Raw genomic sequence first — 62,281 nt, 5'->3', positions numbered from 1 at the left:
GGGGGGAATACATTTCCAATGAACAAACTGACAGTGATCAGAGGAATTCAGAAAGGTGATCAAAGAAATGTAATCAGTCATTGTGTGGTAAGGGTGGCTTATGGCTACTGGGCTTATAGACCCAGTGGTAGATAAAGACCACCGTGAGCCATTTAAAGGGATCCTATCAATAAAAGTCAATTTTTTTGTCCCTGACACGTAGGAATAGCCATAAGAAAGGCTATTCTTCTTCTATCTTTTGATGTCTTCTCTGTGCCACTGTTCAATAGAAATCACAGTTTTCGCCGGTATGCAAATGAGTTCTCTCGCAGCACTGGGAGCGGGCTCCAGAGCTCAAACAGCATTGGGGGCGTCCTCAATGCTGCGAGAGAACTCTCGGCCTCCATCGTCTTCAGGAATGGCCTCTTCACATGTCTTCATCCGGGGGTTGGCTTCAAACTTCTAGGCCTCGGGCAAAGCCGACTGCGCATGCCCGCCGGACACAAGAAAATGGCTGCTTACAATACTGTGTAAGCAACCATTTTCTTGTGGCCGGGGGGCATGCGCAGTTGGCTCTGCCTGAGGCCTAGAAGTTTGACCACCTGCGCTGGAAGAAGACGCGTGAAGAGGACGTTCCTGAAGATGGAGGCATTACTGGAGAGTTCTCTCGCAGCATTGGGGACGCCCCCAGTGCTGCAAGAGAACTCATTTGCATACCGATGAAAACCGGATTATATACCGAACGGCGGCGCAGAGAAGACATCTAAAGGTAGGAGAAGAATAGCCTTTCTTAAGGCTATTCCTATGTGTTAGGGACAAAAAATAGACTTTTAATGATAGGATCCCTTTAAGTTATGCCAGTTATGGGCCCCCTAAGACTCCTGGGCCTGAGTGCGACTGCACTCTTTGCACCCCCACGTTACGCCTCTACTTGGCACTCCGAAGTCCGCCACCACACGTGACCGCCAAGACCAAGTTTCGGTTGCAGGACAGGACCGTGAGTGATGTTACCAGGTCCTTTCCGACCACTGATGTCACTGATCGGCCTCAGTAGTCACATGCGGTTCAAGATTTTAGGTGCTGAAGGCTCAGCCAGCACCGCAGCTTTGGGGACAGGTGAGTATGGTTTTTTTTTGTATGTTCCTCCGCCCCTGGTCCAATTCCTGGACAACCCCTTTAAGCACTGCCACGCCTACAATCAGCTGATCAATGAAACCAGATGTTTGGACCCCACTAATCTGATATTAATAACCGATCCTAAGGACAAGCCGACAAATAATCTAGCAGCATCGGACACGCAGACATTTTAGTGCATATTCACACAGAGCGGATTTATTCCAAAAATATTTTCTAATTAGAATCAAATGTATTGACTTCAATGGGAAGTGGAATTCTGACGCAGGACAGTCGCATAATTTCCGTGCCCCGTCCGGTCCGTGTGAATATAGCTATGATTAAGAGACCTGGATGTGAGTCTCGAAACGCGTAGGCTGTTGTTTTATTCTGGATCCATGCTCTAAGGAGCTTTTTCTGTTTTTAACCACTATGAAGTAAAGGTTATATTTTATTTTTCAACTATTGGGCGTGCTGGATTTTTTATCATCGTTTCTTCAATTGGATTACATTCTAACGGTCGGATGTTCCGTGCACCCCGCGCCATATGATACCATCTGAACAACGTTCAAGGTAGAGCGATTTCCGTATTTTTGAACATGAATATAGCCCTGCTGAGTGTCTGGACGCTGTTTACAACCGCTCCGTATCCGCCTATGACTATGGCGTATAATCCCGCGTCACTTGTTGCTAGGAGAACAGTTTCAATTGGGAGGAGATCCCAGCCGCGGCGAGGCTCCGCCCCCTCAGCGCCGCCGGACTTCCCCGTGACGTCAGCGGCGGTTCCCTGCGTCAGGCGCAGTGCGCTCCGGGCCGTGGCGTTCTTCCCAGCCCTCTTCACGACGTCCAATAGGTGGAGACAACGGAGGCGGGACTTCCGGCGGGCGCAGGAAGTTACACTGTGTCGGTTTTTTTTTCGTCCTCCTCCTTTTTACGGGATAGAAAAATTGTCGTGATAACTGCGGGCGTCCCGCCGCCGCCACAGCCAGCCCTCACCGTCTCGTCTCCCGCCCCGCTGCTCCTGGACGTCCGAGCTGTCCCTCACTGTGTACTCGGCTGTTCCCCTGCGGGCAGAGCACGGCGTGTGTCTGGTTTCTATTCCCGTCGTCACGGAGCGGACTCTTCGTTCTTCCTCCTCTCCCGCCCTCCCCGCCTGACAGCCGCCCGCCCACCCGAGCAGCCGAGGGGAAGAGTCCGAGAGAGGAGGGGGCCGAGGACTGCGAGGCGAGCAGGCCGAGACCTGACAGCAAGCAGCAGCAGGTGAGAGCGGCCCTCCTAACCCGCCCTGCCTCCTCCGGCCCAGACCTCCCCGCAGGGCTCCGCACTGGCCGGGGCCTCCCTGCCCTTCCCCCATTATCATCCACCCAGCCCCAGATCCCTGCTCGTGCCTCTCATTACAGACCCCTGGAGTCAACCCCTCATCCCTGGGGTGGCTGATAACAGCGGACAATACCAGTCATTTACATCCACTTATGTTGACATACTGCATTAGGTTTACTGCTGGATTTACCGTATGTGGAGGATTGTGCTCTACAGCCCAAGGAGGATTGGCCATCTTGGTCTCATAAACATAGACTTGAAGTACATGTAATATATATCGGATATATCAATAGGTAATTCATTTAGAAGATGATTGTAGGCCATGGGCATCAGAGACTGTATGTAATCCTGCAGCAAATACTCAGGGTGATCCACTATCATGCTCATCCTTCACTGGTGATCCACTGTAATCTGTATCATCTGAGTAATCCACCTCCTCCAATCAGGGTGATCCACTGTAATGTTCATCCTTCACTGGGGTGATCCACTGTAATCTGTATCATCTGAGTAATCCACCTCCTCCAATCAGGGTGATCCACTGTAATGTTCATCCTTCACTGGTGATCCACTGTAATCTATATCATCTAGGTAGTCCACATCCTCCAATCAGGGTGATCCACTGTAATCCACATTCTCCACCACATCGTCAGGGTGATCCACTATAACGTTCATCCTTCTCTACATCACCAGGGTGATCTACTATAATGCTCATGGTCACACACATCATCAGGGTGATCCACTATAATGCTCATCCTCCACTGGTGATCCACTGTAATCTATATCTTCTGGGTAATCCACATCCTCCAATCAGGGTGACCCATTGTAATCCACCTTCTCCACCACATCACCAGGTTGATCCACTATAGTGCTCATGGTCCACCACATCATCAGGGTGATCCACTGTAATCCACATTCTCCTCTACATAGGGGTGATCCACGATAACTCTCATCCTCCACCAAATTCCTGTGAATTGAGGGTAGATTTGTTACAATGGGATAATCACAGCCTCTAATGTTGCTAATAAGTGTCAGCGAGAGGCGGGTTTGTTACAATGTTATTGGTTTTCTCTGTCTAATTTTTTTTTTTTTTTGTTACATGTTATTTGTAAAACAAATACTGAGATTCTCAACAAGGCGAGATATCCTAAGAATATTTCCAGACAGGACAGAAATGTTGAATATTTTCAGTCACTGGATTTGCATGTGGCTGTTTTGCAGTGTTTTATAGTTATTAAAACATTTCATTTAATCTACCCAGCAAAAAATTTCCGTAGCCGAATCTGCACGTGACTTGACCTACGGCACAAATTTACAATCTATAGCGCGTCATTTGTACGCGTTTCCGGCTTGCACAGCAGATTTGTATTTGCAATTGACAGGGGGATATGTGTGGCCAAATAGCAAGCACTTGGTATGAGGGGTTTTACTGTGTGATGATATAGAAACGATGCAGGTTTTTCTTTTGCAGTATGTGTGAACATGTCCTAGCAGTAGTTGCTCCATGTGTTAGAAGTGCAGCACTTTGGCAGGTGATGAGTAATAGTAGTGAGGTTTCTTGGGTTGTATGTTAGACTTTTTTTTTTCCTATTATAGCTCTTGTAGTAGTTTTGCCACATCCGTCACCTGCAGCAGCAGCTACTACTGGGTAGTGTAGTGTAAGTTGCCATTCCACTGAGGCTATGACTATGTGTTATATATATGTGAATGTGCAGAGTAGGGGCTGGTCTTTTTAGTGAGTGAACCCCTCCTTATTCACAACTACTTGTCCTAATGGGCTGAAGGCCACAGATTATGGAAAGTTTTTGGTTGTTTTGTTGCAGATTTTTTTTTTTTTTTTTTTTTGAGGCAAAGCCCATAGGGGATGATGGAGGAGGAAGTTTAAGTGCTCTATTCAGGTTAACAATGTTATTGACTGTCACATGGCTGCACTTGAATTTAGCCATTCACATGACTTTTTTTTTTTTTGACAGTCCTAATGGACCATCAAAAGAAACAGGATGCCTTATTTTTATCCTTTTTCACAGATCCCTCAATAGACTGAAGTGTATGAGGGATCCTGATCCACGGATGCAGTACATGGCCACTGCTATTGGGCCCCCCCCCTCCCCTCCCTCCCTTCCCCTCCCTCCCCTCCCTCCCTTCCCCTCCCTCCCCTCCCTCCCTATCAGTATGTCTTTGTAGAATGGGAGGAAATCCACACAAACACGGAGAGAACATACAAACTCCTAGCAGGTGTTTCTCCTGGTCGGATTCGAACCCAGGACTCCAGCGCTGCAAGGCTACAGTGCTAACCACTGAGCCACTGTGTTGCCCCAGGAGTTGGTAATTTGGCCTACCAACTCCACAGCCCTGTTCCACTATTCTCCTGGTGCTCCCATTCCACCATGTACCAAGTCTCTTCTCTGTACATTCTGGTTCTGTCTCGACACACAGGAAATTTCCACTTAGCTAAGGTCTGGTCACATTGGTGACTTACAGTATGTCAGTCAGTAATTGACTAACCAGGCATTTCCAGTGTGTCGAAACAGCTGGCACCTGGCAAGCATCACATTGGCAATAGTGGGTGATTAGTGATGCCAGTACTACGTCTCTCATTATAACCTTTCTTGCCCAGGTTCTGAAACATTTCATCCCACAGGACAGACTTCTTAAAGAGGACCTTTCACCATCTCCACCAATTCTTAGAAGCTGTTAACTGATTCCAGCACAGTTGGAATTTTCTCTCTAGCCTCCACCCTTTCTGAGCAACAAGTGCAGTGAGTGTTGGTGCCTGATGTGCTATTTAGAAGTTATCTGGTTTCTATGATTGACCTCTCCTTATGGTATCACGGTGGTCGGACCCTTTCAGATCACTGATGCTGAGGTAGTGTAGGAGAGCTGCGCCGCTCACTGGCTATACAAATTGTAGCGGTGAGTGTAGGCAGCTCTGCCCCATAGACTTGGGGAGCAGCAATCATAGAAACCGGATAACCCCTTTAAGTCTGTAATATCAAAGGGCAGTGTCAGGCAAGGGGTCGTGATATGCCGGACTGAGCTCAGACACGACTATTAAATGATGAAAGATGATAGATTACAATGGGGAGGGGCATTACTAGAATCTCCCTAATATGACAGCTACGGTATAACAAAGCTACATTAGCAGAATACAGACACATTGGATGCAGCTTGAATTCTGCCCTGTACTGCTGCATAGCCTGACCACCTGTGTCGTCATGTAGGGTTGTATTACTGCTGTGGCACATAGTTACATAGTAGGTGAGACACAGATTCATAAAGTCCGAACTATAACCCTACAGTGTTGACACAGAGGACCCATGACATGTATATTGCCTTTCTTGCTCTTTGACGAGTAGAGAACATTTCTTGATACCGGCCCCTGGATAGGAACTGGGGCAGACTTAGCATATGAGCTGTTTCTGGCACTGTGTAAAAACTCATTAGCTTGATTGATGTGTGAAGAATATTTCCTTAAAATTTCACTGCCCATGATAAACACTTCAGACTAATACTCCAGACTGGCCCCGCGCCAGGTCCAACATGTTCTACGTGTGTTCATCTTGTGAGTAGGTTCACACATGGTGAGCGCGGGTTGTGTGGCTGAGAGTTGTAGAATGTAAAGAGAAATTCTGCAAAAATTGTTTGACTTGTGGTTTTTGAATCATTTAGCAAGCGTTTATTTTATTTTCACCCTGTAGCCTTAATGTGGGAACAGCAACGTGCTGCAAAATGTCCGCCCATCCCTGCGCTGCACAGCGAGCAAGATGTAACGTTTGGTCTCTCCGGATGTAGACGCCTCAAAGAAAGGCCAATTAAATACATCTGTATGGTATATATACATGGAAAATAGATCAATGGCCAAATTATTTGACACAAGCCCCACACCCTTATCTTATAGAAATGAGTATTAAGTTCTTAGGGTCCATTCACACGGAGTAAAGCGGCGCTGATTCTGGCATGATACCTCGCGGCAGAATCAGCTCTGATAAAGACTCCTATTGACTTCAATGGGTTCAGTCTTCCGCACAGAACACACTGAAGTCAATGGGAGGCTTTTTAACCCATTGATTTCAATGTGTTTCGCGCGGAAGATGAAACCCAATGAAGTCAATGGGAAGCTTAATATCGGCGCTGATTCTGCCGCGAGTTATCGTGCCAGAATCAGCACCACTTTACTCCGTGTGATTGGACCCTTAAAAAGAAGTCTGTCACCAGTGTGAAGCTTATTAATCCAGCACTATAGATGGGTTAGGCTCGCCTGAATGTTACATCCTTTTTCCCCATAAAATTTGTGCCTTCGTTACCAAGACATATTTTTTATTTTTTTATTATTATTTTATTTTTTACAATTTGCAAATGAGCTTTCCGGAGCCCCCAGGGTGGATCTGTGGCTGCAAACGTGAGTGCTCATTTGCATATTGTGAGATTTATTCATAGTGCGCTACAGATGCATACATTTCTTGGTGGGGGGAGGCCTTTACAATTCAGGTGAGTCTGATCTATCTGTAGTGCTAGTTTAATATGATTCCACTGCTGACAGACTCCCTCTAAAACACTGATTTCCACACGGTATATTGTGTGTCTTACATCGCAATATTACTGTACTGTTGGAGGAAAACATGTTGGAATTTATTATTTATTTTAAATACCGATCACTTATTTGTTTGGCCAATACTAAGTTAGACATTTGTTGTGTTGCTCGAGGCAGAATTCTGGCGTAAGTTGCTTCCTTGTATAGGAAATCAATTTAAACTAATTTTTGATTAATTTGTGCCAGATTGAAGCGATGCTTGTGCCTTGATGAATATTTATCAAAAGGGGGGTGGTGTTTTTGTTTCCATTCATTAAAGAATTTGCTGTTCTGAAGGACATAACTAGGAAAGGGAAGATGTTTAAGAAGAACAAAAACCCAAACACTTGTCCTATGCCCCACTGTCCGATCCATAGCTTGCCATTAGAGATGAGCGAGTAGTATTCGATCGAATACCTCCCCTGCATATTGGTGTGCCAGGGAAAGGTGGGAGGGGCATACCGCGTGGTATTCGACCAATTACACCAACTGTGCAGGGGAGGTATTCAATTGAATACCACTGGCTCATCTCTACGTGCCATGTGTTGTCTTCAGTGTCTTGCTCCCTATGTAGTTGCTGCAGTCACTCACTGGCCAATGGTCGTATGCAGGTGGTTGGTTATGGTCATCGCCGCACAGGTCCTGCCTGGAGACCAACTACCTGCACGACAGCCGAAATAAATGCAGAAAAACTTGCCAAGGTGTCTCCATTCACCACGACATGCAAAAAGTGCCCTGCTATTCAATAAACCCCCTGTAAGTGCCTGAGGAAGGTGTCATGTCTCCTTGAAATGTGACATGACAGCGGGTTTGTGAGTTGTCGTCCTCTGCGTTCTCCATATTCTATGTAGGTAAGAGATGTGTGGGTATCTAAACTTGCAGCATGGAGAAGGATCAGGCATGTTGGATTTGAACATGCTCAGTTCCTTTTGGAGATGAGGAACCATCAGACGCTTGGCAGCAGGTTCTTCTCCTCTGCTCACTGACCGTACGCTTGGCCGAGTGTGCATATGTATTTGGGGTTTGGGTGGGGAATAGCTGCTTGTATGACTTGTGTGACTCATTGTGGGTTCTGTTATAAACTAAAATAGTGACGCAAATGTGGACGGGGCCTAATGTGACTTCCGTCTGCTATCATCAATTACTGTAATGAAACAAAGTATTAATAATAGGCAGCCTATTCCCGAGGGGTGGATGGTGTAAGCCCCAGTGTTACATTGATGGAAACAAGAATCTGACAGCACTATTGTGTGTATAGAAGTCTCTGACACGGCATGTGCGGTTTATGTTATTTTTTATTACGTTTAATTTCTGTATTCGATATTGTAAAGCTATGGAGATGGTGGGAATGAGCAGACTGACCCACCCTCATGGCTGTAACAGGGTTAGGTGTCCATTCGTGTGGATTATGTGGCCCAACTTCATTTCTATTTTTGGATGTTATGTCACTCTGTTTGTCACACAGGTTATACATATTTATGTGGAGCTCGGCTGGTTATCCCAACCTGTCATTATTTACTTTTCAGTATCTCCGTATTCCATTATCTGCATAGCACCGCTATGATGTCACCAGCCATGTGCCGGCCTGCGCAAACACCCAGTGATAATACAGCGTCTGCATAGAAAGATCTCAGCCAGGCCAGCAGGATTCTCAGCAAAGGGGTCTGGAGGTCACTTTTCTATAATGACTTATTATATACCATGGATGTCCGTCATGTACCAAAAATGTGCTGTATAGGATTAGGAAAACTTGTCTGCTTTCTTCCAAAAACGGTGCGACACTTGCCACGCTTGTTTTATGCTTATCAAACTCAGTTGCAATACTGAAGGTAGTCCCTAGACAGGTGCAGCCCTGTTTCTAATTCAGTAAAGCTCCTTTTCGGGTGAAGTTAAAACTTCGTGGTATTTTTATGCATTTTTTGGGGGGTTCTCAATTTTGCAAGTGAAAAACAATTGTGTGAAGAGTTACCTGGTTTGTAGAATTGAGGGATACTCTTCAGGATAGATTATCCATATTTGATTTGGGGAGCTTTTGTATACGGGACCCCTGCAGATCAGCTGTGCAGAGACGGCGCAGCTCTTGATTATGGTTACATATTGTGAGCCAGTACCTACACGCAACCAAATGCTGAGTATAAGTACTGCAACGCGGTCCCATTGACGTCCATGCACTGCCTACACTCACCACTTCAGCTTGGTATGTAAGCTTTACTGAGAGCCTTGGCTGCTTAACACCATGCTTGTGTTTTAGTGGTCCCAAAGAACCAGACAAGTTCCTCTTTAATGGGGTCGTCCGGCCCCCATACCAAACAGCTGTACAGAGCCAATTCCGTTACCCGTCCGATACACAATACATGGCTGGAAGCAGAAATCTCTGTCCATTGTATATATAGTATACAGACTGTGCCCTGTATCATGTACATCACGGTCGCTGAAAGTGTCTCTGTCCGTACAGGTGGGCTATCCATATTCCATCTGCTGGGGTCTGATACATAGGACAGGCCCTATAAAATTAAGCCTGTGCAAACCCCTCTAATATACAGAATACGCTCTATCAATACAACGTCAGTGCTAGTCGTTGGAGCGCTCCTTTAAATTTTGTTCAGCCATTTCTGGGAGTACCGAGAGACCATCCATACGGACGTCATTCCAAATCCCATATTGTTTGTTGCCCCGGTTTCTTTACCCATTCAGCGGTGCATAACTAAAGTGGTGGTTGGTATACTCCTAGGTAGATTAGTCTTTTCAGGATGGTCCTATTCCAAAAGATGACACTTTCCGAATGTATCGGCCCTCTGGTATTTGTGGAGTTGTCGAATATTGAAATATATTGTGAAATATCTGTGTTTAGTCCATAAGAAGTAATCTAATGCTCCGTGAGAGCTGTATACCTCCTGACCACTCACCACGTGGTGTCCTGTTCTCCCTAATACGGATCTCTACAATGCACGTGTCTCCGGAGCTGCCGATGTGAAGAAAATACTATTACTCTAATACAACAGTACATGGGCGAGAATATACTCCCATCTCCATATTGTGTAGAAATCCTCAAAAAGTAGCATTTAGCCCCTGACCTCTTGCCTTTCCTTTGCCGTCAGATGGATTGTGAGCTGTGTCAGCTCCTGCAGAACCTGCACTGCGTCTGCTGCATCCTCCGCCGACCGCTGCCAGCAAATAACTTCTTGTTTGCCCTGTAAAATATGTGCCAGCTTAATTCTGTCTGTTACATGTTATGGGGGGTAACAGGATATTTTGTGACACTTCACGGGAGGGTTGTAACGGTCCCGTACCTCTCAGTCTTTATAACCAGACACTTTGTGCAATGTGATGTGTTCATTACTAGTTACATTTGTAACCTCTACATCAATGATTCTGACACATGCACCCTGTCCTGCTGTGCACACATAGTATTGGCCAGGGGCTAATGTTACAGGAGTCTTTCTGCAGTCGCTTTTTCATTTTTTTTTCTTTCTGGGCATGAAAGGAGCATTTATGAATTGCCGTCTTCTGTGGGAATTATTAAACCAGAAACTATGCACCCTTGTTTGAACCGTGCCCAAAGGCTTGATATCAGTTTACCGCTGATAAGAAAAGAGCAGGAATTGTTTGCAGGTGTTAGCAACCCTATGTGGGGCACTCGTACACCTGCAGGCTTTGCAGGAGGAAAACCTGCACTGAATTCTGCATGGAAATCTGCAGCTACTGACCCAGATTTTGGTGCAGCTTTTTATCCAGGTGCATGCAACTTTTTTAGAAATTCACACCTTTATTTCATTTATTTTTTTGACATGCTGTGGAGACTCCTTGTGGGGGTTATGTTTTTAAATGTCGCCCCTTTTCGGCAAAATTTTGCACACTTGTGCCTTTTGTGCGTCCTTTCAATTTCTGGTGTGATTTAGTCATTGGGCACAAGCTGTTGATAAATTCCATGCACATGTCTGATGTCTGTGCCGGGTGTGTTGCACCTTCTTTTACAGATGTTTGCAATGCGCCGAATATATGAAAAAGGCGCAACTATCGGTGCATAACAAATATGGCACAGGCACAGAACAGAATGGTATTTAAAGGGATCCTATCAGTAAGACTCAATTTTTTTAGGCGGTGTGCAATAAATATCATGTTTTTTGGCCAGTGAGTGAGCTATGCAGCAAAAATATTGGAAAAAAAGGGGGGGGGGGTGTTTCCAAACAATAATATTTATTTAAATCCCTTCAATTAAATTATCTTTAAAAAATGCTGGCCTGTCATTAGTGGGAATCTGTCATCAGTCTTTCCCAAAAGTTGGTCCATCAATTTTAGGATTATCTTAAAGGGGTTATCCGGTATAAGATTGATGGTCAATCCTTAGATCTTCAGGAGTCTGACACTGAGAGGACTGCTCTGCCCACTTGCTGTACAGTGAGGGTAGCTACTATATCATTCCCCCCTGACATAAAAGGTTATGCCATCAGTCTTTGAAACTGGTAAACTCCTTTAAAGGGAGTCTAACAGAAGAACCAAGTAAACACGGCCTCCCACTTTGGTCTACCTTTAAGATAGTCAGACCCTTGCTGATCTAAGAATGATGGGCATTTAGATCCCCTGCAGATCAGCTGTTTCCTGAGCTCCCACCTCCCAGCATTGTTTACATGCCCCATACTCCTCTGCTCACAAGTTGTACTGTGAGTAGTGGCAGGAAAGGGTATTGCAGCGGTGTCCAGGTTTGTGGACCGCCATTACTAAAAGCCTGGCATGTTGGTAATGCCAAAAACCAGTGCTCCAGTATGCAACTGATCTGGGGTGGGCACAACCTTTGGACCCATGTATCTAAAATTCATGAACTTTCTTAAAAGGACTTTCCAAGCAAAAAATAATATATATATATTTTTTTTAAAGCTTAGTGCTATTAATGGGTTAATACATGCACCCATATACCTTGAGCATATTTTGAGTGATTTGGCGTTTCTGGGAGCTCCTGGTATCTTCTGCATTTGTTTATGGGTTTCATCTTCCTTCTATGTATCTTCCTCACTAACCACTCTCTTCTGACTTCCCGTCCCCCTCCCTGTCTCTTTAGCTATCCCGCACACTACTAGCTCTTCCCAACTAACTCAAATCCCCCCAAATCATCATACAGTAGTGATGTTCTGTTTTCACTGGATAACCATAAATTGTCCCTGTGGTCATGTGACAGCCCCAGGGGTATGGGTAAATATACATTTTTGATAAATTATTTAGAAAGTAGGTGGCAGGGCAGGGCAATTAGGTTACTGTAGAGATTTAGTTTTATCCAGGACAACCCCTTTAGAGATAGAATATCAAACGACAGCCCCTTTAAAGGGGTGTTCAGTTATATTTAGTCTCCCTCTATCCATTAGGGTGTAACTTGGTGATTGGTCAGTTTCCCAGCAGGTAAATCCATTCGCCTATAGATCAGGGTGATGTAAAGGTACAGTCCTTCAATAAGAATCATATTCCTCTTTGATATGACTAGGTCTGCACTGTAGCTTATCTAGTGATACAGACGCCCCTGCTATTTGTACTGTGTAAGCTCAGGGCCCTGTGACTGCCGTTCAGTCAGCCAGAAAGATGGGGAATGTATGAAATGCCAAGAGCATGAGGTCACATATTGGGAACAGGCGACAAGGGTTTTCCAGCTTTGGATTAGTGCCTTTCACTCATCCCATTAGCCATAATGCCTGTATCTAAAGTGACCAAGTGATCCTAAATGTGTGTTGTGGTTGCAGCTCTTGATCTTCACTTGTAAGGTTTGGGAAGTCTTGGGAATATCCTATAATTTGGATAAACCTCGTTCACACCCAACATAAAATGTCTGAACATCTGAGGACTTGCTGTCGTTTTTTAGCAATTTGCAAACCTGTAGACTTGCAGATTTGTCTTGCTGGATAGTGAGAGGTGATATTCAGAGTATCTCTACCAATGTATATTCATACTTTTGGATTTGCTACTTTTTATGTTGCAGAACAGCGGCAAATTTTTGTCTTGTTTGGCATCACGCAGCAACAATAAATGCAATTTTATTGCAATATGTGGCTTTGGAAGAAAGACAGCCGTGAAAATTTGACTCCCTCCCCCCACACCTCAGTTGTCTGAATATAGCCTAAGGGGCACCTGTTTACACGGATCCCCCATACATTTCAGTGTACGGAGGGGTCAGTGAAAATGGACCAAAATAGGCCAAGGACATGTGAGAACAGACGGTCGCGTGAATAGCCCCATTCACTGACATTCAATTTAATGTTGTCATATGACGTTCACAAAGAAAATAATGAAGCGGCCATTTATCATGTTGTGTGAATGTAGCCTTAGACTGGATTCACACTTTGCAGCATGTTGGCTTAGTTGTCTATTACTACTGATTACTTTTGCAATTGGCTGCACAACCACATGACCATCGTGTCATCTTGCTTGTAGCCATTGTCACCTCTTTGCATTTCGACGTGATCTTAGCCATAACGTAGTGGAAACATGTGAACCCGGCCTTAGAGGTGCATTATAGACAGAAGGTCCTTGTACGTGAGCAGATATGATTCGTTGCTGGTCATCCATGTAGAAAATCAATCAGCTCTCATTGTATTACGTTCACACGCTGCGTTCATTGTCATTGTGCGGTTTTGTTTAGTGCGGTTTTCATTCTCTTCAGCGTTAGTGTGAGTTCACACTACGTAAACGGCAGCTTATTCTGAACATAAAACACGTTCAGAATAAGCGGCGTATAAAGCAGTTCCATTCATTTCTATGGGAGCCGGCATACGAGCGCTCCCCATAGAAATGAATGGGCTGCTTCTTTCACTACGAGCACTCCCATTGAAGTGAATGGAAAGTCCCCGCGTGTACGGCTAGTTCTGCTCATGCCGAGTCGTATACGCCGGCACTTCCCATTCACTTCAATGGGAGCGCTCATAGTGAAAAAAGCAGCCCATTCATTTCTATGGGGAGCACTCGTATGCCGGCTCCCATAGAAATGAATGGAACTGCTATATACGCCGCTTATTCTGAACGTGTTTTACGTTCAGAATAAGCTGCCGTTTACGTAGTGTGAATGCCCCCTTACTATGTTTTTTTTTTTTTTTTTATATGGAACATGTCCAAGGGTGGTTTTAGGTTTGCATAAGAGTCTGTGGTAAAGCAGTTTATCTATGATCGATCACTCGCTGTCTGTAATCTGGTCACATCATCTCGTATGCATGGGTGAGCCTCTGATATGTGTGCAGGATGGGCGCAGGATTTAACAAGTCTGGTATTTCTTACACTGGTCTTGAAATTGGGACTAATTTTGTAAGAAGTGTTTGCCTCTTAATATATTTGGTCTTCTCCAGTTTCTAGCTGGAGGGCAGGAGATGTGCCTAAGGCATCATTTCTACTAGTTTGTCGTCAATTATGGTGAATATGATGGTCTACAGAAGGTCAGAAGGGGTAATGTCTCATTATGGACCTACTAGACAAGTGATGGCAAACCTTTTAGAGACCAAGTGCCCAAACTGCAACCCAAAACCCACTAATTTATCACAAAGTGCCAACACACCAGTTTAACCTTAATAATGTTCAGATCCACAATTACAGACCTGCAAAATACGGTCATGTGAATGGGGCTTTATAAAACTTTCTGCTCCACTGTGACCCCACACAGTATAATCGGCTGCACAGTAGTCCCCACACAGTACAATATGCTCCACACAGTACAATCGGCTGCACAGTAGTCCCCGCACAGCATAATCTGTTCCACAAATGGGTGTCCAAAGAGAGGGCTTTGAGTGCCACCTCTTGCACCCGTGCCATAGGTTTGCCATCACGGTACTAGACTATTCACTCCCTGCTTAAAATTCTTGGTAAGCAATATGCAAATAAGACCTCATTGGTGGAGGAGAGGAATGAGCTCCTGGTGCCATCTCTTGTAAAGTCGCTTCCCTATAGATTAATACCTGGTTTTCAAAGGAATCCTAATGAATAATCTGGTAATAATAGCCAAGCCTGAATAATTCCTCCATTTCCCAGAAGCTGTTTCAAGGTTATTGCCTCTCATCAGTGGAGAGTAGGGTACTTGCGGTGTGAAGGAACAGGGCTCAGAGAGGGCAGTGTGTGTCACTAGTGGGGTTTATAAGACCATGCATGCTCTGCTAAGAATTCTGAGTAAGGAATATGCACATATGATCATAGTAATCCACAGTAGGGTAAGCCCCATCACATAAGCCACCTCCTTATCCCTAAACTGACTTTTTGTGTGTATTCTGTCTATTATGGCATGTCCTTTGGGTGGATAGAGTATATGAGCACGCTCGACTTGTTACACAGTTATGTGGTCTTCCATGACTTGTTGTGGGTTTTATGAAATATTACATTTCCCCAACAGGGCAGCTGTCTGGCTACCTATAAGTTCTTCTGGGGTTATCGGTGATTTAGGCCCGGGTTCACGCCCGTGTGCGCTTTAAGCAATCCTTGTCCAGTTTCTCGGGGCAGAAGATGGAAACCCAACAGGATTGCATAAAGCGCGCAGGTATGAACCCGCCCTTACCTGGATTTTCAGAATTCTGATCCATTAAAATGAAGTAAACAAAATAAATTCTGCTTTCGATGCCTCGTCCCTGTGCAGGGTCAAGGCCTCATTGAGATAGATCTATTTAGGCCATGTTGGGGCTGCCATCCATATAATATAAGATTGCTCCACCAGCCAGGCGGCCGCAGCTCCTTGGTGGGGATTTGCTTTGCTGTGGATACTGCGTTCCTGCTGTGAGATCAGTTCAGTGAACTTTTGTTTTTGGAGCTGAACAAAGACGAGGCCTCCAGCGAGCTTAACTAGGCCACCAGTTGTTACTCTTCTCTCGTGATGAAAAGTTGGTGTGAGACTGGTTATTTTCCTACAGGTTCTTCTTACTTTCTTTGTCATTTTGTGATACTTTTAGATGTGATTTTAGGGAAAGAAACAACTTGATAGATCTGATTATGCCCAAACTTTATTCCCCCAGGAGATGCCAATCCGTACTCCTGTATATGGGACTTTTGGAGGGAATAAAAGTCCAATCACACGACCAAGTGTGTGTCCATGTTTGGGGCCGAGTTGATCACATAATACAGGTGGATGACACTCGGAGTGCTCTCTGTGAAGCGTTCATGTCTGAGGCTTCTGGATCCATTTTGTTCCTATAACATAGAGCAGAATCGGGCCTGCTCTATAATTCACCATGTTATTGGGACGACATGGATCCAGATGCCCCTTAGACGTGAACGCGTCGCAGAATACACTCTGATATTATCAGACTGCGTTCCGTGACAAATCTTGTCCCTCACCTCGGGTGCCCACTTTGTCATGTGCATGGACCCTGACAACTGTAGGCCAAACAGATGTCCAGGTGTGTTTGCACCTTGAAAGGCGTTGTCGGAGATAAAACTATTGATGATCTCTACTAATGATAGATCATTAATCTCTGATTACTTTGGGTCTGACACCCAGGAGCCCTCTTTATCAACTGACAAGGAATGGGGCAGGATTCAGACAACTCTGTTCTATCTAGTGGACACTTCAGGTACTGCAGTTTAGCTCCCATTTAGCTGCAGTGACTGTACAGAGACCAGCGCTATCTGCTTCCTGCTCCCTTCTCTGTGTATCAGCTGCTAAAATGGCTAACTGATGAGATATCAGAGCCCCACAGATCTGATATTAGTCACTTCTCTTTAGTCATCAATGACCAATATAGCACATAAAGCAGGGGACACTTCTGGGGTCCTAAAAATATTGAACCCTGATGTTTGGGACAGACTTGCAGGAGGGCAGAGTGAAGGCATTTACTTGTTTGCTGACTTATGGTACACTTTTATAATGATCCTGAGATAAAATAAGTAAAAAGTAAATTTTACAGCTATTAACCCCTTATGTAGACTAATCACACGTTCTCCTTGTCTCGCAGGTTGCTTGATTGCCGAATGTCTGACGTGTGACGCACGCGCGTTTCTGGACTTTATATCAGCTTCGTGCATCAATTGTAACATTTACAGCAGCTGTAAATCCATATACAGCTGAAGAGCAAGGTATGTACATTACTGATGGACTAATGATGAATGAATATGGGCCGTTCTATGTATCCTACAGCACATCCAAAAGAATTCATAGATTTAGTAATGTTTAGCCATTGTATGGTTGAAGTGGGTAAACCATTCTTGGGCTGTGGCCCCGCACAGCGCAACCACAGCATTTTACACTACCTGTATAGTGGATGGGATTCTGGTTAGAAAAGTATCTGCAGCGGGCACGCTGTAATTTCAGTACCCATCACGTTTTTGTAAGTCACAGCATGTCAATTATAACTATAGGAAAACGCCAGCGTAGTACTTTTTGGATGCAGTTTGCCATGTGGGGCCTTAGCCTTGAGCTAAAGCGTTGCGGGAACAACTAAGGCGTGAACGCATTCCGGTTCTTCCCGCAGCGCTTTGAACAGAAAGTTCACGGATTCTTTCTCCGCGGACTTTCTGTTACCATTATATCTACAGGGAAGCTGCCGGTGTTTCCGTAGATATAATTGACATGCTGTGATTTTGAAAACCACAACGGCTTTGGAAATCACAGTGTGTCCGTGCTGCAATTTTTTTATTTTTATTTTTTTTTTCTGCAGAATGGGGATGGGATTTGCATGAATCCCATCCACTTTGCAAGTGCTGTAAAACGCCGCGATTAAGTCCATTGCACTAATAAATCCAGCCCCCCAGGTGAACATTGCCTATGTATAGTGCTATACATAACCATAGGGGCGAGGTTACAATATAACCCACTCTTCAGAAGGCCAGGGCGGAGCGTACGCACCCACCCCCTGACAGGTTCTATTTCAGGGACCTCCATACTTTCTCATTTAAGTTATCCTAAGTTCATATGCCTGGTATTGCAGCTCACCTACATTCACTTGAATTGGACTGCCGTGCAGTGCTATGTACCAGTATATATGATGTCATTGCCTCTTCAGGCCGCTGGTTTAGGCCCCTCACAGTAAGATATTGAAGTATTGGTCATCAGTATGAAAGCTCCTTTAATATCTAAAGGCTATGGGCAATTGAAGTTTTCCTATTCATTTGCTTCCTGGATGCCAAATTGAGCCACTCTCTCTCTCTCTCTCTCTATATATATATATATATATATATATATATATATATATATATATATATATATATATATAGTCTTTATTAAAAATGTCCTTTTTTCCTTAAATTTTGGCTGAGCTGCTGCTTCTGGCACGGATCCATGTGTTGGCTTTCTCTGCTTCATCCATTCCTTCTCAACTAGTTGGAGGGAGGGCAGATCACACAAGCTATAGCTGGTTCGGGAAAACACAAGGCAGCCTGAAGTGGTGTGTATACGTAGAGAGAAAGTAGGGCCGACTGCAGGGGCAGGTGAATCGCTCACTCCTCAACATCAGTGTCTGTCAGCACAAAAGAGAAAAGACTTCTCATGTTCTGCTAAAGAAGTCAATGCTGTGCATACATCAGAGCTAGTGGAGACAGCGGCATCCTTAACATACCTGACATCCCATGTGTACTACTGGGAGGGCCAGCCCTACATTACAGTCCTCTGAAACTAGGAGCAGATTGGGTCTGCAAGTGAGGGAAGACATTGATTTCGTAGCCTGAAATTTACTGCAACTTTTAGTCTCAAGGTAACCTTGTGTCACAAATGTGTCCAATACATGACTTATTTTTTAAAAAATTGTTTTGATTCAGTTTTCCATGTGCAAAAACATAATTATCCCCCTCCCCACCAATATGCGAGGATACAATATAACCCACCCTTCAGAAGGCCAGGGCGGAGCGTACGCACCCACCCCCTGACAGGTTCTATTTCAGGGACCTCCATACTTTCTCATTTAAGTTATCCTAAGTTCATTGTTTTCACATCGCTTCAGTAACTGTTTTTGGCCCTGACAATCCCAAATACAGATTTAGTGAGCAGTGTGGCTCACAGTGTTTAAATGATACAGAGAGCCACACTGTTGGGGTACCAGGTGTCGGACCCCACAGATCTGTTATTGGTGGCCTATCCTAAGTCTAGATCACCAATGTTAGAAATCAGGAATCTTTTAACTTCGTCTCCATAAATGGTTAACCTACTAGAAAATAAACTGATTGTTTATTTATTCACACCTGCGCCCGCTCTCCGCTTTCAGGTTTCCGTCTTCTTCCCGAGAAACTGGACAGGAGATGGAAACCAGCAGTCACTTTTCAAACCCATTCATTCGAAAGGGTTTGCAAAGTGTCCGCACATGAGCGTTTTGAGGTCTCCACGGCAAAACTTTTTTGTTTTTTTTTGTTTATTTTTAACTGGACACATTCGGACATTCAGGACTTTGTGTCTGGTTATAAAAAAACAAAACAAAAACTGTTTCACCACACTGTTTCGACACTGTCTGCCGGCTCTCCGTCTCCTGTCGGCAGAAGACATAAACCTGAAAACGGAGACCGAGGCGCAGATGTGAACCTGCCCTAAGCCGCATGAGATGCCTGATTCATTTGGTCCCACCTTTGGGAACCCCACCCATCTCCAAAATAGGGGTGTCCTACAACCCCCACCCCGTTTCTGCCCTTGTTGTGTCTTTGTGAGTGGATACATGGCTGCATATTTGCAGCTCTTTTGAGAGTTCCAAATACTGCTTAGTGTCAATGGGTGGGTGGGGGGTTACTGCTAAACAGATCAATCACACAGGAGACTCTGGGACCTCCATTTTGTTGAAGAGGTACTGGCTCCAAATACAGCTCCATCAGGGGCAACACGGTGGCTCAGTGGTTAGCAATGCAGCTGTGTAGCGCTGAAGTCCTGGGTTTGAATCCTGCCAGGAACAAAATCTGAAGAGAGTTTGTATGTTCTCCCTGTTTGCGTGGTTTCCCTCCCATTCTATCTATCGATCTATCTATCGATCTATCTATCTATATGGGAAAAGTACATTGTGATCCCTATATGGGGCTCACAATGTACATTTAAAAAAATAAATAAAATTCACAAATACAGCTCCACCAGTCCCATAGAAGTGACATATTGGGTTGGCAATCTGTTTCCATGGGTTTACTAGAATTCTATTACATGCTGCCATATGCAGTCAGTGAAGGATGTAAATGTGTTTTACAATATACTGCAATACATTTCTATTACACCTAGTGATCATACTGCTTGGGGTTCAAGTGAAATAAAATATTTAAATCCTTTAAAAACCTATGGGGAAAAAAACAACTTACCTTCCATACACTACAAAAAGCGCACATAGATACATTTTTCGTTTCCCAAGTATAAACCTATATAAAGTTTTCCAAACCGTAAATCTGTAGCACACAAAAAAAAAGCTGATTCCAAAAATTGAGTAAAAAGCGATCAAACGGTATTAATAGAAAGTACAAGCAGCTCCGCAATAAAAGGCACCTTTCACTTGTTCTGTACATGGAAATATAAGTGTTGTGCGTGTCAGACTATGGCGCAGTTTTTGTAAAAGTATTGAAACATACGCAAAAGCCTGTGATGGGTGTTCAGTTTTCCTTTGCGTGGACCACCCACCTAAAACGCCATCTTATCATGCAGTTTTGGTTTGTCATCTCAGAGAAGGGTTACTGTATTACATCTGAATGTGCTTTTATGGTGTCCACCTGTTCCCAAGCCGCTGCGCAGCGTTCATGCGTCTTATGGCTGCTGTTTGTCTGTTCGGTGACATCATGGTCCGCCCAGAGTTGATGGCAGTGCAAGCGCATTTCTCCGGCTGAAACGAACCTCTCCCTGCCAGCACAGATCAGTAAAGTTGACATAAATGTATTTAGAAGCCAAGCCATGTGTCATAAGTTTATTTTATCCTGTGTGACCTGTTCTGCATTATCCCGACAGAGAGTATATAACAGGCCGAGCCTGAACTGAGCTGTTACAGGGACGGTATCATCAGATGCTATCTCACTGTAATAAAACTTTAGGAGCCCTAATGTATAAAGCTGTAAAGGGAGTCTGTCAGGTGCTTTATGGCTATTAAACAAATACTGCAGGGCTGGTACTAAAATATTCATGGCCTAACCTAAGGATCAGTCATTAACATCAGATCGTGAGGGATAATGGCGGTGACTTGTTCATCAGTCGCGTGGGGCAGCAGCTTCTCAGTCCTATTCAAGTGGGTGAGGCCGAGCTGCAGTACCAGGCACAGGACCCTCGGGATTCAAGGTGGTCTTTTCAAAAATTGATCTGTGGTGAGGGACAACACGGTGGCTCAGTGGTTAGCACTGCAGCCTTGCAGCACTGGAATTCTGGGTTCGAATCCTGCCAGGAACAACATCTGCTAGGAGTTTGTATGTTCTCCCCCTGTTTGCGTGGATTTCCTCCCATTCTACAAAACACATACTTATAGGAAAAAATCCCTATATGGGCCTCACAATCTAAAAAAAAAGAAAAAAAAAGAAATTGATCTGTGGTGGTCCCAGGTGTATGGCCAAATCAGATCAAACATGTTTAAACTTATCTATGGTCATAAAGGGGTAATCCAGAATAAATTTAAAAAAAAATTAACCCCTAAACTAAGCCCTCTCCCTTCCACCTAACTTCTAATACTAGATACTACTTAGGCCCGGTTTATATCCGCGCATGGGTTTCTGCTTGGGGTACCCCTCCCCCCACCTCCTGGTGCAGGTACCTAGATTGCCAGGGGGGTGGTCACGTGACCCCAGGCACGCTTTCTGATAATCCGGTGACGTTCTGTTTCTGGATGCGGTATGTTACCAATACCGGTCTGCTCGGTAACCCAAACTCTATCTACTTTAAAAGTGGTTACATGCAGAAACCCCCCCTAGACTATAATGGGGTCCGTCAGATTTCTGCCTGGTTCCTGCCAGTTTTATACTGGAGTCAGCAGAGCAATTTTGAGCAGAATCTGTGCGGAGTGCCTGAATGTTAGTGTGAACCAAATGTTGGAAATTTTTGGTGGTCACTCGGCTGAAAGCACGTCTTTGGCACAATTGGCCAAATTTGGCAAATCTTTTGACTTATTCTGTTTTTAGGTTTTTGGTTCCCCCCCCCCCCAAATTGGTCAGTTTAGTTGTATAAGGCGAGACGTGTTCCAAGACCTGTCTTGTGAATGTGGACATACAATACATTAGTGATGCCAGTGCCCGGAGCAGGGAGAGTACAGCACATGCTCTGCATTGGGAACACACGACACATGAGCAAGGTTCTAGTGCCAAACACATTAACGTCTAAACATTGAAGCTGTCGATCATTACCAGGGATGAGGGGCTGGGCCGGGATTACTTACAAGACCCCGGACACTTGCTGAATTTAGAACCACTCATGGGGTACATGCAAGATAGCAGGGTAGAAACTACTTGTGTCCATGTCCCACTAAGGTATGTTTGCACACATGTAAGTACTCTACCCAGCACTGATGTTGGCTTAGTAGGTGCCATAAAGCATCTTCCCCCTCCCCACCCCCCAGGACTAGAAATGTGAAGTGCTATGGTATATGTCTGAGCTCAATAGATTATTCTAATAGTATAGGCAGTACATAGGAGAGGTGACCAGAGACGTGTCGACACAACTTTCCTCATTCAAGGTGAAACTGATTGTTAGACGCAAAACAAACTTTATGGGTTAATTTTTTATTTATTTTTTTTTTAGGGGGTGCGCACATCTGATAGGCCTAGTTGTTTGCCTGCCCAAAATGTCCTTGCATGACATTAGAGAGTTGGTCGTGTAGAATAGGATAGTTATGTAATATTTGCCCGTTCTCCTGGCTCACTGTGATGTGTTACTGTGACTTTGGCCGCTGGCACATGGGAATAATATTGGTGCGTATTACAGATGCATGGGCATGTATGGGGAGCGGGAGATTGGTTCCTCTGAGGTACCACTGGCACCCTGCCCAGTCCTCCTTTTTATTTTTCTGGGTTTATCAGTTGATGACTTATCCAGAGTTTCTCAGAATGGAGAAAATCCATTCCTAAGCCCTCGCGGGCAGGGCCCTCTACCCCACCGTGCCAGTCTGTTATTGTTAGTATTATATCTACCTGTATATTTTGTGTATTGTATGTAACCCCCAAATGTAAAGCACCATGGAATTAATGGTGCATTATAAATAATAATAATAAATAGAGCATGGCCTATCTTGCTCCGTCACATTGGAACGGAACTTCCCCATTAACTTCATCCCACTGCTTTCAGCTCTGAAATTGGTCCCCTCTGTGCGCCCTCTCGGCTTGCACATAGGGATGCAATGCCTGTGACCCCTTCCAAAGGCAGCACCCCTGTTATAAAGTGGACAGCATTGCCTTTTACTTCATGAGCCATTTGATGTCATCACAGCTCAGTCCCATTCAAGTAAAGAGGTGAGCTTCAATGTGAAGTACAGCCACTATACAAATGTACAGAGCTCTGGTCTTACGAGAAGAGGCTGCTCGTCCTTCCAATGTGGATTGGTAGGGATCTGGATGTCATATTGGTTCATTAGTCCAAAATTCCCTTTCGAATCTGCTGAAAGATAGTCAGAGGCCCCCTTTACATTATTTTGTCAGCAGGTCACTTGTTGCTTCTCTGGTGGTGAAGATCATCCGACTAGTTCTTTATCTCTACAATGATTTCTGTACCTAGATGTGGATATTCCAGAATTTTGGACCAAGATGCGTTCAGTATAATCCCCACATCCATCACACGTGGCTTAGCCAGGAATAGATTTGGCAGTTACTTTCCAGGAAGTCCTTGTGTACTTATTCTTATTCCTTTTCTCAGGGCCCATTCAGCATCTTGTGATCCGTTCAGCTTATATCTACAGAAACAATACAAGTCACCTGGAAGGTAAAGAAATCTGCAGGTGTCTAGCATGGAAACAGTCATCCTAGGCAAATGGCAGCAGTGATATATAATAAATTTTTTTAAAAAATTATATATTTGTGTTGTGCAGCAGATGTACTGTATGGGGGTCACTGTGCATCAATTTATACTATGTGGGGGGCCACTATGGAGCAAATTGTCCGGTGTGGGGACCACTGTGGAGTAGATTGTACTGTTTGGTGGTCACTGTGCAGCAGATTGTACTGTGTGGGGGCCACTGTGCAGCAGATTGTACTGTGTGGGGGCCACTGTGCAGCAGATTGTACTGTGTGGGGGTCGCTGTGCAGCAGATTGTACTGTTTGGTGGTCACTGTGCAGCAGATTGTACTGTGTGGGGGCCACTGTGCAGCAGATTGTACTGTGTGGGGGCCACTGTGCAGCAGATTGTACTGTGTGGGGGCCACTGTGCAGCAGATTGTACTGTGTGGGGGCCACTGTGCAGCAGATTGTACTGTGTGGGGGCCACTGTGCAGCAGATTGTACTGTGTGGGGGCCACTGTGCAGCAGATTGTACTGTGTGGGGGTCACTTTGCAGCAGATTGTTCTGTGTGGGGGGGGTCATTGTGCAGTAGATTGTACTGTGTGGGGGCCACTGTGCAGCAGATTGTACTGTGTGGGGGTCACTGTGCAGTAGATTATACTGTATGTGGGCCACAGTGGAGCAGATTGTACTGTGTGTGGGGCACTGTGCAGCAGATTGTACTGTGTGGGGGCCACTGTGCAGCAGATTGTACTGTGTGGGGGCCACTGTGCAGCAGATTGTACTGTGTGGGGGCCACTGTGCAGCAGATTGTACTGTGTGGGGGTCACTTTGCAGCAGATTGTTCTGTGTGGGGGGGGTCACTGTGCAGTAGATTGTACTGTGTGTGGGGGGTCACTGTGCAGTAGATTGTACTGTGTGGGGGCCATTGTGCAGCAGATTGTACTGTGTGGGGGCCACTGTGCAGCAGATTGTACTGTGTGGGGGCCGCTGTGCAGCAGATTGTACTGTGTGGGGGTCGCTTTGCAGCAGATTGTTCTGTGTGGGGGGGGTCACTGTGCAGTAGATTGTACTGTGTGTGGGGGGTCACTGTGCAGTAGATTGTACTGTGTGGGGGCCATTGTGCAGCAGATTGTACTGTGTGGGGGTCACTGTGCAGTAGATTGTACTGTGTGTGGGGGGTCACTGTGCAGTAGATTGTACTGTGTGGGGGCCATTGTGCAGCAGATTGTACTGTGTGGGGGTCACTGTGCAGTAGATTATACTGTATGTGGGCCACAGTGGAGCAGATTGTACTGTGTGTGGGGCACTGTGCAGCAGATTGTACTGTGTGGGGGCCACTGTGGAGCGGATTGCAATGTGTGGTGGCCACTGTGCAGCAGATTATACTGTGTGGGGGTAACAGTGGAGCAGACAACTCTATAAAGCCCCATTCTTATGACCATATTTTGCAGGTCTGTAATTGTCTGCATTTGCGGTTCCGCACATTATTAAGGTTAAATTGCCGTGTTGGCACTTTGATAAATTAGTGGGTTTGGGGTTGCAGTTTGGGCACTCGGTCTGTAAAAGGTTCACCGTCACTGTTATAGAGTAATGAATGAATTCACATAAAAGAAGTGAGAGCTCTGCTGGTAAGAGCTTACAGTCTAGGAGTACAGTAATAGAAAAGCATTCACCAGAAACAATAGATAAACGTAGACTATTGAGAAGGTAGAAGAATACTTACCTGTGTGATGACTCCGGGGACCGATCTAGAAATCTCCCAGCCAGCATCTGTCGTGTACTGTACGTTCTGCTCAGTTTACCCAGAAGTAAGAAGATATTATAGGGAATATATACACGACAAGTGTTGTGTGATAAAATATTGTTTCTGGCTATTGGGAGGCTTGTGAAGGTTCCCGGGTTATGAAATATTCCATCATAGAGATCTTGTTACCAGGGGAAGGCGGTCATGGTTTACTGACCTAGTGCAAGGTGTTTCCTGCTTGGCTGCAGCTCATCTAATCCTCCTGTTTGTCTGTATTAAAGGCAACCCACTGCGGGGAGGTGTTTTTTTGTTTTTTTCCTAGTATATATAATTCAGAATCTGAAGCCTATTGTCTTTAATTTTTCCATTTTTTTTTTTCTTTTTGAAAATGAATGGGGTCCTTTGCTTCTGTTGGGTCATGTGATCTCATGGTGACCCCCCTGGGAATTACATGTTTTTGATTATTGTCTCCAGAAGCCACAGTATCAGGAACGAGAAGATCCTGTATGATGAAACTGTTCCACATAAGTCCTCCACAGGGGAGGTCACAGACTCTTATCACAGTTACCGCCAATTAGGTTATGGGCCAAGTGTCAACCGAGTGTAACAAAGGGGGGTCCCAAGTATGTGTGATCAGCAGTAAAGAGCTTCTCTCTGCTTATTGATATGTATGATGTACGCCTCCTGATATCTAGTTAGGTTAAACCCAAGATGAATTAGGAAAGGTCGGACTATAGGAGCCTGGTGGGGATCTGGCTGTCTACACACCCACCCATCAGCTGACTGCAGGGCTGGCCGCATGTTACTACCAGGCACAGGAAGTGCAGCGCCATCAATGGTCAGATTCTGAAAAGACAAGGGGAAGCAGAGTCTTTCTGCTTTGCAAATTCATTACCAGATTCCGCGGAGGATTTTGGTACATTGGATTTTTCCACCTCCCATTCATTTCGTTACCTCAGTGTTGTGCTATAAGCAAAACAGTCATGGGCTTAAACTTTGATCACGTCCAACCTCCCCCTAGTCCAGAGCCATAAGAAATGGAAGCCTCTCGTTGAGTACTTGCTACAGTCAACAAAGACAGGTTTTTAATTTTGGCGGTTACATAAATGCCCCCCTATGTTTTCAATGTGTTCTTACCATTCCTGCAGAACAATACAGAACATCCTTTAGTTTTTTTTTTTGTTTTTTTTTTCCATTTTCTTGAAACTACAATTGAAGTTTTTCTGTAATAATTTTTTACTTTTATTTACTGAACCAAACGGATCGTCCAAGCAGTATACCAAACATTATTTGACTTTAATCACTGATCAATAATCTGTTTTTGACTTCTTTACTATTCTTCTTGCAGCTTTCTGGGGTGACTCGTTTTCTCTGAGGAGCCTAGAAGCAGACGGCTCATGACTTCAGATCAGGATACTAAAGTTGTGGCTGAACCGCAGGTACAGCAAGTCCAAGAAGCCAAAGATAGTTCACATCTTGTAAGTACTGCATTGTGTGGATTGGAAATAATCAGGACGTCTTCCCTTCATGCGTACGCAGCGAGATGAATCCAGCACCTGCTAACCTGGATACCAACATATGGCACGCTGGGTTATTCATTTTAATAAATTGAGGTCTCGGATCCTGTTAGCTTGCATTTCTTTGCCAGTCTGTCTGGTAATTGTAGCTGTCAAAAAAACAAACAAACCTCTTCTGAGTATTTTACTTATTTCTATGGAACTTTTAAAGAGGGTCTTTCATGTCCTCATCGATGTACAGTATTATATACTGCTAGAAAGCCGACAGTGCACTGAATTCAGGGTATGTGCCCTGATGCTGGAGATATCAGTGCCATTAAGTTCAGCACCGACATCTATCCACTGTCGGAAGGGCTTGGGCTGTGAGGAACGTGTCCCCGTTCCCGACTATACTCTAACAATCAGAGTCGTTCCTTACAGCCAAGCAATGACACTGAGCTGTGAGAATCGCCACCAGTACAAATCCATGGAAGTACTGTCCGGGTGGGGGCATTCCTCACAGCCCAGCGATAACACTAGGCTGTAAGTCCCACCCTTCTGACAGTGGGGAGATGTCTGTGTCGAAACTAACAGCACAGATATCTCCAGTATCAGGTCACATACCGCGATATATAATACCGTATAGAATACTGCACATTCAGGACATAAAAGATTCTCATATCTGCACAAAGCTCTCCATTTTTTTTTTTTTTTGTTTTGTCGGAGGATCATAACAACAGACTGGCAGACTTCTAAAATAGCAGATTCATACGCTGCCGACAGAGCCCATTGACTAAAATGGTGCCCATTGTTTTTAAACTGAAGTCGGCAGATGAAAAAGTTGTTCCTGCACATGTGAGATTAGCCTAAGATCATCCTCCTCTTTATCTTACAATCGAGTACTGGCCTTTTATTTATTTATATATTTTTTTTTAATTTTAATTTTTTTTTTTCTTACATAATTTGTTGCATTTCGAAAAACTTCCTCAAGTCTATATTGATTACTCAGGATCCATTGGGCATGGCAGATTCTGTAATGGGGACTATAGTGCAAAGGGGCAAATACTTTTTCACAGCATGTTATGTGGAAGCCTATTTATGGCGATAGCTATCTTGCAGCGCAGCAGTGCTGTGGAGTGATGGATAGAAATAGAGGGCATATGACAGGTGCAGTGCGGGCCTGTCAGTGTAATTTGACCATATTCTTCTTGTGCTGCCATGGTTTGCACATAATATTGGTGCTATATGTTATGGTGGGCCATGTAGGAGTTTTAAAAACCTCTTTCAAATCTGAATGTCTATTTGCAAAAATTTCTGCACTTAGGTTGTAAGTTATGAATACTTAGATGTTTTGGCTGTTCTATATAATTTTTTATTTTTAAAGGAAATGTCAGTAGTCTAGGGCTTTTGAGGGAGAGTCACATCAAATATAAATATATATATATATATATATATATATATATATATATATATATATATATATATATATATATATGAATGGGGGTAGTCTGTTCTAGAGTCCCTTTTAGAAATAAACTGCAGTTTGTGGCTTAATCTGGTAGTAAGTGTTAAAGGAGTTGTTAGGTCTTAATATATTTATTTTTTATGGCGTATCCTCAGGATAGGTCATAAATATATGATCAATAGGGGGCCGACACCCGGCTCCTAGACCAATCGGCTATCTAGAGCTGCTTCCCTTTCCCCTTCTGAACACTACATGGGGCCTGAAGCAAGCACCCCCACCTTCCTACTTTATAAATAAGAGTAATTATCAAAAATGAATAGTTACCCATATCTCTGGGGCGGTCATGTGACCACCTCAGGCACATTTTCTGATTATCCAGTGATGATCCGTTTCCCCATTTCCAGAAACGGATTGTCACTACTCCTCCCCCCATCCTCCCCATTATACTTACCATCCAGGTTTCTTCTGGCGGGATGGCTCCTCCCTCTGTAATGAGTATCTGTGCGCACCCTTCTCCACTGTGCTTGCCACCTCCGTCAGTAATTCACCTCTACTGCGCTTCCACGCATGCGCAGTAGAGGTGGATCATCGCTGATGAGTAGTTGTAGTACAGGAGGAAGGGCCATCGCACTGGAAGAAGCGTGGAGGGTAAGTATATAATATGGGTCGGGGGTTGGGCTAAGTAGGTAGGGAAGGGCGGGATAGTGAAAGAGAGCTAGGGGGGTGGGTGTATGGGGGGGAATAAGGTGAGAGGGTTTAGTGAGGAAGTTAGATAGCAGGAAGCTGAAGCCTGTAAACAAAAGGAGGAGATACTAGGAGCTCCCAGAGACACCCAGAAATCACTTACAACACACTAAAGGGGATATGGGTGCATTTATTAACCCATTAGTAACACTAACAGCCATTTATTTATTTATTTTTTTGCCCGGAAAACCCCTTTAATGCCACCCCCTGCCCCCCTCCAGCCAGTACTTGCCTCACTGCTACCAGGTGAGCCCTCATCCCTCTTCTGCAGTGCGCCCAGGTCAGAAGATAGCGGGAGGTGCTGTGGAACAGAGAGCAAAGTATCTACGCTCAAGCTGTTTGTAGGTCTGCATCCTAAAAATTGGGAAGGTTTAGAACTGATTCTTTGACCCAGTTGGATAGGCAGAGTCGGGGAGAAGGCTGCAGGCCACATGTTTGGTAACCCTGCTCCATACACTGCTTGGACAACAGCTAATTGTGTTAATGTGTATATACTTTCTCTTTCTCTCTATTATATAATTTATTTATTTCTTTTTGTCGGGCTGCTCCCCTCTATTACCCTGGAATGCTTCCCGTCAGTCCCACCAGTATTTGCTATTGGTACCCTGCTGCTTTTACCTTTTATAAAGAATGGAAGCTGCAATGAAAACCCGCTGCATAGAATGACATGCACTTGATTGTAGGTTTAGCTTGCAGATTTTTTATTTTTTTTATTTTTTTGCTATTGGCAAACCACCAGATTAGCACATCCGTAACAGATTATCAATGTCTATCATCACATTGAAGTTTGTAAGCGAAAACCAGGATTGGTGACTACACAGACGGGTGCAAATTTTTTCATTCTACCTGATCTGTAATGTTTACACTCCTGGTTTTGGCTAATAAACACTGATACAAAACTCTTACATGTGAATAAGGCCTTAAATGGTCACTAACTTTTAAGACAGCTTAGTGTCATTTCATAGACCGGGGTCAGCATGTAGAGATGAGCAAGTACTATTCGAAACGACCATTTCGAATAGCAAGCAACCATAGGAATGAATGGAAGTGGCCGGCACGCAGACTTTGCCGCCGGCCACTTAACCGCCTGCGTGCCGGCTACGTCCATTCATTCCTATGGGTGCGTGCTATTCGAAACTGGAGTTTCGAATAGTACTTGCTCATCTCTAGCAATCTTCAGCACTCCAGCTGCTGTGAAACTACAACTCCCATCATGCTCCATTCTCTGTTAAGGGAGTTCCATGAACAGCAGAGCAAATATGCATGCTGGGAGTTGTAGTTTTACAACAGCTGGAGCACCAGTAGTTGCCTACCCCTGTCATAGAGCTTGTGACTCTGGACCAAAATGTAATGTTTTTTTAATTAACGTGGCTACTTTCTGCCTGAAAACCTCTAGCGGCAGGAAATTTAGAGGTATTTGCTGGTAACTGTTTTGTTACCAAAGTCATCTGTCCATAGAGACATGTAGAAGGCCTTTTCTCTCCTCACATAGTGAATGGTGAGGGGAGGGGTTGCTTCTCCTCACAGCATTTCTTCAAACTACTTTGTGCAAAAGACTGAAAATTCAGCAAATCTCACAGGTTGCAATGTAAGAAAAGTCTTCACTGTACTTGTATCTATTTGTGATGTTACAGATGGGATATTATTCAAAGACAGCAAGCAGGTTTCCTGACTGTGCATAGATTCCTTTTTCTTGTGCTTTATCTGCTTGGCTGCATGTATTTGCCATGTATTTAGTCTCCTGTGTTTCTGGATCTCCTGTATGATGATCACTTGGGCTTTTCTCAGGTATGTGATACATAGACAAAACAATGCTGCGTGACTCCTGACTGCAGAGGCCCAATCGCAGTCCTACGAGGAAACCTCCTAGCCGACATACTCTGATTGCTGTGTTCTGTATTTATCCGTGTTATTCCGTATATCAGTATTATTTTACTTCTATAAATCCTGTTCACACTGTGATTAGTTTGTCCGACGCTGTGTTGGTTTTCCTAGCAACATTTGTTTTCTCGACTAAGCATTCGGTGACCTTTCACCTTGATATCAAATTCAAGGACTGGAGTCAGCGGGTGTCATAAACAATAGCCTCAGTGCAAGTTCTTAATGGAAGCGTATCCTTGATCTGATGTGACATCACATACAGTATATACTTGTCCCAGATTTAACTCTTAAAGGGACACGCGGCAGAAATCGCTTTTCCTGCTATTAGTATATGAGTACTCCTACACAATCAAGTACCGTATTGCCATACAAACATTAGGATAAGGGTGCGCATAAGTTGGTCTGTTGAAATGTCCAGCTTCTTGTCTCCTAAGACCCTGTCCGACCCCCTTCCCCTCCCCCCACAAGTTTTAATTTAACACATAAGAGTTAAAGTAGCCTCCTGGTTTTGGCAGCTGTTGGCCCGGGCCTTGGCAAATCTCCTCAATACAGAGGCCTTAGTGTCTCGGATTGTAATTTGAGTGACAATAGCATGTGTTTTGATTTGTCTGTCTGAAGTTACTATTTTTGACTTGTGGGCAGTGGCCTCTATCCAGCTGTACTCGTTCCCTATAGTAGATTCATTAAAGCCTCGGCACAGGCAGAGCATGGTTTTACAATGGGGTGCTGTTTTAGCAAAGAATTATGCCCACGCAGAAACCTTGAAAGGACCAGCTTGTTCGATTCAACATCCTATGAAGATTTAGAGAAAAATCCGAAGGCACGAAATGAAATTCAAGGAGAGAACTCATTGGCCGAAGTCGTGGTTCCGGTCTCTGGGTCAGAACACTCTACGTCCTCAGGGACAACAAATAATGGATTGGTTAAGGGTCCACGATTTCCCTCTTACAACAGCATGGATAACACCGAGCACAGCGGACCAATGCAAAGATCGATCAAAACCAGGTCAGTGAACTTGATGCATCCCATAAACAGCGCCATAAATCGTCTGTCCAAATATGAACAGTTACAGAAGGAGATAGAAGTAGACTCTAAAGATGTAGCCGAGTCCCCAAGCACAGTTATAGCAAATGAAGACAATTGTACCGTCTCTAACGCTGCAGTTGTAGCCGCGTGGCCTCCGCATGACCATGCTTCACAGGCTCAAGTGTCACTGAATTCAGAGCAGAACTCGCAGGAAGTTCTTTCCTTAAAAGCAAACTACTTGGACGACAGCCACACCGCATGGCAGAACTCATTAACACATAGAGAAAAGGAGAAAAATGCTGATAATACAGAGAATAGAAATGTATCAGATTTCTGTTCTGCCAGAAGACAAATAAATGAAAATCCGCCTTCTGAAAGCAACGCAGAGGTGAAGCACAATTCGAGGACTAACACCTTCTACAGCATTTGTTTAGTGGATGATGACGATGTCATTGAGGACCTTTCTGAGAAGGCTCATGCAGGACAGCGTTATGATACTACGCCAAGCAAGGTTTCAGCTGCCACAAAAGGTATGTGCGACATATCAAGTGCTCCGACTGTTGGGATAGAAAATGTTTGTCATGTGCCAAATCACTTGCCCACAGTGGTTGGTTCAGATGAGGTTTTGCCCCAGACTGTTCCATCAGGATATATCTCACCAGGACCTCATACCAAAGACTTGACCCAACATACCGACACTGTTCTCAGCCATGTTTGTCTGGAACCTGTAAGTCCTTTTACAAATCCTGCTGATCATGTTTCAATGACTTGCAAAACCCAAGAATCAAACTTTGATTTACTGTCTCCCCATGGACAATGTCTACCTGAGAACATGGTTGATCTTTCCGCTTTGCTAGTATTAGATAAACAAGAGACGCAAAGCAGTGATGACCAAGCCGAGCTGCTGTTCACTAAACCATCCCTTTGTGAGGTGGACCCAACAACTACATCTGATTTCTCCATCCAAAGGTTTGATGGGACCAATGAACCACTTGATGAAAGCATATGTCACACTCCAGATATAGATTATAATACAAATCATGAAGCCCCTCTCTTGGAAGAACTGGTGGGTGATCATGTTATCAATGACTTGCAGGTCTCTAGTGATCCCTCTGAAGAAAACTCTATTGTATATCACAGGAACGTTATTGTAGAAGATTTAAAAAATTCCTTGGATGCACCCCCTGCTGTGGAGGAATTGCATAACAGTCTGAATGATGATGTGACTGGCAGCCAATGCATTGTAGACACTTGGGATGAAAATCTTGAGAAACCAAATCACCCTATCGATGGAGAAGTTAGCAAAAATACAACTACTGAAACCTCAGGGTTATACCCAAATCTGGACACTACTAGAGCAAGAATTTCTTTCAAGAGTTGCATCGATGACCAGTCAGATGTCATGGATTGCGTTGAAAAAGTCTTGTCCATAACTCCTCCATATGCTGCATTTGAGGCAGACTCTGACCTTATAAATAGTTCATCTTGTGTGGAAGATAACGAAAGCAGCGACCCCACTAATGTTTTAGAAGCTGTAGAGTCTTGTATGATGGATGACTTATCTTCTGGTTCTCCTTGTGCAAATCCAACCCCAGAATCCAACTTCGGTTTTCTTACTTCAAGTGGACAATGTCTACCTGAGAACGTGGTTGATGGTTCTGCTTTGGTAGTACTAGATGAAAAAGAGAAGCAACCCAGCGATGACCAAGCTGAACTGTCAATTGATAGACCATTGCTTTGTGAGGTAGACTCAACACCTACCTCTGATTTCTCCATCCAGAAGTCTGATGGGACCAACGAATCATATAATGAAAGCAGGTGTTACACCAAAGTCATAGATTTTAATACAAATCATGATGTTCCTCTCTTCGAAGAACGGGTGGTTAATGTTACCCATGACTTTCCGGTCTCTAGTGATACCTCCGAAGAAAATTCTGTTGTATACCACAATAGGAACATTATTGTAGAAGATTTAGTTGATTTACAAAACGGTGGGGATGTGCCACCTGCTTTGGAGGAATTCTTTAATTGCTTGAATGATGATGTGACGGACATCCAATATAATGAAGTCATTTGCTATGAAAATCTTCAGACTCAAGATTACAGTATCAATGGAGTAGTTAGCAATAATACGACTACTGGAACATCGGGGTTATACCAGAAGCTAGAGAATCCTAAAGAGAGACATTCATCTGAGGGTTGTAATGAAAAAGTTCAGTCCGGTGTCGAAAAAGTCTTCTCCTTGGCACCTCAGTATGAAACATCTGGGGCCGACTCTGACCCCAGAAATGATTCATCCTATATAGAAGATTCTGAAAACAGTGACTCCTCTATAAAATCTTGTGTAATGGATGACTTGACTTCTGGTCCTCCTTGTGCAGAACCTACCCAAGAACCACATGGACAATGTCTGCCTGAAGCCATGGTTGATATTTCCACTTTACTAGGACCAGTTGAAAACCAGAATAAATCCAATGGTGGCGAAGCTCACCTGCCAATTACTAGCCCATCACTTTTCGAGGAAGACCCAACAACCACATCTCATTTCTCCATCCTCAAGTCGGATGAGGCCAATGAAATTCATAATGAAAGCGGATGTGACACTACAGACCTAGATTTTAATATAAATCATGAAGTTCCTCTCTTGGATGAGCAGGTGGATGATCATGTTATCAATGACTTACAGATGTCTACTGAGCCCTCCGAAGAAGACTGGATTGTGTGTCACAACAAGAACAGCAATTTAGTGGATTTACAATATGGCAGAGACGTTCCACCTACTTTGGGGGATTTCCATGATGGCTTGAATGGTGATGTGACTGACGACCAATGTAATGGACACTTTCAGGATGAAACTCTTGAGAAACAAAATTACGCAAACAATGGAGGGGTCGACAAAGTTGCGACTGTTGAAACCTTAGGGTTATACCAAAAGCTAGATAATTCTGAAGAGAGAAATTCTTCTGAGAGTTGCATCAATGTAATGGATTGTGTTGAAAGAGCCTTGTCCAGGACTCCTCTTGAACCAAACTCTGACCTCAGAAATGGTTCATCTATGGAAGATACCAAATGCAGTGATCCTACTGCTGCGTTCGAAGCTGTGAAATCTTATGTAATGGATGACATGTCTTCTGATCTTTCATGCGCAAAGCAGATCATTATGAGCTCTGAAAGTGGATTGCTAAAGTCCGGCAGTCCCAAAAATGGGGGATCCCCGATCATTGAATATTTTAACATGTCTCCTGTTAATGACTTTCCAAAACTGAAGACTACTGAGGACATAGTACCCAAAAAGCTTGACAGTCCTGTCTTAAATGCCACCAATAGTGAATTAAGTTACGGCTCTTTCTTGGAAAATGAAATTGTGGAGGACTCCGACCAGTTGCGGGACAACCCCATGCAAAACAATGAGATTCTAGTCTTGTCAAATGCCTTGAATGGTCATTTTGATGAGCATAGATATACAGAGTCTTGCCAAGATGTAGACACTGGTCTCTCAGAATTGGGTAACATGAACGACCTTCATGACTTTGGTGCTAATTACGAAGACGACCAGGTAGATCAGTATGCCGCCACTCCATCCTATGAGATTCACACACTATCCACTGGCTTTCCAGATCGTAAAGAGTCTGAACAGAGTAATGAGGAGTGCGTGCTCGATTTGATGCAGGATCTCCTTAGAGAATCTCAAAATAAGAGCAAGGATATGTGCGAAGGGGATGAGCAGACTCTGCCGCTATCCTGTGTATTATCAGGAGAACATTTCTTGGTCAGGCCGGACTATAAAGTGGATTACTTATGGTACGATTCAGAATCGGGAGACCCAACGTGTAACCAGCCGTACCAGTGCATTGATGAAGATCTTGAGGTTTCGGACATCAACTCTGGGAAATACGCCTTTCAGCTGCTGGTTCCAGAAAGCAGAAGCATTTGGGGTTGGCCTGAGGTTAATGGTGAATCTGTAAGTTGTTGCTTTTATTACTAGTTTTGTTGGGTTCGTATTCTGTTTTTGAACAAATATTATAAGGGTTCCTGTTAGGTAAACCTATCCCCTGGGTATTCAGCCGCTTACACGCATTCCTATAGCGACGAGGTATTCAATTGAATACTACTCGCTCATCTCTAGTGGTTTAGTATCCTCACATTATAAAAACGTCTTCAATATATTTTTACACGACGCTTGGTTATTTTCTGGTGACACATTCCCTTAAAGCCATTCTGAGCCTTATCTAACATTCAGAATGTTTTTTTAAAAAATTTTTTTTTGAAGATTTCAGTGTCATGGGACGGTTGCTATAACACTTATCTCTTTATCGGTATCATCTGCCCCACTTGTAGGTAGAGATCGCAGCACCATAGCGAGACGCCTACTGTAATGAAATGGACTTAAAGGCCAAATCCCATTTGGATAATAATACTGTGTGCCTGTACTATGTAATTTGTGCTTGCACATTTGGAATGTGATGGCGGCACTATGTATTAGCAGCTGCTGTGTTGTCAGGTGGATCTGTTTTACGTTCCATAGCTATAATTATGTTTCATAATTGGTAACCTTATATACTGGCATTTAAAGTGAATCTTTCACATTGAAAATCCCGTGTGGCTTTGAGGCAGAGGAGCCGTGTGGATTGATACAGTATTGTGGAAAAATATTCTGTATAACTAACCTGTGCGTGTGTGTTAGTAATCGCTGGAGTAGACCCGCCCATTGGACACTCAGCCCAGAATGAAGAGGGTTAATAAAGTGGTTTTCTGGGACATAACTGGAAGGTGTCATCCAGAGGCGTAACTAGGAATAGTGGGGCCCTGTGGCGAACATTTGACATAGGGGCCCCCCCCTGACCGAAGTTGAAGACTCCGACCAAACGCGCAACACCCCCCGCGCATTCCTGCATGCACTATTATTGCCCCATAGTGTCCCCTGCACACACTATTATTGCCCCATAGCGGCCCCTGCACACACTATTATTGCCCCATTGTGGACACACATGTACAATTATTATACTCTGGGTTCTTTTCAGACCCCTGAGCATAATAATCAGGGATCCAGGGGAGGTGACACACATAAACACTGTTACTTACCTATCCATGGCTCCAATGCGATCCCTGTTGATATTGGCCATCTTCAATGACGTATGGCACGTCACGTGATCTGGGCCTGCGGCTGGACCTCAAGTAGGCCTGAAGCCTGCCTGGAACGCGGAGAGGTAAGTAACAATGTTTATGTTCTCTTACCTCCCTTGGACCTCCGATAATTATACTCAAGGGTCTGAAAAGACCCCCAAGTATAAGTGTGTTTGTGGGGCCTGTGGCCTTACTTACCATTTTTTTTTTCCCCCCCCGCTCCTGGTCAGGGAGCCCCGTGGGCAGATATCAGAATCTGTATGTAAGTAGGGCCTGTTACTGGCTGGGGTTACTCCAGCCCGTAACGGCCTATTTAAAAAACAAACACAGTGGTAGCAGCTGTCGACGGGCCCCTTAATGTCCTGAGCCCTGTGGCAGCTGTTACCACTGCTACCCCGGTAGTTAGGGCCCCCCCCCCCCCCCTCTGTCCACTGAAGCCTGATTGCAGCCTTATACTTGCTATTTCTGTAGTATTACTCCAGTTTCCTCCCACACTTGAAAGACATACTGATAGGGCTGACTGTTAATGTCCGTAAAGCATTCTGGAATATGATGGCGCTATACAAGTAAGCATAATAATAGGGGTTTTTATTGCAGCAGTGACCTCATTTACATCACAAACAAGACAAACAGGGTCACAATAGAAGTTCACGCCTCTACAGGCAACGCCCATAATGACACATCATTGTATCCACTACTGAGAATAGATGTCACAGCTTATCTACTCCTCCTCCCTGCACAAAGCATGCCTAGAAAACTCCCATAGACCTCAATGAGTAGGATCTGGACTGTTGCACCTTTTGGCCATGACTACACTATAAAGCGTATCACTGAATGCAGTTAAGTCAGAGGAGAAGTCTTAGACAAGATGGCTACCCCCGTAATCAGAAAATAAAGTATAATTTCTTATCTGCTTTTAATCCTTAGGCTAGTTAATAAACCTTTAGGGGTGCAACACCTGGGACCCAGGCTGATCAGCTGTTTGAAGAAGCTGCAGAGCTCTAAAACGCTGTGGCCTCATCCCTATGTTAATAACTTTGCATTCATCAGCGACATGGGGCTGTAAATGAATGAAACTGAGCTGCAATTCCAAATACAGCCCCTACAATATGTATGGCGCTGTGCTAGTGAAGAGTACAGCAGTTGTCTGGAGGCAATGGCTTCTGATCTATGGTGGGCATTCGAGTCAGACCCTCCCCTGTCACATAATGCTGATCTGTCCATCCTGGAAAACTTCTTTTAATGAATAAATTACAAGATTGGATGGATGTTTTCTTATAAGACTGTTACTCTAAAGATACCTTAAATGTTCCCGTAGACATTAAAGCACCATTATATATATATATATATATATATATATATATATATATATATATATATATATATATATATATATATATATATATAATTTTGTTTATAGGCTGATAGGCTAAGCTCTCACGTTGTCCTAACTTTGCCTTTTCCCCCTTAAATCCCACTATAACTAACAATGTGCGGATGATGAAGTGTTGTGGTCTTGAGATAATAATTTTTTATTTAAAATTCAGCTTTTGACTATTTAGGATGTGAACACTGACTTTAATCTTCTATTTTTGTTTTTCAGGAATCAGCAAAGGTTTCAGAATTAAACCCCAATGCTAAAGTATGGGGGAATCACATGTTGCATGTGGAAGCAGGGGGCGCTACTGACGGAACAGTTGGTCAGACCTGGGAAGAGCTGCCCGATGAGCCTCCTGATTCCTCCAATGGTACGGACTTTACTGACCGACTCATCTGCAATCTTTATTTTTTTATGGTTTTCAAAATCTTTGTAGGGTGGCCGGTGTACACATCAATAAAACATTGACCGTAAACTTAGATTGACAAAAAAAATTGTACGTGGAGCCACAGTGGGGGGTTTATCACAAGGGAGGAGTCAGTTTTGTTGTAGTCAGTATTGCTGTATTTGTGCCATATTTAGGCAGTGTTGCAGAATACTTCATAAACCTGGTGCACCCAATGTTAGGGATATGTTCACACCACGGAAAATGGATTCCGCGTGTGGAATAGCCTCGACTGAATGGAGTGCACCGGCATCCCACTCCGGATTAGGCCCGAATGAATGGACCTAATCGGGAGGGAGTCTAGCATCGCAGCTGAGTCAGCCGCGGAATCCGTGGCAAGGTAGGTCTTCTCGCTAGCGGAAAAAAGAAGCGAGCTGCTCCCATTGAAGCCATTCCGCCTCAAAATCCACTGCCAAAAAAACGCCGTGTGAACTAGCCCTAAGGCTTCTGGCCTGATAAGTTAAGGCTGTATGACGCTGCCAGAACTTGGGCCTTGCAGTGCTGATAGATGAGAAAATCTTTGATCGGTGCTTGATTACAGTGGCCTTACTACACAGGCTGATGCAAACTGAATGGGAAAGCACAATCTCTAGCACGCATGTTTCTCCCTCATGCGGCTGCAGTGACTATCGTAGCACATCGCCCTGTATAGTAATATTATATCCTCCATAAAAGATGCGATCAGTCCATTGAGTGTTGGCTCACTGGTCAGCTGATATACAGCACTATTAGGCAGGGTTGTGTTATACATCTAGCCTTTCTAGAAACCTTTCTATTCCTATTCCTGCGCCATCTCCTACTGAAACCGTTTTCGCAAATAATACATTTGCTTTATCTGGTGTTATCAGTTCAACAAGCTGCCCAGGCTGAATTTCCCACCCAGGTTCACACTAGCGCTCGGCTTTCCGTTCTTTGAGTCCACTTGAGGACCTGAAAAACGGAAACCTAATCTGCTTAACATGAGGTTACCTGCGGACACCATGAATTTTCTCTGCTTTTTCAAGCCAATTTGAGGACGAAACTCCCAACAGAGTGCAAGTGCTGGTGTGAACCCAACCTAAATTGTGTAAAACTGCAAAAAGACACAATGTCTCCCAAATATGTTCGGTCCACAGTCCCTATTGATCCACAGTTTCCCCTTTTTGGAATTGAATGTCTAAACCTCCCAACACTCCTCCTTCTAAGACCCAACCTTAAATTTACCTTCTTGCATATAAGCTGCCATGACTGTCTTCTCTGTTCTTCCTTATCCGATCCCATCGACAGCTCACCCTCCCCCCACCTCTTGTCTCCATCCCCAATCCCATTAGACTATAAGATCATTTAAGCAGGGTCCTGTCTCCTATTGTTACAATAAACCGTTAGGCCCATCTGCAGCCGTACATTTTTATAAAGCTATATATAGACAAATCGTACATTAAATATAGATATTGCTTCCATTCCTTCAAAGTCTTGTACAGTGTTATTAATACTATTCATAGATGGTGGAGGAAAAACACAGGCTTTTAGATCCAGACAGGGGATATAGGTTGCGAGTGTTGCTGCATCCTTTTGGAGTAGCTGATCTGTGGGTGTCCTGAGTATTGAGCCTCCACTGATCACATATTAATAAATATGTGAGTATTGGAAAATCCCTTTAAGTGGTAACTTTCTAGAGTATTCACATCCGACACAGAGCCCTATATTATGTAGCAGCTGTACTTGGTATTGTAAATGTAAGTCTGTGGCCTCAAAAGTGGAAACAGTGGATCAGTAGGGATGCTGAGACTCTGACTCCCAATAATCTGATATTGGAGCCCTATGCAAAGGGTAGGTGATGGGTATCATAGTCCTGAAGCATCCCTTGAATATTCATAGGATTTGCTATAAATGCCTGACACCTGCAGTCTTACCTCTGGGACCCTTGTCCCTTGAACACAGAGTCTTATTTATGGCTGCAAGTGATCGAGAGGGATCACTTGTGAGTATATCCATTCGCTTCCAAAAATAGCCGAGCAAGCAGTCCTGTTCTCAAGATGGATGAGAGTCCCAGAGGAGAGACCTCCATCTATCTGACAGTTCTGGCAAATCCTATGGATATAGCTATTAATGCCTTCCTGAGAATCCTGCTGTAATTCTGCACACATTGTTCACCTCTATATATTGATATACTGTATGTACGTGACTCTATGCATATATGTAACTACAGGATAGAGCTGCTCTATATAGTGTAACCTTTTCCTAACTGTGGATATATATGTTTCACCCTCATAGTGCTGGATAACAATGGTGATGATGAGCAGAAAGGACACAATGCTGTGCTAACGCAAGACCAGTCTCCTTCAGTTTCTGTGACAGACCAAACAGATATGAATACGATATCTCTGGGAAACTCAGAATATGAATCTATGCATGAAACCACCCATTTAGGTATATTCATCCATCTGAATTTGGCTGATCGTTGTTGCAGGGGGAACAAAATTTTTTTTCTATCTATCTATATTCATTATTATTATGTTGTTATTGTTATTATTATTATTATTATTATTATTATTATTATTATTATTATTATGTTTCTATTTTCCCCTAGAATGATATATATATATATATATATATATATATATATATATATATATATATATATATATATATATTTATTTTGCATAAATATAATTTTTTTTTCCAGTGTCTTCAACTAGACTTGTCTATGAGCAGCTTAAAGCCTCAGTGTATTCTGATGTAGGCCCTGGAGCTCTGGGCATACTAATATAAAGCAGTCTCTGGTTATTCAGTCCCTGCACAGTGACCCGGATGTCCACGTCATGGGCACACTGACCCGGCCATTCACACACCAGCTGGGAGTCACCTTTTCTGTGTAATTTTGACAGCCTGAATCTTACGCTCTAATAGACTTACATAGAAATCAGGGTAGCTGGTAGCTGGTGTGTGCGCCAGTCTGCTGGTCACATAACCAGCCCGGGATGGACGTTTAATAAAGTGAACAATACAGCCATTGAATTCATCAGTCTTTTTACATCACTATGCCCTACTGAAGGGCTAAGACCTAATGCATATTATCAGAGTGGGGCTTAAAGATTAGACTCCTGTTAATAATGTGGACTTGTACAGCTCCATTATTTGATGGGGTAAAGCCACGTCACTGCTAAATTTATTCTTTTTTTTTTTTTGTCCGTCAGGGGCAGTTGATCTACCACAACCAGAGGGTCAAGAAGACCTCCGAGATGTTCTTAAAAAAACACTGGAATTTTGCTTATCCCGGTATGTTGTAGTAATCGCAACACTTGTGGCGCTTTACTGTTGTCACTAGGAATCCTATGTGTTAACATAAGTTACTGAGACTGACAATAGGCGTAATACCGTGTCTCCATCAAATCCAAGCTACAGGAAAGTAAAACTAAGCTTATTCTTTTATTGGTAAATTACTGACGCATTCTGTACCATTTATTAGAGAAACACGTAGCCCATTTTCACTCGGCGTTCATGCTGAAATCCAGCGGCTAATAAATTGTAAACCAGAGGTGGCTACATTGTGCCAATGTGGGCAGAGGTGGGGACGCTTTGGCCTGACTGATGTATTAGAACTCGTGCCAGTTTCCTGGCGTAAGTTATAATGGAAATCTATGCCAGTTCCTACCTAGTGTAGATTTCTATTCTGGCGCCAGGATATCCGGCAGATTTATAAAGAATACACCTAAATACATTTGCCTTATTGTGTTTGGGTGCTGTGGTCAGCATGCAAGTCTTCTTCTGATTGATAATTTGGAGGATGGGGTGATATCGGGGATGAGATAATGGTATCCACTCCCTTGGGGTTATTAGAAGTGACTGGGATAGGAGAATAATATAATATTTTTCTTCCCAGCTGTTTGTGTTCTCCTGTACCCTGGTTAAACCCAATGTGCGAGTGTATGCCGCTCCACTCTAACCAGTGATATCTCTAAATCTATGGGGCTTCAGGTTGGTCTTGGTTTTATTTTATAGCCAAGATTCTCCAAAGTTAAAGCCATTTAAAGTTAGTGTCAATGAATGTGCCCTTCTCAGGGTGAACAGTAATACACTTAGCCCAGCCCTGCTTGTTCACAACTGTAGGGGGTTAAAATGTTTTTGTGTAATTTATCTGACTTTTTTTTTTTTTTTTTTTTTTTTTCTTCTCCAGAGAGAATCTCGCCAGTGATATGTACCTTATATCCCAAATGGACAGTGATCAATATGTGCCAATTCTGACAGTAGCAAATCTTGACCATGTCAAGAAACTCAGCACTGATATGGATTTGATAGTTGATGTATTGAGATGTAAGTATTATCCATTTAAGATACACTACCCAGTGTAGAATCCATAGCTCGGTGGCCCCGTTCACATGGGGAGCGAATTGGCGGATTTTGGTCCTGAGAGTGACGCGGGAAGCCATGCCACAATAGGGCCAAAATGCGCCTGCCACGACTGTTGCGACTTCCCCCTCCGGAGTAGGCTCAAATGTATGGGCCCAGTCCGGAGTGTGCTACCGCGAAGCGGACGCCAGGGCTGAATCAGTCGTGGAATCTGCCTGAAGAAAGGGCAGCTTGCTTCTTTTTTCCGTGAGCGGCAACATACCACTCAGGGAAAAAAGTAAGCTAGAGGTCTCCATAGACCTCTATTGTGAGGGGCCGGATTATGACGGGGATTCAGTGCCAAAATCCGCCCCCTCTTTCCCCGTGTGAACGGGGCCTTAAGATGCCTAAATACATTACTTTATTCTAACCAAACCCACTGACCCCCTGTGTATGGGGACTTCCTGACTTTCTCCAAGCCAGGTGTCGGTGCCCATTCCTTTTCTTGACAAGGGAGAGTAGACACCGCCAAAGGTGTCCGAAGGCATTTAACCCCTGTGTCTCCATCATGAAAATGTGCGTTTGGCTGAGCTAAATGTACACGTGTATGGATTGAGGGTCCAAAGGAATAGTTGTTGGCCGCTCAAAGGTGTATGGCCACGTTTTAGGGTGTAGGAATAAAGCAGGTCCTGTGATCATTACCATAAATGTAATGTGAGATATGAGAGCATAATAGAAATTGTATTGCTTGAAGAGACACTAGAGTGCAGGTTGATAAATATCAGTGGTCAATGTATATATAACACATACATAAAAATAACCATATAGGTGTTCATTGGGTTCTGCCTGGCCAGGTCTGTTCCTTCCGTTCCTCCAGGACTGGTACAGAAGACCCTGTATTCAGTATGTCAGGTAGACATTCTAGTTGAATCTGAAGATCAGGTAGCCCAACCTGTGACAAAGAAGTAGAGAAGTCCTTTATACTGACTTTATGAATGGTAGTATTAATAGCACCACATGCGGCATTTCACCTTTCTCTTCTAATTTTCATTAATTGGTACTTATGCAACATTTGTTTCAGCTTTGCCTTTAGTCCAAGTGGATGAGAAAGGAGAGAAAGTCAGACCGAATCAGAATCGTTGCATTGTTATTTTACGTGAAGTCCCTGAATCTACTCCAATAGAGGTAAGAATGGCGCCTTGCTAACATTATCTTGAAAACGTGAAATCCCCTTTAATCATACCGACATAAAGCTATTAAAGAGGACCTTTCTTGTCCAACAAGTCCAGCTGTTTGCCTTATCCAATAGATGCTGCTCCACTGATTCTGGTATAATTGGATTTTTTTTTCTCTTGCCCCCACCATTCCTGAGCTATCCAAGGTTGTTTAGTGCTGCATATATTATTTAGTCTCTGTCAGGGGGGCAGTGTCAGGCAGGAGCAGACAAGGGGTGTGATTCTGAGCTCTGACACTGGCTGCCTCTGATTGGAGCTCTGAGTCATGCCTCCTGCCTGACACCGCCCTTCTGACATAGCAGAGCTGGAATCACACATCAGGCCAAAACTAACTGCACTTGTTACTCAGGAACGGTGGAAAATAGAGAGGAAATTCCAACTGGACTGGAATTGGTACAGCACCAAATGCTAAGAACTAGAATTAGTGAAGGTGGTGAAAGGTCCTCTTTAAGTCCTGTGCAAAGTGTCAGTCACATTGGGTAGTCACAATTACAATTTACAAATGTCTGTGACTAGAGATGAGCGAACACTATTCGGAACAGCGGTTCCGAATAGCACGCTCCCATAGAAATGAATGGAAGCTGCTCCCCACGTGCTGGCTACGTCCATTCATTTCTATGGGAGCGTGCTATTTGGAACCGCTGTTCCGAATAGTGTTTGCTCATCTCTATCTGTGACCAGTTCTGACTAATGGGGTTGTCGTACGGCAGCCATATCTGTAACTCCTATACAAGTGAGTTGAAGCTATAGCAACCGCAAAGCACAGTGAGCTTGACCACTGCAGTGTGGTCAGACAGGGTTTGTAAAGGAGGGGTTGTTTCTACAAATGGGGCATTCATTTGTAATCCTGTGGATATGCCCTAAATGTTGGTCATAGGACAACCCCTTTAATATGCATTAATCTGGATAGCTTGTATTTAGATTTTTTTTTTTTTTTTATATATATACATAGCCAGCCTTTTGAGTGTTTTATAACTAACTAATCCTATTTTGTCTGGCTTTTTCTCCATAAGGAGGTAGAAGCTCTCTTCAAGGGCGAGAACTTGCCGAAGTTTATTAATTGTGAATTTGCCTATAATGACAATTGGTTCATCACATTTGAGTCTGAAGCTGATGCACAGCAGGTAATATAGTCCTCTTTCTGCCTGTGTTGTCTTGAAAACATTCACAGATTCCAGATTCCTTGAGCTGTGTTGTATGACGCTCGAGGCATGACAACGTTGTTAGGTTTTAGGGTTACATTCTTGTAGTGTAGCACAAACTATGTACAGTGGTCCCTTGACGTTCGTGGGTCCGACCTTCGCGGAAGGGCTATACCACAGGTTTTAACATTAATGAAAGGATACTTCGTTGTTTTTTTGAACACCACGGGTTTTCCCGCGGCCGCTCATCAATATCATCAGAAAAGTTTTGTGTATCATCTTCAATGGTGAGTACCTATATAATTTCATATACTGTACTGTACGTAGACTATTTTGGATATGAACAGCATTGCAGGACATTCCCTAACATGAGATTAAACACTGCATCTCCACTTCGCGGAAATTTGACTTTCACGGGCGGCCTTGGAACGTATCCCCTGTGAAAGTCAAGGGACCACTGTATGTACTGGGCACCACACTGGACATTGTATAACTTAGTGATGGTTGTGAGCAGCTTTTTCTTGAGTCACCAGCCACAATTATTAATAGGACAAATCAATTTGTAGTGTTTCGGATTTGCTTTGGGGGATTCCCAACAATCCCAAACAGGCAAAAAAAAAATAAAATAGCCAATTTCTCCCTGGGGTTCCTCAATTTGGTTAGTTAGGGATGTGCAGCAGATCTATATATTGAGGAAGAGGCAAACTTGCAGTTCATTTTTCTGTTCTGAGGTGAAGTATGTTTAGTGTTGTTTTTTGTGGTATAGTTATCGTTAGCTTTTATCGTTACACTGGCCATACACATTGGATGGGTATTTCCAGAAATCACAATTTGGACAGGATGAGCTGACCATCTAATGTGTATGGGGTCCTCCTGACTCTTCTTTCATGGCAGGTAAGTATATACGGACTAGAATAGAAAAAGGAGACAGAGCTTGTTCCAGCAGCTTATACTGTAGAGGCGCACACACACACTTACTGTATGGCCAAAACAAGTGTGTAGGTAGGTGTCAGGCATGATAGTTGTGGACTGAATAGGTGTATTACCGACTGCTCTATAATGTGTAGGGTTTCTGTAATTCCTAATTAAAAAGGGATTATTTATTCACATCTTTGTATTGTTCTTCAGGCTTACCGGTACCTAAGAGAAGAAGTGAAAATGTTTCAAGGAAAGCCAATTAAGGTGAGGCCATAAAATACATAAATTCTGGAGATTTTTTTTGTTCATCCAGGAGTGAATACTGAATTGTCGTCTTGTGTATGTTTTCAGGCTAGAATAAAGGCAAAGGCCATCGCGATAAATACCTTTTTGCCAAAGAACGGTTACCGACCTCTGGACATGAATCTTTACACACAGCAACGCTATACAACATCGTTCTACTTACCTCCGGTGTATAGTCCACAGCAGCAGTTCCCTCTCTACAGCCTCATTACACCACAGACCTGGTCTACTGCACACAGTTACCTTGACCCTTCTCTGGTACGTTCCTTCTTAATAGAAGGTCAGCTAAATACCTTAACCTACACGTTACTTAACACGTCTTAACTTTTTGTTTTTGCTTTGCGGGTTTTCTTTAGGTGACACCTTTTCCTAATACTGGATTCATAAATGGGTTTACATCTCCTACTTTCAAGCCAACAGCGTCACCTTTGACGTCTCTCCGACCTTACACACCTAGAAACAGGCAAGTATAAATATATATCTGCTATTATTGGATGGCTCGTGTAACTGCGAATGCAACCCCTTTTTGAGCAGGGTTCTAGACTTTAATGCTGTCTTGAAGCTGAAAAATCAGCTTAATGGGTTCCCAGGGTCAAAGCACCACACTCCCAATCCTGTAGAATGAAAGTGTTCATGCATGCTTATTACGTATCCGTTCACACAAGGTACTCGGGCAGCCCCATTCGCCTGTAATCTGCAGACAGGAGATACATAGTGGTCATGGGAAAAATTCTTAAGCAGTTGTCAGTCTTTGGGTCCCCTGAACATTTTTTCGGGCCCCGGTTTTGTCAAGGCTTCTACTTTGCTGTAGTTTCAGGTCTACAGACATTCGATCAAATTGACGATACAAGGAAACTTTTAGACACCCGCTCTCCTGATCGCTGGGGGACCCAGCAGTCTGACCCACAGCAATTGTCTGTATGGCACAACCCTTTTTAAAGGATTCCTATCATTAAAACACAATTTTTTGTGAGTAACACGTAGGAATAGCCTTAAGAAAGGCTATTCTTCTCCAACCTTTAGATGTCTTCTCCGTGCCGCCGTTTGGTATATAATCCGTTTTTTGTCGGTATGCAAATGAGTTTTCTCGCAGCACTGGGGGCGTCCCCAATGCTACGAGAGAACTCTCCAGCACCGCCTCCATCTTCAGGATTAGCCTCTTCACGCGTCTTCTTCCAGCGCTGGGGGTCAAACTTCTAGGCCTCGGGCAGAGCCGACTGCTCATGCCTGCAGCCACAAGAAAACTGACCGCTTATACAGTAAGTGGCCATTTTCTTGTGGCCTCCAACTCCTGAAGATGATGGAGGCAGCGCTGGAGATTTCTCTCGCAGCATTGGGGACGCCCCCAGTTCTGTGAGAGAACTCATTAGCATACCAATGAAAACCAGGATTTCTGCCGAACGGCGGCACGGAGAAGACATCTAAAGGTAGGAGAAGAATAGCCTTTCATAAGGCTATTCCTACATGGTAGGCAGAAAAAAATTGTGTTTTAATGATAGGATGCCTTTAATGACCAAACATGTATTTTGTGTAAACCTACACAGACTTGGAAATTTTTATTAATTCAGTCCTAAATTCAGATACACTAAAACTAGAGTAGACCCGTTCCATCCTCACCATGATGTGTGTTTTGGCATGTTTCACAAGTGTGTTGTGCTAGGTAATGGTGCTATTCAGGCACCACTAATCTAATTTTAAACCCCGCTCCCGTTTTAAAATAAAACTATAAAAACGTATAGGTAAATCATACCTTTGCTTTCACGCATATGTGGGGGCTCATACAGCAACATTTTGCTGATGGAGCCCCTTTAATAATCGTAGTGCGCTATATGAATCCCAAAACCACTGAAGAAGGTGCCGTGTGAGAACACGTACATTTGACCTACTGCCTGTATACTGTGATTTTTCTGCTGTATACTGTGATTTTTGTAAATCTTGCCCATAGATGTAGTGGGAACATGTATTTTGATGACAATAATTGGTAATTGTTCTGGTTGAGTTTTAGTACCTTTTTTTTTTTTTTTTTTTTTTTAAATAAAGAAAAAAAATCAATGCCTTTTTTATGCACTGTGTGAACTAAAGCAGGCCATACACATTAGATGTGTCAGTGAAGACCACCGCTTATCTAATATGTAAAGGACTCCCTTTGAATACAGATGTCATGGGAGAAAATGGATTGGCATATTGGTTTTCAGGGAGGTTATCCAAGGCTGGAAGTGCCAGAGAGCAGCTTATTCCCCTCTCCCCAATAGAACACATGCATACTTAGCCAGTCATACAAGGGGAAGGGGTTTGGGAGGAATGGTTGTACAAGCCTTCATCTGACACCTATCTGATGTGTATGGCCAGTAGGCGGTAGGTATAATGGTCCTGTTCATTACTAGTACCTGCTTCAGAGAGAATGTTGATATAAAGGGTCTTTCAGTGCGTGGACTATAGGACAGCCTAGCAGGATTGGACCGGTGTGGGTCCAACAGCCAGGCCCCACAATTGGTGGTTTGAAGAGACCCCACACCATTCGGTCAGTGATGAGCCCTCAGCACTGAATACCCAGCACAATGCAAACAGGGCTGTTTTTAGTATTATAGCTCTGTCACATTCACTTGAATGGGGCTGAGCTGCAGTTTGTACCATGCGACCAATGAATATGTCACATGCAGAGTAGAAACCGCAGACCTTGTAACTCTCAACCTCTTCTTCATACAGCCAGTCCCAATATAGGATCCCAATTCATTAGATATTGGGGTCTTCTCCTAAGAGTAGGTCATCAATAGTTCAGTCCTTGGAAAGCCATTTTATAGGGTTGTATGAAAGCTGCGGTAAATGATGTAACAAAAGAAAAAAAAATAAATGACCCATTACTATTAAATCCCATCGGATCCTCCATTGGTGAATACCAAATCTTATTTTTTGTGGAGTGATGATGTGCTGTACATCCACATGACCACCACAGCCAGTCAGCAGCATTAACAGTGATGCTAGCATGTATATAGTATGGGGTGCGAACCACTTCTGTAACCACACTGGAGCAAAACTGATTGAAATATAGACAACTATATGTGTCATCTGACTCCTGTGTAAGAAGTCTACCGTGCCTTTTCTATAGATATGCCATGTATATGCTATATAGTCAAGGCTATAGCACTAGTTTTCCATATGACACAGTCTGAGTAACATGACGCAAACCTAACCTAACCATTCCTATCCATAAAACTCCCAAGTTTCCATTTCTGTCTAAAATCAGGGGACCTCATTAGTCTATAAGGTGCGCCTGTGTTTTAGTTGGTGGGCTCTCAGTCGTTCATGTTCTTCGGCAGATTGAGAGCACAGATGTGAAGCTAACATGCAGCCAAGGACTATGGGATTTGTCCAGCCCCCAGTAAATGGTAGTAAGATGCACCCAAAGAAACAAAATGGCCTTCACCTCCACTTTTCCCCTGGTCATATCTTGTCTTTTCCTTGTGTCACATGGGATCAGTCAAGTCTCCCCTCCTCCTTACTGGGTGAAGCAGGAGTTTCCGCGGTGTACTAGGACAAAGCCTATATGAAGTCTTAGCTTTTTAGATGTTCTCCAGGTAAGGATGGGGCAGACAGGAAATGAAAGGGGTTGGCTGCATTAAATTACATTTTTTTTCAGGGACTACCCCAATCCAGGATTTGTGTGCAGCGGTTGTTGGACCATGCTGGGTACCGATGACTTGTTTGTAATGATGTGACAACGTCCAGGCCCAGCACTCTATGATCCAGAGGGAATGGGGCCACAACAAGCCCTTTCTATAAGACAGTTAATATCAGGATTATGTAGAAAATGCTGCAGACTGATAGAACGGTGATGGAAACCATATTTTTGGTTTAGTTTTATCACTCATTTTGGTATATCTGTAGCTGTCAGGTTTCTGGTTTGCCCAGGTCATGTATAGAATGTAATGTTCTCTCCATTCTTCTGATATACCGTATGTTATCTGGTGACCAGTCATGTCTGTAGTCCATTGTTCATCATGGTATTTGTGACACCCGATGAAACATCTTGTATGTAGTGAAGCATGGCCGGCCATATTGTTGACGTATATGCTGTGTGCTGCCAACCTCGCCTCAAGAAACCGAATATAATATTTTAATCTTCTTTACTTGCAACTTCTGTATTTAATAATTCTCTAGGAATCCTGGCAAGTCTCACCTTCGGCACACAATACCTAGTACTGATAGGGGTACGGCACTTCTTGACGGTCCAACTATCTTCAACTTTACTACTGATAGATTAATCAATGGTGTGCGAGGGCCACCAGCACGACAGCCAGGACAAACTAGAACAAGAATGCCAAATACGGCAACTTTTGTCAAGAGGGATGTCGGTACTGGTCGTGTGGAGCCCACCACTATTGAAACCTCCCCTGGTCTTGGGAGGGGGAGGTGAGTTTGCGTGCGCTGAGGCCACAGGTCTTGTATGCTTGTGAAGGATTTTTTATTTATTTTTCATCTACTAGGAGCCGTCACGTCTTTAATGGATTTTTATTCGTGTTCGCCCTTTTGTTTTGTAGAAAGTTTTGCGGCGCAAGTTCATGAATAACAAGTTGTCTCTTTAATTTCTTAGGAAAAATTCTTATGGATACAGAAAGAAAAGGGACGACAAGTTTGTGGTGAGTTAAGATGCTTTGTGGGTTTGATGTTAATTCAGGTTTTTTGCCTTGTGGTGCAAGGCAAGTTACAGTTTAACATGGAAGTCAGATACCTATAATAGCAGTGTATTGTTGCACATAATACAGATAGAGCATCGGGCCTAGTTTAGAAGTGTGTGTCTGTAACCCATGTACTTGATCAGTAAAGTTTGCCATTTTTTTTTTGTTTCTGTCACCCAGAGAGGTCAGACCCAATCGCCTCCACCCATTAAGCCTCCTTCTCCTAGCTTTGAATTAGGGCTGTCAAGTTTCCCCCCCTTACCTGGTGCTGCCGGCAACTTAAAACCTGAAGATTTCTTTGAGAACACTTTGTCTAATTTGGTAATAAGCACATCTAAAGATAAGGTAAGATCGGCTTTCATGTTGGCAGAATGATGGGGTTCCCTTTAAGTGGGGGGGATGGCAGCCAGAGAGGGAGTATACAGAGAGTATACCATACCTGCAATGCTTCCTCTTTTGCTGATCCAGTCTGTTGACCGCTCTAGTTCCAGTTACCACTGCCATGGGAATTTTCATTTTTCCATATTGCTAAAGCTTATGTGACCTGTTAGGACTTCTGACATGTGATCTGTGCTTTCAGTTGTAAACACGACGCACTGGTAGATCTGTTACATGACGTACCCCACTGATTTATAATGGGAAACATTACCAATGTTTTTTCCCGTGAAAAGTAACACGGTCTGTGATGAAGGCTTCTAATGGAGACTCGGATGCAGATATGGACATAGAAGTGTTTCACATTATGCACTGACATGTGTTTTATGTGTATGTATGTGTGTGTGTATATATTATCTATATCTATCTCTAATCTATTCTTGTACGGAGAGCCAACGCTGGTGTGATCCCAGCTTCTATCTATCTATCTATCTATCTATCTATCTATCTATCTATCTATCTATCTATCTATCTATCTATCAGCAACTTGTATAGAGGGAAAATGTCCTTTTATTGGAAGAGCAGTGCACCGCGTATTTCTGCACTTCAGAAAGGATGAGAGCCGATACGTGGTGTACTGCTTTTCCGTTAAAAGGACCTTTTCCATCTATACAAGTTGCTGGCAGACCGGATAGTTTTTCTATTATGAACCCTTTTAGCTGGAGAGGGGTTTCTGCTGTTCAGTTTATGGGATGATCCCCCAATTTGCTGGTACTATATGCTGCATTACTTAATCCTTGAGGGTTAATCTGCCTGTTTCTAACCCTGTGCAAGCTGTAAGGTATAATACAAGCATAAAAAGTAGCTGCACAAATTTCCCGGTAGTTTGCTTCAGTGTATGTCTGGAATCCAGATGGGTTAGCTCAGTCTTTTCCTAGATAGGCCACTGTTGTATCCACTTCGGGGCAGAGAGCAGGTCTCTATATACAAGTGCCCTGCTTCTGAGTGCTAACAATAGTCTTATTCATGAATGTGGCTGAATTTCTCACTATTTTCAGATATTAGAAATCTGTAGAATGTTCATGTATGTGGTGTATTAAAGGGATTCTACCTTTTTTTTTTTTTCTCGATTACACATGAGAATAGCCTTAAGAAAGTCTATTCTTCTCTTACCTTTAGATGTCTTCTCCGCACCGCCATTCAATAGAAATCCCAGTTTTCATCTGTATTCAAATGAGTTCTCTTGCAGCACTGGGGGCGGGCCCAATGCTGCAAGAGAACTCTCCAGCCCCACCTCCATCTTCTTCAGGAACAGACTCTCCCTGCGTCTTCTTCCATCCTGGGTTTCAATCTTCTAGGCATGCACAGTCAGCTCGGGCCTCAAGCAGAGCCGACTGCGCATGCCCGGCAGCCACAAGAAAATGGACACTTACACTAGCTTACTGTGTAAGCGGCCATTTTCTTGTGGCTCCCGGGCATGCGCAGTCGGCTCTGCTTGAGGCCCGATGGAAGAGCCGACGGCGCATGCCTAGAAGATTGAAACCCAGGACAGAAGAAAATGCGGGGAGAGGCCATTCCTGAAGAAGATGGAGGCGGCGCTGGAGAATTCTCTTTCACCTTTGGAGACGCCCCCAGTTCTCTTTCACCTTTGGGGACGCCCCCAGTGCTGCAAGAGAACTCATTTCCATACAGATGAAAACCGGGATTTCTACTGAATGGCGGTGCGGAGCAGACATCTAATGGTAGGAGAAGAATAGCCTTACTTAAGGCTATTCCTACATGTGATCAAGAAAAAAATGTGATTTTAATGAAAAAAATCCCTTTTTAAGCTTTATTTACATAAAACTAGAGTATACTGTAATAACTTCATACAGATATATACGGCCCATCCTGAAGCTATAGGGAGCCAATAACTGGTGCTAGGTGATCTGATTTCTAGACCGAATTAAATCTGCTTGTTATATTATCAGAGTGTCAGCCAAACCTACCAATTTCAATGACTCTTGCCTAATGTATATTTATGGGGTTGTTCCCTATAACATGCAGGCACTTCATTTCTAGCCCTTTTTTTGAAGTATCCCAAGTGTCTAAAATTCAGCAAAAGCTACAAATTAATAAACTTTTGCATGTGGTCTGTTAGTTTAGGATTGTTTTTCACTTCTATTTTCCTCTTTGTGTTTTTGGGGTTCTCGTAGAACGTTAATGTGGATGCAAGTACAAACACTGTCCCCTCTGGAATTCCACGGGAACCTTTGCTGCCAGTCCCTACTGTTCTGCCAGTGACCTACCAGAGTCCTCCCTCCCCATCACATTCTCCAGAGTAAGTTGGTTTCATCTTTTTGACAATTTTTTTTTTTTTTTTCCAATCAATTTTTTATTTTTCCTGAATAAGCCAATATTGGATTAGTATTATAGACTTACATGGACACGTAGGTTGTCAGTGTCCGCAGCTTCAAAGAACTTTATTAAACGTTATGTCAATTAATATATCAGTCACCCCATGAACTTCTTTCTTTCAGTGAATCTAAAATAGTGGATGTTCAGCAGCGGGGGTCTCCAACTATCGAAAGGATCTCAAACACACTCAGTACCGCTAGTAAATCCATTCAGGTCAATGGAGCTGCTACAGTAAGTCCATCCTGTTTTATGTGTACCTACTGAGTGCTCTTATATGACGGTAGGTATTTAGAGTCTCCGTCTTTCATTCTGAATATTTGATGATTGTTTTTTTTTGTTTTTAATTAGGAATTAAGAAAGCCCAGTTATGCGGAGATTTGCCAGAGAACAAGCAAGGATGGGCCGACATTACAGCCCTCAAAAGAACAGAAGCAAAACTCTACTGCTTGTGTCAAAGAAGAGAGGAAGGCCAACGACACATCAGTAGAGAAAGCCAGAGACACCCCTCCTGCAAAATCCAACCCAGGGCGGCCCAAAGACCAGAGGAGACTATCAGGGCGCCGATCTCCTCCACCTCCTCTGGCTGTTGGGAAACGTGTAAATAAAGAACCTGGAAGCCCACTAAAATCTCCTCAGTAGAAGGGAAAAGGCCAAAGGGAGACCTACACATCACACATTAGCTGTCACGCCACACCCATGTATTACTGAATGAGTTGCTGGACGAGGATATGTAGTTCTAGGCACTTGTGATGAGTGGGTTATAGACATTGTTCCCCCCCAAGATTAAAGCAAACCTGACAGGTGACTTGAACTGCCTTATCTGAGAGCAAGTTATAATGGAGGGAGAGAAGCTGAGTGTGGAGATATATAGGATAGAGGGACGAAGCTGAGCTCTGTGATATATAGGGTTATATGATAGAGGAGAGAAGCTGAGCTCTGTGATATATAGGGTTATATGATAGAGGAGAGAAGCTGAGCTCTGTGATATATAGGGTTATATGATGGAGGAGAGAAGCTGAGCTCTGTGATATATAGGGTTATATGATGGAGGAGAGAAGCTGAGCTCTGTGATATATAGGGTTATATGATAGAGGAGAGAAGCTGAGCTCTGTGATATATAGGGTTATATGATAGAGGAGAGAAGCTGAGCTCTGTGATATATAGGGTTATATGATGGAGGAGAGAAGCTGAGCTCTGTGATATATAGGGTTATATGATGGAGGAGAGAAGCTGAGCTCTGTGATATATAGGTATATATATCACATTGAAGGAAGATGAGCTCTATGATATATAGGGTTATATGATAGAGGAGAGAAGCTGAGCTCTGTGATATATAGGTTTTTAGGATAGAGAAGAGAAGCTGAGTTCTTTGATATATAGGTATATATGATTTGGAGCAAGAATCTTGAATAAAGTACAGTAAATCCTGACAGGACTCCTATGAGAGACAGAGTCCTGACTACTCCTCCCACAAACAGTGATTGATATTGTACACACAGATACAGAGAGAGAGGTCAGTCATACTGTGGGTGGGGTAGTCCGGACTCTTACTGTCTTTCCTAGGAGTCCTGTCAGGATTTACTCAGGAATGTTGCTCCAAATCATATAACCCTATATATCACACAGCTCAGCTTCTCTCCTCCATCCTATAACCCTATATATCACAGAGCTCAGCTTCTCTCCTCTATCCTATATATCACAGAGCTCAGCTTCTCTCCTCTATCCTATATATCACAGAGCTCAGCTTCTCTCCATCATATAAATCACAGAAATCACTTGATGGGTTCACTTTAAGTAATGCCAGTTTGTACCACTCAGCATTTGGATTGTGACGTTCAAAGCTATTTCTTTTTTTCCTTTCTCCTCTTTTGTCTTTTCTGTGCCGCGGACACATTTTGTTTTATGCTAGCATTAGCATCTAATGCTACCAAAACTGGCTACTAAAAGTTTTGTTTTTGCTACTATTTTTTTCCCCTTTACATTACTTGACATGTTTAGGTTTGCTAACTTTTGACGGCGATTGTTTCAGCGTGCTACTAACTCCTATCCAGCTACACATTTACACGACACAAGTTAAACGTAGTCAGATGTTTCAAAGCACATTATTCTTAAAGAGATTTAGAGCAGAGTTCGAGCACTGACCGCTTTGTCTCTGCTCCACGTAGGTTTTCGTTTGCCCTCTAACCTTTACAACGATTGCTCCTTTATATAATTTTTTTTTGTTTTTCTCCTTTTGACCCATGGATCCTTGAATGCAATGCTGCACAAGGGGTAACTACTTAATGACATCTCCCAATTGCCATGAACTTTTCCGTTTTGATCAGAACAAAACGGGGGGGTGATGACGATGTATTAGAATTGTGTTTTCTATATATCTACTAACATATATATAAAAAAAAATTATATATATATCTATATATAACGGTGGGAGATGTCATAACCACCTTGGGAATAAAGGTTTATTGCAGGTTGTACACATTATACTTTTTGAAGGACAAGGATGCACTAAATTTAGCACGTTTCTAATAAAGAAGAATCTAAATTATTTTAGTTTTTGAAATATGTAAAGTTTAGAAAAATTAAAAAAAAAAAAAAAAAAAGTATTCAGAGCAGCGAAAGTTTACGCTGTAGGGTACAGTTTATTCCAGGTGTGGTTTTTTTTTCAAATTTTTTTTTTTCTGCTCCTTTTTCTCTTTAATACTGCCAGAGGTGCCTGCAAGACAAATTGCAGGTTTGTGGCAGTGAGAAAAATTTAACTTTTTTTTTTTTTTAAGAAATTTTTTTTTTTAAAAGAATATTTCCATCCAATATTTAAAGACTTGAATTTTATTTAAACTTGAAAATGACTTTGCCTTAACTTTTGTATAAGACAGCTTAGATTTAATTAAGTCTGACCCCTCCTGGGTTAGCTTGAGTGAAATACAAAAAAAAAAAAAAAAAAAATTTACTTGGTTTCAGTGTTTACCTCTGTTATGACTGACCCGAGTAACGACACTGTTGTACAGGAACTAGCAACAGTTTTGTAATATACCTTCAAGATCTCGAACATTTGATTTGAATTTTTTTTTTTTTTTTTTTCCAGATTGTTGAAATGTAAATGCAAATAGTCAATACTGTATTAAATATGTGCACTTGGAAGTGTGTGCTTTGCTTGTACAGTTGTAAATAATCAGAACATTTAAAAAAGGTACCCTACGAAAAAAAATGCTAAAAAATTATTGTTGATATATTATAAATGTTGCTGTTAAGCTGGATGTAGATAAACTAAATGTTGTGGTTTGCATATTTTTTTTTTTTTCTTTTTTTTTTTACTGGGTGTGTTGAACTGACTTTGCCTATTCACTGCAAAAGGGAGATTGCTAGAGTCTTACCCGAACGTAAAACCCTCATCTATTTCATCATTCACGAGACATTTTCACTACCATTAAGCATCCTATTACGTGAGAGACAGCTTATCCTGTGACTTATGTAAGCCCCCTTCACTTTAGAGGAAATCCCAAAATATTGTCCAAATTTTTTTTTCTTTTTTAAATCAAAGCATGCAAAAAAAAAATTGCCACTTACACCCAGAGCCAATAACAAAGGGGTTTTACATAATGTTCTTTAAGTCCTTGTTATCATTTTTGTGTGTCTTTTTTTGTTAACTTAACAAAGTGGCTTTCTCTGAGCTTAGTTGTGTAACTGTCTGCTGTGACATATTGTCAGGTGTACGTAACACTCATACACTATGAATACTGAACATTCATCCTCGAAAGATTAAAAATGACAACACCAAAAAATTTCTGCACAATGAAATGGGTATATATATCTATCTCAGACATAAAGGCCTCTCCTAATATCCACACCTGTCTGAAGAACAGGGACCTTTGTTCCCTACTTGGAGAGGTGCCCACAAATGTGTTTCCATTAATTTCTATGGGTGTTCCAAAAATGTGTCCAATAAAGGCATCCTGCCGTAGAAGTGTATGGAGAGAGCCAGGCATGTGCACCCTCTCCATTCACAGTGGCAATGAAATGATCTTGAGAGATGGTGGGACCTGCATCTATTTTTTAACACCTTTTGGTTATTTATTTAAAGGGGTTGTCCGGGGAGTTCAGTTTTACTACTTCATGGAATTTATTAAAGCTGGGATCATGGGTCACATGACTAAAATCTGGACTCTGCCCCTGTGTCGATCCGCCTCCTCCCTACTCTCTCGTTTTCGCAAGTAGTTGGTTACCCGTGCTACGATGGTCACAGACTATACTAAAGCCAACCCCCTCGTCTGAAAATGGGAGAGGAGGCGGAGCTTCCTGGGGGTGGGTACTTTTGTTCTAGATAGGTGATCCAGGGTCGTAACAAGGTCCAACATGAAAAAAAAAATATATCCTCGGAGGAATTAAGTAAAATTTAACTCCTTGGAAGAACCCCTATAATGTTTAAGATTGGACACCCCTTTAACCTTGACGAATATTTTGTTTACTAGATTGGCTCGACTCTTGGTAGATTCACCAAAAGAAAGTGCAAAGGCTGTTTTTAGACGGGGACGGTAGTTACTAAAATATACAGTATTATGTATGTGCGCCTTCTATAGTTGCAACACTACAATTTTATTCAGATGATTGATCCTTAGCTGTTGCAAAACTGCTCTTTTTATGGTAAAAAAACGAAAAAACCTTTTCCCTAAGGGGAAGAACCGGGGTATAAGTTTCCGTCATTAAGGGGGAGAAATTACCTTTGTCATACTTAAGCAACTGTTTACATTCCCAAGAGTATACTCTGTACAGTACTTTTGAAGAAAATCGCTTTTGTCATTGGCAGAAGTTCTTTTAATTTAAACATGAAATTAAAGATTTTCAGTTTTTAGGTTTTTTTGTTTATTTTTGAATTTTTTTTAATGGTTTTTGTATGTTTTTTTTTTTTAATGTGCATTTTAAGCCCGCAAACGGTGCAGAGCCAGGATTTTGTTTCAGTATTTTAGAAGCAGAAGGCCATTTGTTCTGATTTCGAGGTGTATCTGGCGACAGCTGAGCGAAGTGGTTACATATCTGTCTCCTGCTCTTACGGTTAAAAAAAATTTTTTTGTGTTTGTGAATATTTTACACTAACAGCTGCAGGCGGTTCACTTGAATTTGCGCAACTGTATTTACATGGAATAGAAACATCTGAGGGTTTTTCACTTTGTCCTATATCTTCCATTAAGACTGGAATCAAGCATAACTGTAAAGTATTGGTAATTTAATTTTTTTTTTTTTTTTTGTGACATACAATGTAAAAAAAATGTCTAATTTGAAAAAAAAAAAAATGTAGGTTATGAAAAAAAAATAAAGATTTAGGCACTGTTATGTTTTCTTTTCTCTTTAATAAAGGATCTTTGTTTTCGTTAATTATCCTTCCTGGTTAATAAGACAAAATTGCACATCCACACTCACCACATCTATTATTAACAACCAATTATGGTGATTATTAAAGAAAATCTTTCACCCCCAAATCCAGTTCTTTCCACTGCTCCACTAATTTTGGCACAGTTGGATTTTTTTTTCTCTAGCCCCCACCATTCAGAAGCAATCAATGCTGTTACTTATGCTGCCTCATATCCTGTTTAGGCTCTGTACTGTCAGGTCCTTTGCCTGCTCCTACCTGACACGCTCTTCTGACCATACAGAGTTGAAGAAGTACATCAGGCATCAATACTAACAGCACCGATTGCTCTGGAATGGCGGGGGCTAGAGAAAAAATAAAATCCAACTGTGCTGGAATTAGTGGAGCCACGCTTATTAAGAAATGCTAAGAACTGGAGGCAGTGAAGATCTTCATTAACGGGGTTATCCACTTTATAACATTGATGGCCTATCTTTAGGATAGTCCATACATATTAGATCTGCTATGGTCCAACAACCTGGACCCCTGCAGATCAGCTGTTTTGAGACAGTTTGTGTCTCAATTTACTTGCCAGGAGCTGCAGAGGCTGTACAACGGCACTGTCCCATTGCAGGCTATTGGTAATCTCTCTGGAAAAACCGGTAGAACTGTGATCTTGGTAGTATATTAAAGCTGAATGTCATAATATTTTTTTTTTTTTTTTTTTTTTACAGGACACTAGAAGCACAGTATTATAAGGCTTAAGATATTATGGGGAGAACTGTGGATGTAGTGGTCATCGACTTTACAAAGGTGTTTGACACTCCCTTATAGACGTTTAATGGGTAAATTCAGGTTCATTGGCTTGGAAAATATAGATTGTAATTGGATTGAAAACTGGTGAAAGGGTTGTATCCAGAGAGTTGTCAATGGCTGCTGCTCAGACTGGTCCTCTGATATAAGTGGTTTACACCAGAGCTCAGTGCTGGGGCATCTGGCACAAGTGGTGTACACCAGGGCTCAGTGCTGGGTCCTCCGTTATAGTTATTAAAGGGGTATTCCCACATCGCATACTCACCACTCTTCGCTGCTGTAAATTCTTCTTTCCTCCTGCTTTGTTGTGTCATTGGTGGGCGGGGTTACATATGCAAAGCCAGCGGTGAGATTCCACTGGCCCTGCGTGAGCGCTCATAGATGGTGAGACCAGTCAGTTCTCCAGCCTTCACAATGCAATACAGACCCGGCATCCGCTGTAATAGAGAGGCGGATGCCGGGGAGTGTTAGACGCCGACAAGGGTGCCTGCGACATCGCTACGCTTCCTGCCCTGCATGAAGCCAGCAGTGGCAGGAGCGATGCTGCTATATCGGTGGGGGGTGAGAGGAGCGGAATAGCAGCATCGCTCCTGCCGCTGCTGGCTTCATGCAGGGCAGGAGCGTTGCGATGTCGCAGGCACCCGTGTTGGCGTCTAACATTCCCCAGCATCCGCCTCTCTTACAGTGGATGCTGGGTCTGTATTGGCGGCCCCTTCCCCAAAGTACAAACTACCCCCCCCCCCCCCCTCCAGGTACGTTCCCGTGCACTTAGTCCCTCCCTCCTCAGAGCAGCAGATACATCATTTGACTTGCGACCAGATAAGTCAAGGGATGTGTCAACAGAGAAATGAATAAAGTAAGATAGTGGACAAACAAAGCAGTTTTGCTGAAGCATTGTATTTAGGAAAAGTCTTACATCCACATTAACAAGCAGTATAGATAGGATCCTTGTGATGGGACAACCCCTTTAATGATATAGAAGATGGGATTAATAGTTCCTTCTCTCTCTTTGCAGCTGCCCCTAAGCTATGTAGTACAGTACAGTGCAGGCTATAGAGGTCGTACCAAAGTTTCAAGCAGACTTGAACAGGGTGTTTGGGCATCTACATGGCAAATGAGGTTCATTGTGGCTAAAAATAATCTACATGCACAATAAATCCTAGGGGGAGTAAAGCTGGGACAGTCACTGGTGGAGATGGATCTGGGGGTACTTGTAAGTCATAGGTTAAATTACAGCACAATGTCAGTCAGCTGCTTCTAAGGCCAGCAGGATATTGTCTTGTCAGGGATCTAATATTGCCAGTATACAGTGTTGGCCAAAAGTATTGGCCCCCCTGCAATTCTGTCAGATAATACTCAGTTTCTTCCAGAAAATGATTGCAAGCACAAACTCTTTGGAATTAATATCTTCATTTATTTTGCTTGCAATGAAAAAACACAAAAGAGAATGAAAAAAAAAAGTCAAATCATTGATCATTTTACACAAAACTCCAAAAATGGGCCGGACAAAAGTATTGGCCCCCTCAGCCTAATACTTGGTAGCACAACCTTTAGACACAATAACTGCGCACAACCGCTTCCGGTAACCAGCAATGAGTTTCTTACAAGGCTCTGCTGGAATTTTAGACCATTCTTCTTTGGCAAACTGCTCCAGGTCCCCCCTGAGATGTGAAGGGGGCCTTCTCCAAA

The 62,281-nt window shown here is 43.2% G+C and overlaps 1 protein-coding gene across 2 annotated transcripts; it reads left to right on the top strand.

The window, feature by feature from the left end:
• Positions 1-1,967: 1,967 nt before the first annotated feature.
• LARP4B (La ribonucleoprotein 4B) lies at positions 1,968-59,763 on the top strand. Of its 2 annotated transcripts, XM_075271573.1 has the most exons (18): positions 1,968-2,352; positions 16,882-17,002; positions 26,874-27,003; positions 38,865-39,009; positions 41,338-41,493; positions 42,261-42,342; positions 43,241-43,377; positions 44,474-44,577; positions 45,641-45,751; positions 46,898-46,951; positions 47,039-47,248; positions 47,347-47,453; positions 51,149-51,400; positions 51,582-51,627; positions 51,847-52,011; positions 54,237-54,361; positions 54,561-54,669; positions 54,787-59,763. In XM_075271573.1, the coding sequence occupies exons 3-18, from the start codon at positions 26,923-26,925 to the stop codon at positions 55,075-55,077; spliced, it is 2,175 nt and encodes a 724-aa protein (XP_075127674.1). In that variant the 5' UTR covers positions 1,968-2,352; positions 16,882-17,002; positions 26,874-26,922; the 3' UTR covers positions 55,078-59,763. The 2 variants fall into 2 exon arrangements, with proteins under 2 accessions (XP_075127674.1, XP_075127673.1); XM_075271572.1 differs by lacking the exons at positions 1,968-2,352; positions 16,882-17,002; positions 26,874-27,003 and adding an exon at positions 31,761-36,098.
• The last annotated feature ends 2,518 nt before the right edge of the window (positions 59,764-62,281 follow it).

Source organism: Leptodactylus fuscus, chromosome 4, assembly GCF_031893055.1.
Source record: "Leptodactylus fuscus isolate aLepFus1 chromosome 4, aLepFus1.hap2, whole genome shotgun sequence".
NCBI classification, from domain to species: Eukaryota; Metazoa; Chordata; class Amphibia; order Anura; family Leptodactylidae; genus Leptodactylus; species Leptodactylus fuscus.
This window is presented reverse-complemented; position numbering and strand designations above follow the sequence as displayed.

Coding starts and splice junctions, on each gene's coding strand:
- LARP4B (XM_075271572.1), top strand. CDS start 31,830: ATGGGGTGCTGTTTTAGCAAAGAATTATGCCCACGCAGAAACCTTGAA. Junction 39,010..41,337: donor GCCTCCTGATTCCTCCAATG/GTACGGACTTTA, acceptor TCACCCTCATAG/TGCTGGATAACAATGGTGAT. Junction 41,494..42,260: donor GCATGAAACCACCCATTTAG/GTATATTCATCC, acceptor TTTGTCCGTCAG/GGGCAGTTGATCTACCACAA.